Consider the following 69,833-nt stretch of genomic DNA (forward strand, 5'->3'; position numbering starts at 1 on the left):
CCCAGCAAGTAATTTCAATTATTCAAAAGTATTAATAAACTGAAATATTCTTTTTTTTTTTCCCCACCCCACTTAATTTGTCTGGGGGATTTTTTGTGTTTTAGAGCACCTGCCTCGAGTGTGGAAAAGCCAAGGGAATTCTCTTCATGATCTTCCAGTGCCAAGGGAATTCTCCCCACAGTCTCCAAGTTCCAAGGAGTGCTTCCCATGATCTCTAAATTCCAGGGACCTCCTCCCACAATCTCCCAGTGCCAGGGATTTCTCCCCACAATCTCCCAGTTTCAGGGACTTCTCCCCAAAATTTCCCAATTCCAGGGACTTCTCCCCAAAATCTCCCAATTCCAGGGACTTCTCCCCACAATCTCCCAGTGCCAGGGATTTCTCCCCACAATCTCCCAGTGCCCGGGATTTCTCCCCAAAATCTCCCAGTTTCAGGGACTTCTCCCCAAAATCTCCCAATTCCAGGGATTTCTCCCCAAAATCTCCCAATTCCAGGGACTTCTCCCCACAATCTCCCAATGCCAGGGACTTCTCCCCACAATCTCCCAGTGCCCGGGATTTCTCCCCAGAATCTCCCAATTCCAGGGACTTCTCCCCACAATCTCCCAGTGCCAGGGATTTCTCCCTCCCCACTCTCCCCAGGGCAGTGGCACTGGGGCACTCCCAGTCACACCAGTTGCTCCCCATGGAGACTGGAACTCCTACTGGAGCCCAGTAAATCCAGCCCTGACCACCAAGGCTGGGCTGGGGTTGCTCCCAGTTCCCACCTGTGCCTTGTGCAGGCGGTCAGAGCATCCTCACCAGTTGAGGACTGGGCCATGCTGGTGCCTTTCCCCCCTTATTAGCATTTCCTAAATACAAAAGAACTCCCCAGCGTTGCTGTTGAAGATCCAGTCGTGCTGCCTCCCCCTGGAAAATGGGAATGACCAGTTCTGGGCACTGGGATGCTCTGGAGCATCTTCCCCAGCTCTCCTCCTCCGCAGCAACAAAAATCACAGATTTTTTGGGGGGAAAAAAGGTGCTTTTCAGTAAAATGGTTCCAAAGCAATCAGTGTGGGGACTGATGGGAGGCTGGAGGGCCACAAAGCGGCTCCCAGGGAACATTTATTGGTGTCTTTGAGGTGGATAAACCACACAAGAGGTGATCAGTGACACAAAATCCCTCCCTAAAAGCAGTTCCAAAGGTGAACATCTCTAGGAATTCCAAGTGCCATGCCCCCTTTCCCACGGGGTGGTTCTTTGCAGTGATAATCCCTCATTTTCCCCGAGAAGCTGTAAATAATCTGTAAATGTGTTTCTGCCAGCGCTCCACCCTGCAGCCACCGAGGTTTAGGTGGCACAGCCAAAGCCTCGAACCACGGCACAAGGGAGGGCTCTGCTGGAAGCAAACTGGAGCTACAGCATCACACACCTCTGTCCTGCCCTAAAACAGAGCTCCTCAAGTGCGTTTTACTCCAAAGAAAGTGAGTTTTCAATCACTGTTTTGGATTTGAAGTCTTGCATCACAAACGATTTTACTACACTCCAAGCTCCTGGGAAAGCAACAATGGCAGGGTGGAGTGGTTTTTGAGATAATTTCTTAAAGGCGGGCTGGAAAAGCTGCAATCAAAGCACTCAGTCCCAGTCCAGAGCTGCTCCACCCTCTGGGAGCAGAGAAGGCAGCAAGGTAAGGTAAGGAATGACAGCAAACAGCAGGGCAGTGATTCCTCTGGTAAACGTGCAACCACAGGGAAAACATCAGAGCTGGGGTGCTTGCCCCAAAATCAGGGTTCCAGCCCCTTTATGCTCACTTTAGAAGTCTGAATGCAGCAAAAGTAAAGAAAGGCAAAGATCTCATTATCCAAAAACCCAGAGGAACTTTAAAACCACTGCAAAATCCTCATCACTGATGCTCAACACACATTTCCCTGGAACGTGGAGTTTGATCCAGACACAGCAAACACCCTGGCAGCTCCAACAGCCTTTGCAGCAGGACTACAAACCAGGAAAGAACACAAGAGAGAATGACAGGCAGAGAGAAAACAAATCCAGGAGGGAAAAGCAGCAAAAGAGAACCAAAGTGATGGTCAGAGCTCATTTCCAGCTCCTGCTCTCAAACCCAGCACCAGCTGTTTCCCAGGCGGGAGAGAGCCCAGCAAGGCTCTTGGTGCAGAAATCCCACCTGGAAAAAAACAGATTTTTCATGGACTGATTGGACAAAGGATTGGGAATCCCAGCAGGGAGGTCAGGACCTGCTCACGAGACCAGGAGCTGCCACACTTCACTTACCCCACATCAATCCCTGCTCTCAGCTGCCCCCAAATCCTCACGGAGAGAAAGGGGAGCAGGGGGAGAAGACAGAGCCCTGTTGTTTTGGGGTGGGTATTCTCCTGCAGAAAGAATAAATGGGATTATCCCAGCTCTAACCAGTTGAAAGAAATCCCAGTGTACAGAAGGTGCAGGGAGATCCCCTACAAGACAAACACATATCCAAGTAGTCAAACACTATTCTTTAATGCAGATTTGCAAAATGCAAGCCAAGTGTTGAAAATTCAGGACATTTCATGAAAGCACATTTGGTCCTCTTCCAAGTTTCCCATCCTCAGTTAAATACTTCACAGATAAATAACAATTAAGCACATGGCACTTTTATTTAGGAAAACCTGATATTGCACATGATACCAAGAAATACAAGAGTCTATTTCAGAAGTGATTCCAGCACTGTTATCAGCTCCGTTTTTATGCCATTGACTTGTACAAAAGCTCTCATTTTAGTGCATAACAGGTGCCCTGTCCTTACAGAGTAAAAACATATCCAAGCAGTTTTAGAACAAAGAGGAAGAAAAGTTGGCTCCTGAAGGAACACTGAGTGTTTTACCACCAGCCTCCATGAGGATAAAGAGCATTTCTATGGAAAGATGGCTGCCACATCACCAGGCAACAGAAATTCCAAAGCAATTCCCCAGGGAGGCTGACCATTTTTGGCTGGAAAGGGCAATTCCTGTCTGGGCTGTTCCCATTCTCAGCCACCTTTCAATATTCCTGGCAATCACAAGAAAAACACAAAAACAGTTGTGCAACTTCCTCACAGTCGTGGACTTCTCTCTGGAAAGCTCTGGAATGGATTCTGTGCACAATCCTGGGCTGGGAGCCTCCCTGGGTTCAGTTCAGAAGGCACAAACACAGAAAGAGTGGCCAGTGCCACACTCAGGGAGCTCAGCTGGGAGTCAGGGACAAACCTGGACCAGGAGAAGCCACCACTGCACTGAGGGTGTGTCTGTCCTGGTGTCCTGTCCATCCCCAAATCCTGCCCACCCTGGCACTGCCACTCCATGAGTTTGCAGAGCCAGTGTGGGATGCTGTGCTGTGCTCCCACCCCACCACTTCTCATTGCAGGGCTGGATGAGCCCAGCTAGCCCAGGAGCAGCATTTGAGAGCCCAGACCCCTCAGCTCTGGGTGGGCAGAAGTGCCCCCCATCCTCCTGGGGACACCCCTGCCTCTGTCCATCCTCCTGCCCTTCTCACCCTGTGCCTGAACCTCTCCCAGCACCTCCCTGCATCACACCTTGAACTCTCTTCTCCTTTGAAACAACTCAAGCACTCCAATAATACACCTTTGGCAAAGCCAACTCTACAGGAGCTGGAATCACCAGCTGCCTCAAACACCAAGGCAACCATTGTAATGCAGTATTTTGGGAAATTTCAACCTATCTCCCTCTCCCCACTCCAACCCTTCAAACATACATAATAATTGTAAGAAGACTTGATACGTTTTTTTTTTTGCCTGAACACAAGATTCAACTATCATGGAATAGAATATTCTACAACAAAGTCCCTGAGGTGTATCTGTACATTAAAAGATTCCAATAATAACCTCTCCAGCAGAAACTTCATATTTATTAGAAATGTTTTGAGTTGCAACACGTGGTTTATGAAAACCAATGTTTTTGTAAGATGGTGAAAATACAGCAGATCAAGTCACCCTCGTATTTATCCCTCAATTTAAAAGTCATTAACCCAAAAATAACAGTCTACTACTTCAATTGTAGTCAAAAATTAGAAGTATATAAGCAATGGGGAACCACTGGAAAAAAAATAAAAAAACAAACAAAAAAAACAACTTGCTGTATTTAAAATAGCTGTTTTGGCCTCAGTTTGTTGTCACCCCTCAAGCCCTTAACTGCTTTCTTCCTGAAAGTTCAGAGATATCCTTACAGGATCTTAAAAAATAAAAATAAAAACCCACCCAAACATCTTTTTTTAAGTGACTTTTGGTTCCACTGTATTTTGAAACCAGCTCATCAGAAATACTTTTCCATCTTCCCAAGGAAGCTCAGTTTTCCCTGGTAGTGAAGAGAAATGAAGGCACTAAGACATGAATCCTGTCAGGAATGTGAAATTTGTTCTTCATGTAAGAACCGTGGCACCAGTTCTCAGCAGCATGTCTCCTGAAAAGGCACTAAAACATGGCAAACAAGGAAACTTTGGGAACTTCTGCCTGAGTGGCTTTGCAATTCCCCCTTCCCTCCCCCCATTCCCTCCCAAAAAGGCACCTGGGTTGGTTTGATCACTGGTTTCTACAGGCTCTCACAGCCCTGCAGGTTCTATCAGCTGCGAGTGGGAGGGATGTCAGACTCCAGCAACAGCTCTCACACCACCAGGAGTTATCCCTCCAAGAGTACTTAGAGCAGTTTTGTTTCAGCAAACCCAGTGGGTTCCTACCTGAGCAGACCTTAAGGTTGTGTATTGCTAGTCAGAAAAATTCAATAATTCAACTTGGTGTAAAAAATTGCACTTCCCCACTCCTTCCCCACGCACCGAGATCACTTCAGATTAAACACCAGACCCTGCTCTAGAGGGACATTTGTAACACAGCTACAAAGAGGTAGCTAAGTGGCACAGGCCAACTTGCCTTCTTTTTCTTTTAAAATATACTCAGCCTTCATTTTCAACACATTTTTCATAGGAAGTCTTGAAACAAGAGCTGTCTGTTGAGGTGGCACAGGTAACCCCAGCTCGGAGCACTGAGCTCCATCTCCTTTGTGTCCACAGCTGACCACAGGCCCAGGGGACACCTGGGGGACTCAGCCTGTGCAGGGAGCAGCTGGAGGGGGAGGAATGTCTGCAGAGCAATCCCAAGCTCAAGTTTCCCTGCAGGGTCCCTCAGATGAGTCCCACCATTCTGTCGATCTGTCTCATGTAGTTGCTCTTCAGGGGCAGCAGGTACCTCCTCTCATCAGGGACTCTGTTACACTGTTGAGAAAATTTACATCTTTTTAAAAGCTCTGATTCAAGCCCAGGCAAGCCCATCCCCGCTGCAGTCCTTTCAGACCCTCCCAGTACAGAAAATGGTACCAAATAACACTTTTTACTCCAACCTGGCCTCGTTCTTTGCAGACTTCCAGCACAAATCCCATAAATGAGCAGCGTTTCCTCAGTGCAGGCTGCAGCTTCCAAGCACACAGCTCAGCTTGTTGTGCAACTGAGATTTCCTTCACTATGACAACTGCAAATGTTTAAAATAATGCTCTTTTTCTGGAGCTTTGAGGGGAGGAGGGAAGGAACCACACCAGAACCTACCAGCAGAGATTTAAAAAATTGTCCTTAACTACTCCAGTGGAAGGTGTCCCTGCCCATGGGGGTGGAATGAGATGCTCTTTAAAGTCCTCTCAAACCATTCTGTGATTTTGTGATTAAAACCAGATCTGTTCTGGTTGGTGATGGGCACTGGAGCCACATCTCTCAGCTGAGGCCTTGCTAAAAAAGGCCCCCTTTATATCCCTAAAACCCACACTGAGGAAGACAAAGCTTGGTTTACATGGTTTGGTTTAGATGGTTTACATGACTCTCTGCTTCTCCCTTTGCCCCTGACAGCAACACTGGAGAGTTTTAAGGGCAAAGAAGAGGGGAAGGGAAAAATAATCGGAAGTAAATTAACAAAGAACAAAAAAATCGCTGCCAAATACTTCAAAGGGGACAGGTTTCACCTTCACCAGAATCCCTCACATGATCCCATTTATGCTGCTGCTCAACGTGTTTTTCAGGGCAGCTTTCCAGGCACTTAGCATTTCTAAAGGCAACACTCCAGTTGTACCAGCTCCCAAGGGCTCTGCGTGTCCTGCCCGCCCCTTCCCCTGTCCCCCAGGCAGGAGCAGCCTGTGCTTTCCTTACGTTGGAGCTGAAGTTGGCAGCCTTGAGCTCGGTGGGTTTGGTTTTGTGGGTGCTGTCCTCCTCTCCAGGCAGGATGTCCTCCCACAGAGAGCTCCGGAAACGCTCATCCACAGACACGATGTGGCCCTCAGTAGTAAACATGAACTTATTCCCAGATTTATGCACTGGATTCTCTTCATCAAACAACTGAAGGAGACACAGGAGGGAGAGACAGTCATTGCAGGTGTGCCACATCCTTCATCTCCCAGTAACAAGGAGTTGGAAACAGGTACTCGGGCTTTGAGGGACCACACAGAAATACCTTTTAGTGCTAAATAATGCAGGAGCAAATGGCAATAAATAGTCTTAATGCAAAGGATTGATCTGAGCAGTTAGAAGAGGAGAGCAGAACATAAACTTCTCACGCAACTTAAAGTGCTCTTATTTTTCTAAGCTGCTCTGTGAGGCATTTCTAGGCTGGCATCCACTCAGCCACAGATTTATTTGGTTTTCTGCACACTAAAGGAGACTGAGAACAGGGGTTTAGGCAATGTCAGCCCAAATGCTTTCTCCTGTGAGTGCCAAAGCCCAGCAGGGAGAAAGCAGAGGCGGCTCCAGGCAGCAGGGCTGAAAGCAGCCATGAGCTCAGAGCTGAGCAGCAGCTCCCTCCAGTCCTGCCCCCTCTCCTGTCCAGCCCCTCCCCAAAGATCTGCAGCTCCCCAGGTTCAGAAACCACTCCTGGGCAGCTGCCCCACCTCAGAGACTGGGGTGAGCTCAAAGAAGAGGAGCTCAGCCTGAATCTCCTCCATGCACAAACCCCAGAGCTCAGCAGGTTGTCATTAATGATGCCCCTCCCAAACCCAGCCCAGTTTCTAATTAATAATTAATAACCTCCTGCCCCTCCTGTGCCATTTCTGGGCTCAGTGGAACACACACGTACCAGGTACAAATATTTACAGGTTTCACTGAGGAAGAAGCTCTCCATTCGATCCTCCTTGGTCTTCTCCACCACGTGGTGCAACGTGGCATAGCCACACCTGCAACATTGGACATGGGTTTGGGGTCAGTCCCAGCTGTCCTGCTCCCTAAGTGCTGCCCAGACATTCCTTCACTCGGGAGCATCCCCACTGCCAGGGGTGAAGGTCAAATGGAACAAGTGTGCTGTGCAAGCACTCACTGGTTATTGGTTCTGGGGTGCTCAGGGTCTGTGATCACCTGAACCCCACTCAGCAGCAAAGCCTGACCTGGCCAATCATTACACATTTGTCAAGAAAATAAGTCAATTAATAATAAGGAATAAAAATTCACTGTCTTCCCCCTGAGCCTTGCAAGAAGTTCAGCTACTCAGTGTTAAAGTCAGGGTTGACTGCTGCTGTCTGGAACTGGAAGCTGATATCCAACAGCACCTGGCTTAGGGGCCATCCCTCAGTGCACCTAAACACCACGAGGAGAGAAATAATCTTGCAGGATTCCTAGGAAAAATCCCAACTACTATTTTCAACAGTTTTTAGCAGTTGATCATCAACAATGCATTCTGAAAGGCAGTGATAAAATTCCAAAGCTATATAGATGCCACTGGACTATAATTTCATTTTCAGATGGGAAAGAAAGAAGTGCTCAGTAAATCAATCATCACTTGTGGCTTTCAAGGTGGGCTGGGTTTTCTGGTTTACCTACATGTGGCAGACTGGATTCTATATAATATTTGTATAATAAAATGTAGGTATATAGCACTGAGAGAAGAAAAGAACATTGAAGACTGACTTTGCTTTTGTATATTTTTCCAAACTCTGCAGAATATCCATTCCCACATGAAGGTAAAATGGGTTCTTTGTGGCCTAAATAAGGAAGACAGACAAGAGTTAGAGTCAGCAATTTTGAAATCCTGTAAAAATAACACAACAAAGGCCTATTGGTAGCAGAGTTTGTGTATCACAGCAAACTTATCTTTATAGGAGCGTGACTTGGATTAGCCAATGCAAGCATCTCACATTTGCTTTAGTGTAAATGCTAGAAAACCTGCAGTTAATCCAAACTCTCTGATCCCTTCCTTGTAGGCAGACAGATATTTTAGTTTATTGTACCTGTGCCTGGACACTACTGCAAGGAAAGCTGTTACATTTACTTTGACAATTTTGGTTGAGCAGTCACAATTCTCTGCCTTGTAAAAATCTGCCAGCAGTTTTTAGAAAAGGTTGTTTAGTGTTGTTTTTGCCTGCCTTATTAAAAAGGGTATTTTTGAAGCAAACAGCAGGTCCACAACGTTGCTCAACACTGCAGTGCCTGCCCAGAGACTCCACATGACAAGAGGCAGCTCCAGGGCTGCCAAACTTCAGCTTGGTCAGAGGTCGGGGGGGGGGAAAAAAAATGTGACTTTCTGGGGGAAAAGTGACTTTCTGAACAAAAGCATTTTGGCCAGGCTGTGATGTGCAGCTCAGAGAAGTCCAATACCTGATAAAGGAGATATGTGGACTCCACCAGCTCCGGCCTCAGTGGGTAGAAGGGAACATCTGGGGCCTGCAGCTGCCAGTTGTACCTCTCTGGGAGAGCTCCATAGCGTTTCCATATGGCATAATAGAAGGCATGGAGACAAATGGCATCTTCCACATCTCCTATCAACACCTGGGCACGAGAGCAGCCAGAGACACACACACTTAGTGCTGCAAGCCAGCAAAGATGAGAGCGTGGCATCTAATGCAACTCTTCTCCCATAAAACACACACAAAATAACCCCCAAAAGTACTCGTGTATTCATTCTCTGCAGTAGAAGCTTTAGCAGAGCCTCACAGCACAGAATACAAATGGTGAGGTTAAAAGAGGGAAGCTGCAAGTCTCTCAGATCCAGCAGAGAGCAGGCCAGGCCTCCCCACCCTGCTGTGTTAATGCAGAGCTGAACTGAACTCTTTATCAGAGCAGCCAGATGCAATCCCTCAGGGGGCAGCTCAGCTCAGAACTCCCACTCATTCCCAGCCCAGGATTAGGATGGGCCTTTCTCCTTGGCCTTTACCAGAAGGAAAGTTTACCTGCAGTCCAGGGAAAAAGGCCTGCAGAGAGTCAATCCAGGTGTTCATCAGCTGGCCCGTGTACATGTTCACATTGACGTACAGGGGAGGGTCACCCTCTCCTTCATTGCAGGCCTCCCGACTGCCAGGGAACAAGAGCAACATGGAAGTGCTCTGCTTGAGGAGAGCACAGCACACTGCCACCAGCAAAGGCGAGCAGCCACTGGTTTGCTGTGCTGGGCTCATTGTAAAGGAACCCAAACATCAGTCGTGCTCTCAGAGAAGTTAATTCATAAAGGGATGCATCCTATCTTAGAGCTCTGCCAGCAAAATCTCTACCAAAAAGTCATGCCAGGCAAGATCTGTTTTAGAAAAACAAAGCAGCCAATTTAATACATTTCTTTTGCAGTGCCAGACTTTTCTCAGCCTTAACATTTATAAATGGGACAGGAACCAGTTTGGCTTCTCTGCACCTGATCAGTTGCTGAGGAAAGAGGAGCCTGCCATGGAAATGAGATTCTGCTCTCCCAGTAAAAAATGAGAACAGATTTTCTAGAGCACGACACAAAGCACTATAAACAGATATGTTTCAGATCTTCCAGAGGATTCACTGCACAAGGAATTGATGCTGACGTGAATCACATACCCTCTCCTCAAGTGGTTCTGAATGTTCTGATAAGCAGCGTTGAACATCTCCAGGTCTTCCTTTTCTCCAAAGAGGATGTAGGACTTCAGCAGGTACTCATAGAACGAATCTGACCCTGCTCCCAGTCCACTTTGCTTTCCAACCCAGTGACCAGTCTGGATATTCACAACATTTCCTTTAAGAACAAACCAAAAGTTTAATCTGAGGTTGCAGAGTATACCAGGGAAAAACAATCCAGTCAAGACTTGGGAATATTACACATTCACAAATTCCCAAGAAGGAAGGATCAAAGATTAACATCAGATGAAGTGTTACAGTGGTAGATTCATCTGAGGAACACCCACACACATGCAGTTATTTTAAGTACTTTTAGTCATCTGCCAATCTGAATTATATTAATGGGGACACAAATCAGGGCCTTCAGTTCCATTCCCCAGTCTTGTGAAAAATTCCATTTGAAAACCTGTGCCCTAAAGGAGTCTTTCAGAGACTCCATTTTTCTTAGAAAACCCCAAAGTGCCCTTAGTTCAACACAACCCCAGGGAACAGAAGGAGAATGTGACTGAACAGCTGCAGAGGGAGCAGAAGGACAAAGGTGAGGACACCTTTGGTGGAAGAACTGGCCTGAAGGCACAGCAGCAGTCAGACATTACCCAGCAGTCCAGTGTTACTGCTCCTGAGGCTCCACAGGGCCTTCACAGCTCTCCTGGCCACCCATTCGAAGGTGGAATCACCAAGGAGCCTGCTGAGGATCCCAAACTCCACCAGCAAGGACCCAGCTCCTGCTGTGCAGGTCTCGTTGTGGCTGTCTGGAGGAACCCCCTTCTTCAGGTTCACCTGTGAACAGGGACAGGCAGGCTGCACTCAGCCAGCTGTGCTCACAGCTGCACCCTCACCTTCAGCAACAAGCCTTTTTGGTAGTTTTTGCACAATGTGGAGCATGGAATGTGCACAGAGACACAAAACCAGCAGTGCTGCTTGGAAAGCTTTCCTGTAGAATTCCTGGCATTCTGCTTCCAGCTTTGTAGCGCCATGCTTAAAGTGGGCAAGCCTCATTTTTCTCTTATGCTTGCTAACCCTTGCAAACTTCACTCCACTTTTTCATGCTTTCCACTAAACATCCAGGTTCTCCCTTCTTTGCTACCCCCCAATTTGTGCTGTTGAAACCAAGAGCTTCCTGAGTGGATGCTCCTCCCCTTCCCCATGGAAGGCAGCCTGAAGGGAAGTTACACCATCCTCAGCTGCTTTACCAGGCCCTGAACAGAAGTGAAAATTCACATTTCTACAGCCTGGCAGGTCTGGAGGAAAAGCAGTGCTGCTGTCTCTAGAAATTAAGAGCAGCCAGGCAAGTGCCAATTATAATTTTGCAGTTTAGGAGTGTTCCAGTAGTAGTGACATCCTTCTGCTTGCCAACTGCATCTGCCTAAAACAGGAGGCTGCAGCATCCAAGAATCCCAGAGTACTGAGTACCCAGTGAGCAGTCTACAGGAAAATTCTAAATTCCAAGCCCAGTATGATAAATATTTCAGAAGAGTTTTATTCTAACATAACTGTTTTAGTAGCAAGTCACCAACAGAGTCACTTTCCTCAGCTATTTGCCTTTACAGTATTCCTTGTTTATGACAATATTGTCAGCTGCTGTGTGACACAGGGAATGCTCTAGCCAAACAGCACAGACACAAATGACTCCTGACCCACAGGGAACAGTAAACACAGTGAAAAAGCAGCTCAGGGAAAACATTTACTAGACAGAAGGAGCAACGTCTATTACCCACGTCATCAAAACTTAGGGCAGTTTCCCCTGTGTCATTTTAGAATAACTTGGAGCAGGCTCAATACCCCAAGTGCACATAAAAGGGCACAAAATTTAATTTGCAGGACAGGTGAAACACTGCTTTGAGCCTGTTCCCCCCAGGGCTGCTGTGCACACTCACCCGAGGATAGGGAATTCCAGTTTTGGTGTTCTCAAAGGCTGGGAGCAGCCTCACTGCCAGGTCATGAGCCAAGTGCAGCAGCTCATTGTCATAATCCTTAATGGTCATGTCACCAAAGGGCTGCTTGGTGTCTGTAATGATGATGTGGGCAGACAGCAGGCTTCCCAAAACTCTGTGGGAAAAGGGAAATTCAGGTTTTCAGTCTGTTCTGAACTTCATTCTTCACCTAAACACCTTACTGGTGTCATGTCTGACAGAATTATTACTTTGTGCTCCTTCCAGGCACTACACAAAATGATCTGGTTTTCCCCCACCAGTAGTGAACACATGCAGAAATCATGCTGCAGTCAGCCACAGTATCCCAAAACCTGCTTCTGCAAAATTCATCTGACCCAGGAGTTCTTGTAACAGGTCTGTTTAAGAGTGAAGACCTCCTTGTTCCTGCAAATGGCAGGAAGGGTGTTACATAAACTTAGCTCTCAGAAAAAAGAAAGCCTAGCCAAGTGAAGCAGGAATAAACACTGCTTGAGACACACAGAAAATGAAACCCTTTAAAATCATTTCCAAGACAGAAGAGTCTTATTTTTATCTAAAATGAAAGTGAAAGTGAGCAGAAGTCCATGAAACAGAAACAAACCAGGGAAAAGCTGTCCCAGAGCTGTTCGCTGGGCCCAGATCTGAGTGTCTGCTGCAAGAGTGACAACAAAAAAGCAGAGTCTGCAAGCACAGAGCCAACCACTGTCTCACTGCTCCAGATCTCACGGGACTGATTAAAATTGTTTCCAGTAAGAAAGGATGGAATATTTTCATAGAACATTAAAAAACAGCTTACTTGAGGAACAAATTAGGGAATAAAGCCTGCCAAAAACCTCCTAATCAATGATTTCACTTTGAATTACACTCACCAAGTCTTTAACCTTGTTACTGCTTTAAAGACAAGAACTCAGCACCACATACCTGATTGTTGCCTCAAAAACTTGGACTGTGGAGTCTTTGTCAAATGAAACTGTGTCAATCACCAACTTCACTGCCTTCTGGAATTCTGAGGAGTTTCCCATTACCTTTTACAGAAAAACAAAGCTAGTTTGTACAATTGTTGCTTCACAAGAGGGTTGGGGAAGAGAATGGCAAGTTCACGTCTTAGGCCAGCAGTCAGATTTAGCACACTGAGTGTTCAAACTGCCTGAAGTGTCAGTTCAAGAGTTAAATTTAGCTTAAAACATAACACAACTTACAGAACAATGAAGTTTGATTTAATGTTTATTTGACCAAACACCAGTCCAACCTTTCAGGCTCCTGACCCAACACTGCACATCCAGGAGTCCTCTTAAGGGGTTAAGGCTTCCTACAGGTCTAACCTAGGAAGTGATTTCCACTGCATCCAGAGACAGATTAAATTCAGCCTGAGCTTCAGGGGAGCAGGAATGTGAAAGGAAAACACAAGTTCCTGCTTGCCTGACCTCATGAAAGGGCTGGGACATACCTAAATTTTAAACCAAAGCACCAGGTGCCAGCTGTCCCTATTGCCCAGACCCAGTGGGGAAGCATCACGTGTTTGAACTGAGCAATGAGGAGCAGAACAGGCTTCCCCCAGGCAGCAGCTTCTGAAACTCAAGAGACTTTGGCAACCAGAACCTTCACATTTGAGAAAAGTTAAGCACCGCCCTGCTGGTGAGAGGACAGGAAGGCACTGCTATCAGCCACATAGCACAGATCCCAAACTTCTCTCGCAGTAAAGCATTTCCTTTACTTCTGCTTTCAGTTCTGCTCAGAGCTGCCCTGCTTAAGCAGCTCCTCACCACTGCTGCAGTCCTAGGGTAGAATGGGAAGGGTTTTACACCCTTCCCAAAGAGCCCAAACCACCTTCTGCACCAGAGATCCACATCCTCCATGGCTCCAGCACTTCAGTGAGCCCTAACACTCCAGAGGGCACAAAACCTGCACAGATGACAATAACAAAACCTACTGGGGTCTCTGAAACTCATGACCCCATACCCTATGCTGCAGAAAACTGAGCTGCTGTTCACATTATCTTCCAGTTTTATCAGAGATGCAGGTGTGCCGCAGCTTTACAGGCTTTTCCCTCCTTCCTTTTACCACTCTTCACACAGACCTGTGTGTCAGTCAGGCCCCCTCTGGCAAGTGAAACAACCAGAGCTCTTCCAGCTATTGTGCACACAATGAACCCTCCTCCTGATGGACCTCCCAGCAACTCACAGCAGTTCCAGTTCAAATCCACCCACCCCGAGCACCAGTGATGGCATATCCCAAAGAGATCCCCTCTGAACCTTGGGGAGGAGCTCCAAAATTCCCTCTGTCTCATCTGGAAATTTCTGCTAACATCTCCAACTACTCTCATTCTGTTACTCCCACGGGACACCGCTGGTTTGTGATCCAGCTGTTAGCTCATGATCCAGCTGTTTGCAGCACCTGAGGAGCACCCCCCAGCCGGGCAGTCCCTGGGATGGCCAAGGCAGTCCCTGGGGTGGCCAGGGCAGTGTCCCCACACCAAGAACTCACCGCCAGCGTGTCCAGCGCGTCGATCAGCGTCAGGGAGTAGTTCCCCAGCACATCATTGATATTCAGGTTGGAGCTGGAAGAGCAGAATCACAGAATTGTTAAGGATGGAAGAGACCTGTGCAGATCATCCAAACCCTCAGTCCAGGCAGGGTCACCTGGAGCAGGTGACACAGGAACATGTCTGGGCAGGTTTGGAATGGCTCCAAAGGAGGAGGCTCCACGACTCCTTGGGCAGCTGTTCCACAGCTCTGCCCCACTATGGAAAGAAGTTGATTCCAGTACCTGAAGGGAGACTACAAGAAATATAGAGGGAGTGGATTGCCAGGACAAAGGGGAAATGGCTTCAAACTTAAGGGGAACAGGTTTACGTTGGATATTAACAGGGAATTCTTTCCTGGGAGGGCAGGCAGGCCCTGGCACAGGGTGTCCAGAGAAGCTGTGGCAATCGCTGGAAGTGTTCCAGGCCAGGGTGGACAGCCTGGGACAGTGGGAGGTGTCCCTGCCATGGTAGGGGTGGCGCTGGATGAACTTTAAGGTCCCTTCCCACCCAACGATTCATACAGAGGTGGAACTTGTACTGTAGCTTATGGCCTTTACCAGCTGTCCAGCGGCTGGGCCCAGCCTGACCCACACGGTGACACAAACACGGAGCGGTGCCAGCCCGGGTCCCGCAGCACCCACACATCCACCCACCCACCCACCCACCCCCGGCCGCACTCACGGGTCGCGGCGGTCGGGCCCGCGGCCCCGGCAGTGCAGCGGGTCCAGCTCGTCGCGGGGGAAGGCGTGCTCCATGTAGCTGTCGTAGCCGAACACGAACATGCCCCGGGCCGCGTCCCGCAGCCGGGCCCGCAGTTGCGGGGGGAAGGCTCCGCTGTAACGCCGCTCGTACTCATCGCCGCCCGCCGCCGCTCCCCACAGCCGGGCCCCGGGCCCCGCAGCGCCCGCGGGCGGGCCGGGCAGCGCGGGCGGCCGCGGGCCGGGGCAGGGCAGGCGCGGGTGCAGGCAGAGCCCGCGGGCCAGCGCGGGCAGCAGCACCAGCAGCGCCTGCAGCCCGAGCCGCAGCAGCAGCAGCCCCAGCACCACCGACCGCCATCGCATGGCCGCCCGCGCATAGCGCAGCGGCGCCGCCCGCGCCGCACCGCGGCCCCTTTAAGAGCAGAAGGGAAACGCGGGTCGGGTGCGGCGCAGAGCCCGCCCGCGTCGCGCTGCTATTGGTGGAGCCGGCGCGGGGGCCGGAGAGTCCGCCGGACATAGGGCGAGAGGTGTGTCACTCAATGCCAGCGCCCGGCCGCGTTAAAGGGGCGGAGCGGTGCGGGGCTGTCGTGGCACGGCTCGCGGCCGCGGCTCCGCCCGGGCAGCGGCGCGGCCTTCCCGGACAGGGCCGGGCCACGGGGCCCCGAGCCGGTACCGGGCCCTGCCCCGCCCTCACAGCCACCCCCGAGCGCTCCGGGCTGCGGAGATGGGAAAGGCTCCAGGGTGCCGCTGACAGCGGCAGGAGTGCGGCAGGAGTTTCTGCATGGAAAGGGACAGCAGCAGGGCTTTCTCCATGGAAAGGGACAGCAGCAGGGGTTTCTCCATGGAAAGGGACAGCAGCAGGGGTTTCTCCATGGAAAGGGACAGCAGCAGGGGTTTCTGCATGGAAAGGGACGGCAGCAGGGGTTTCTGCATGGAAAGGGACAGCAGCAGGGGTTTCTGCATGGAAAGGGACGGCAGCAGGGGTTTCTGCATGGAAAGGGACAGCAGCAGGGGTTTCTGCATGGAAAGGGACAGCAGCAGGGGTTTCTGCATGGAAAGGGACGGCAGCAGGGGTTTCTCCGTGGAAAGGGACGGCAGCAGGGGTTTCTGCATGGAAAGAGTGGTCAGGCTTTGGAACTGCCCTGGGAGGTTTGGAGTGCATGGCCATCCCTGGAGGTGTCCGAGGAATTCCAGGATGTGGCACTCAGTGCTCTGGGCTGGGGACGAGGTGAGGATCGGGCACAGCTGGAACTCGATGATCCTGGGGCTTTTTCCAGCCTCAGCGATGCTGGGATGCAGCCCCCTCGGGCCCTGGAGCCACAGGACACGGCAGGGAACGATCCCCAGCCAGGGCAGGAGCCGCGTTCCCTGGGAATTGCCGGAGGAGGAAGCCGGGCCACGCTCCCGGGCCAGCATGGTGGAGGAGATGGACACAGGGATTTCCACCCCACCGTGCCAGCAGTGCCTGGATAACAAGGAACAGAGCATCAGGTGTGACCTGGTGGCCCCGTGGGAGGGGCTCGGGGACAGCTGCAGAAATAGAAGAGCTGACAAATGCCAGGTGTGGGTGTGAGAGTGAACAGCCTCCAGTAGTACTGGTAAAACCAAACCTCTTGAAGGTGAGGAAAAGAACAGAAAGAAAGCACAGCTGGGGGGAGGTCAAGAGGAAAACCAGCTCCGAGCTACTCTAGCAACCTCTGAAGCATTCGAGTGTGTGGCTGTGAACAGGTCACTGGTCACTGAAGTGAGCTGCCCTTTCACCAAAGTGCCAGATCTGTTACCAGGAAATGGCACAGAATATGGAAAATGCCTGCACGGGAAAAAGAATAAAGGACTTATTATGCACGGACAACTAGACAATAATGATCTGTCTTCAGCCTGTAGTTGAGAGTGGATCAGAAGTCAGAGCTTTGTTTTCCAATTATTGTAACAGAAACAGTAGGATATTTCTAAATGAATCCAAACCAAGTATTACAGACTTCTGGATGCTGACTTTGGACAAAATCCTCTAGCCAAGACAATCTTTCAGTTCCCTTCCTCAGTCTACAGAATTCATGGATCTTTTAAATGTTATTCAAACCAAGAAGGGATTTCATTATTGATTCTAAAAAGAGGAAAATTCCTTCTTGTTGCAAAGACTGCAGTATCCACACCCCAAGTTAACACAATTGCACAAAAGCACCTTAACAGCTTACTTACTCTAGAGACTCTTGTGAGAATCAAGTTTAGCTTTAAATTTCACACACCACCACAACTTTTTCTTCCTCTATTGATATGTTTTCTCTGTTTGTTGAACAATATGGTTCAGGAACTTCAACCCAAAGGGTATTTTCAGAACGAAACACAAATGAGACCAAACAATGCTTCCAGTACCAGAACAAAAATAAATGATCAGAAATGGGAATTTCACAATCTGGCCTCTCAAAGTTGCCTGCACTGAGCACAAGGTTTACAGTCACTCTCCAGATTAAGTTACATAGTGAAAGACACCCAAATGTTTCCCATAATTCGGTAATGGGGGGGTCTTAGACATTTCTAACAATAAAAGCAGCTGTCCTACTACAGATGAATATGCAAAAAAGTGGTTTTCAACAACACTTTATTGAAGCACTTGAAAATTATCACAATGATAGATGTTGCCTTTAACAGAATAAAACCTGTCATGTCATAATTAAAAGGCACTAATCCTGGCACAAAGTCTACTTACCCACCTTCCACTGGGAGGGAAATAAAAACATCAAGTATTTCACTTCTCCTTTTAAAGAGTATGTGCAAAGCCCCTGTGAGTGCCATTCATGTTTGCCACTGGAGTGACAGGTGAGAGAAAACCCCTGTGTTTCACCAGGACACGCTGGAACACGCAGCAGCTGCAGCCCTAAAGCAGCAGAGCACTCTCTGAAGGGTCATGGTCTGGTGAGACAAGCTGTTCTGCACTCCCATTTTGGGAACTAAAGCCCTGAAGCTCAGGCACTCACACGTTACTTTAACACGATTCACCGTCCGTGTCAGCTTAGGAACACAGCTAAATATCCTGCTGCCCACCCCTTTGTGGGATGCCCACTCCTCAGGGTCAGTGCAGGAGCAAGGCAGGGGAGCAGTGCTGGCATGCTGGGGGAGCACAGTTCCTGCACAAAGCAAACCAGGACGTGCCACTGCACAGCCACGGCAACAACAAAGAAACCTCAGGCAAGTTAAAAGCTCGATAATCCTGCTAAGCCATACCTCAGGTTATTACAGATCCCTGCACAACATTCCTAGATCCAACAGAGACTGTTTTAAGGCATTGTCTTTGGCCTTTTCTTCTACCAGAAAGTGAAGATTATGCAGTTTGATATGTCAGCACCCAAAATCTTTCCAACCTGTTTCCATCACGACGCAAAGAGAAAACATAAATCACTGAGAAACTGGGTTATGGGTTCCAGGGGTCATGGAACAGCTCCCCATTTGTGCACCTTTCCTGCTGCAAAGTGGTGGGACAGAGCTGCTCTGTGCAGCTGCCCAGCCCCTCAGCTGTCCCTGGGTGATGGGAGCTCCCCTGCTCTGTAAGGAACTTTAAGGAACCACCATCCACACTGAAACTGCAAGGACGGGGACACTCCAAGGAAAACTCTCCCACAGCCAGAGCTGTGGCAGCAAGCACAACCACTCCTCATCTCAGCACTGCTGCTCCAGGACCACTGCACTGACCAGAGCCACCAAGGACTGAGAGCTGATTGCAACCCCAGGACAGCACACAATGCCCACACCCCACCAGTCACAGAGACAGGACTGCTGTCCAACCTCCAGGTATTCACCACGAGTTCTCTCTGGCTCAGTGTCTGCCTTTTCACAAGAGTTGCTTTTCTTAACACGCCAGCAGTCAAGACCTGCATCAGGAGTTTCAGGGTTATGGCTATTGATGTCAAAAGCAGTAACTTACAAAACTAAAATGCATCCCCAAAAGCGACTTTTGTGAAGAAAATGGGCAACTTAATCAGCCTCTTCTTACTGTCTGTGCTCACCACAGAGCCTGAGACAAGCAATCACGGTGAGATTCCATGTCTAGAACACAGCTACAGCAGCCAAGTTCAGCAAAGACCACTGCTAATGCCTGAACTCCACACCTTCATTAGGCCAGAAAAGATTTAACCTTGGACATAAAGTACCAGATGAGTATTGTTTCCAGTCCAAGGCTGAAAGGTGTTGAGAAGGAACACTTCCTCCAGTTCCCTTGTTTTAAAGGAAAGGTACCTGCCAAGTTACTCAAGCCCAGGAACAGCCCAAGGTCAGGCCTGTGCACTGGAATCAAACAGCCCCTCTGAGGTCTCCTTCCTGCCTCACGAGTAACCAAGGGCTGGCAGAGCAGTAGCAGAACATCTGAAACAGCATTTTGGCCAGTATTGCCAACGTACCTTTTAGAGCACACACATCATAGGGGACCCCTGTGTCTCTCCCTGCTACTTACACCAAGAAACAAAACTGGCTCTGAAACACCTCATCAAGCAAAGAGCTGTGGGCCAGCTCATCCCACAGCTGATTCAGTAAATCTACTGAATGATTATTGGTGCTGGTATCACACGAACCAGGCTGGCAAGGCTGGGTGCACAAACACTGCTTTCAGATTTGTGTCTAGACATTTCACTTTGACTATGAACTGCAGGGAGCTTGTTCTGCATGCAGGAAACTCCCAAAGAAATATGCACACGATCTTTAACAGTTCACTAGTCCTTCCCAGCTGAGTTACACATAAAGGATGCTCAATGACCTGCCCTCAGGACTAAAAACTAACCCGATACAGCTCAGCAAGTTTGAAAGCCTACATGGAGACAAGCCTGAAACAAGACATCCAATTTCTTACCGTTAATTGGAAGATGCTGATAGTCAGTCCTACAAATTAATCAGTGTCCTAAGAGAAATTAATACAACAAAAACCTTTGGGAAGAACAGCCAGTGAAACTTTGGATTAAAACGACAGCAAAGATTTTGTTCAAGACCTCAGTCAACAAAAGCCTCGCTTTTCCACTGAGATAAGAATCTTTCTCCTTTAATTGGTAGTGAATGATCAGGCACTGCAAGATCTGACACTTGTGCTAGAAAAACAAAGGTTTTTCTGTAGGCTTGACACAAGAACCAAGCTTGCAGACACATGCATTTCTCTCCTGAAAACAGAGCTCCAGAAGGCTGCCCCTACTTCAGACCCTGCAGCTGACCAGTGCTTTTCACACGCATAAAGAAGCCCTGAAATCTGCTCAGACTATCTGAGCTTGCTAAGGTAAGGTGAGCAAGCCCCAGGCCTCAAAGGTAGTTTTGTGAGCATTTCGCTGGAATAGTTGAACCACAGAATATAAATCAGCTCAGGTATTTATCAATCCTTCTTGCCCCACTGTAATCTTTGGCAGAGCAGACAGACATCCCATTGTGTTTTTCCATGAGTTCAGCCACATCAACTCAAGTCAGGCAGTTAAGTGTCAATACAACCCTCAAAACATAAGTTTATTGAGTAAAGCTGAAGAGCAGTAAACCAACATATGCATCCACCTAAATAAAAAAATTCACGTATTTACAAAGTTCAGTAATTGTTTAAGTTGTTCACATGCAGAGAGTAATGCACAGGTTAACAATTGGTAGTGTTTGGATGCCAGAAACGCTGAAAGCAGTGAAGTAGATAAACACCAAACACATCAAGTTTAGCTATAGGCCAGTTAACTAAACAGTGACCTGGTCCCCCACAAAGATTCACACATTCTAGTTTAGTTTCCTTATTATAGGCACAAGCAGATTTGCTAAATAAAAATAACTGTAGCAGTTCTGGTGAACTCAGGACTACAGTAGCAAGTTAATACACCCTCTCCTCTACAGCACCAGAGTATGGATTAATTGAAATCATGCTTCAGAGAACTGAAAGGGGACAAAAAGTTAAAATGCAACTTCAGACTGAAGGCAGGCAGCGTGCAGTGTCTGTGCAGCAGTGCCAGAGCTGGGACACCACAGTAAGGCTGTGGCAGTCTGCACGAACACTGGTTGTCACAGCTGAGGGGCACTGAACCTGCTCCCAGCCCGAGGCTCCCACGGGATGCAAACCACACGGAGGTGAGAAATCACACACAGTGTGAGGCAACACAAGCAGCTGCACCATGGACCTGCACACACCAGGAGCTACACTGACACTGCTGGATGAACAAACCAGTCTGAGCAAGGCTGTCCCTTTAAATATGCTGAAGTCACTGAGAAAGGAAAGGTACAGAAACATTACAGTCTCGGGTTTACACACACTTCCCTAAGCTGCAGGAGCTAGTCAAGAGACAGGATCAATTCATTGGCTCTCTTGTGCTTTGACACAGCAAAACATTTCATTGCATCTGACAGGCTTTGCACATGGTTACATGGAGAAAGCAGGCGGGTCTAGAGTTGTCACAATAGCCCAGGTATTCCATAGCACCAGGTGAAACTGTGCCCAGCCATTCCAGGAGTAGGAGAGACACTGACAATTACACACAGATTGTGCTAAAGGTCAACAACTGCCTCGGTACAAGAGCATCAGTAATTGGGGTGTCATGCAGCTGCTCAGAATACATGTTCTGGTTTCAGAGAGAGACCACGAGTATCTGGAGATAGAAAAATGTATTTGAACACAGCCTGATGTTCCTAGCGATTCGTTTTCATGCTGGAATACTCCGATTTTTGAAAGTTTGACAGAACAGTCCGTTCCCATCCCCCACATAAATGTTAAACGGAAGCAACAGAATGATTTTAAACAGATGACTTTCCTAATTCATCAAGAGAGTTTTCTTGTTCAAGTGACGGGATCTCAGCTGTAGATTAGTGATGCTGATCTATGCCTTGTGCTCCCCTCTGCAAACAGTTTCCATTTCTCTGCTTACATACACACATCACATGCATTTGTGAGATCAATCAGTATCCCACAACTCACGCTTAAATGTTTTCTAACTACTGTATGTGGCATCTTACAGAATCTTAATGCTGTCAAGCATCAGCATCTTCAAGCCACTAAACACTAGAAATAAAACACTTGCTGAAAATCATATAAAAACCTGGCCCTGAAAAACCAGAACAGAGTGTACCATCGTAGTTAACATGGTAGAGATATTTCTTTAAAAAGCCCCCCACACAACCCTCCCACCACAGATGGTTGTAAAATAAATATTTGTGCTGACTTTATCATGACAACTCTAGTTGTTTTGTGACAGAATAGGAATACAAGTCTTCAGCAGTGCACATGAGAGATGAACCGTGAAAAGGCAGATTCTTGATACAGGATTTTTGGGTAGTATCTCATTATGGAGGGAAGTGGACAATTGAGATTATGGCCAACTGGTACTGGAGATTCCAGGAAGACTTCAGCTTCTTCTAGATTTTGAATGCTGAATAAGCCACTGAAGCGTGATATCTACAGGGAGAGAGAAGAGAAATTCCACATTCAAGTGTCTGTATTGGTGTAAGTGGCACGGCTTTGGTATTCCAGTGTCCCAAACACAGGACAGGAATATCCAAGCCCTCCTCTAGAGGATGGCCCAGGGCAGATGAACAGAATGATTTTTTTTAGGATGCTTGCTGTCCATGCTTTGATCCTGTAACCGCCCAGCATTCTTTAGGCAACAATGACAGTGGCACTGCCCCACACATCCTGGTTCCTCAGTTGTGTCCATCTCCAGGAAAAAGATCTTCCTTTATCAGACACTTCACTATGGCTCCAATAATTCGTTTTAGATCAGCATTGCTCTATTCAGCCAGGCTGGAGCTCCTCCCCTGATGAGAACACAGCAGTTTAGCCCTGTGGTACAGGGCATCATGCTCCTCCCTGCCTGGGAGAGGCTCTCCTAAGGAAGGGAAAGGCTCTGGCTCCCCTCCAGCAGCTCCTTCCCCAGAGCCTCAGTGATGCTCAGCTGTGCTGGGAGCCTCATGTGGATCTCCACAGAAGGAGTCTGTGCTTTCATCCATCATGTCTGAACCTTTAACTGATGCTAAGGTGACAGGGGCTTCTTGGATACCACAACAGTTCCACAGACTATTCAGTTTTCCTAGAAAGAAGTTTTTTTTTTTTCCTATAAAGCCATCTTGGTATCTTTTAGAGCTTCTCCTGGGAGCATCACCCTGAAGTTTCCTCATCAGTAAACTCCTATTACCCTGGAAATGCACCAGTGTTAATGCTGTGGCAGCCATCAGGAAAAAGATGGAAAGTGTGTTAAATTCTGTTTTCACTCAGCTGAGATGACTCAGTTTACTCACAAAGCTTATGGCAAACACCAGAGATTACAGAGGACATGGTCTCTGCTTTAAACTCCACAAGTTCTGAAGCATTTGATGTCTGTGCCAGAAAAAGGCAGTTTGGCTGCAGGGAGCAGGGACTGGCAGATGCCACAACACAAACTGCTCTGATAACACAGCAAGGGAAGGTGACTACTTCAAGGGAATGACTTGAGGAAAAACTTGCTGCAAGCACTTGGCATCCTCACTAAGTGAGGCAGAGGTGAGAGCAATGAGAGCACCTGACAGAAGTATAAAATCATTTAGGCCAAGCTAATGGACTAGTCAGCTCTTTCCTGCAAACTGACTGAAGAAAGGAGCAAGATTTCACAGGGACTGACTTCTTTGGTAACTACAACCCCTAAAACTTTAACACCAGTCAGGCTTCCTGACTGCCATCAGGAGTTATGCTGAATTTAACCAGTGCACTCACACATTGGTCTTTGATTTGTTCCTGGTTTCCTGAAGACAGGAGGCTTGTGTTTAAGAAGTTACAATCACCCCAATCCACCCTCTGAATAACACTTCATAATTCTCAATGGTTTAATAGTTACCTATATTATCCTTCTCTTTGCAAGAAATTGAGTAGCAGCAGATTTCTCTGTCCTGAATAGCAGCAAGGTTCCTAGGAAAGAAAGAGCATTTCAGCACACATCTCACTAACACAAGGAACTCTTACTCAACTGCTCCTCTTCCCCTTCCCCACACAACTTGTTCTGTAGAATATTCAGTTACCTGCTGTTGCTGGATTTTCCACTCATAAATGCAAGCTTCCTGATCTAATAACAACCTTGTGTACATGAATTTGTTGAGCAAGAGAAATGTTTCTTAGCAAGGGTTAGACTTACATCTTTTCAATTAGCTGTTTCTCATCCAAAGCATTAGGAAGGTCTCTCTTATTTCCAAGTACTAGAACCTGAAATCCAGAGAAGGAAATGGTTGTGGCTTTGCTTAAAAAACCCTCAACCAAACAGACAAAAACCCCAACCAAAACCCCAACAAATTTCAAAGCAGTCTCATGAGCAGTCTGCATCTGCCTATTAAATCTAACAGAATGAGATATTCACTGTTAAGCCAGATCAAGAAAAAAGACTGACCTAGTCACAGGGAAAGAGGGGGTACAAATAAACTGTTCTGTGCAAAGAGCAAGCAAGAGAATACATCAGCTGATAAATCTGAGAACATTGCAGACACTCATCTGAGATTCCTCAAACTTACTCTGCACTTCTGTACCACACTGTGGTTAACCTGCAGTCAACAGCACAAACTCACACTGTGGAATCCTCCAAACTACTGTTTCAATTGTATTTATTATGTTTTGTGAGCACTTAATGAAAAACGACCACTGAAGGTCAAAAATTGGTTTAAGGCACTGGGGGCAGGTATTGCTCATGCTTATACTCAGCAGTAAAGTTGGGCCTTACAATTCAGAGTTCACGGCAGAGTTCAGAGCTGCTCAAGTGATGCATATTCCTCAGAGACATTGAATGGTGTTTAAGGTGATGTTACTTACAGGGATTCCTTGTAACTGGGGCTTATCTAGAAGATTGTGCAGCTCATTCCGAGAGGCTTCTATTTTGTCACGATCTGCAGCATCTACCATGTAGCTTTAAAGAGAATTTCAGGTTAGGTCAGTGACACTGAGCTCCTGCAGAAACATCGCTCTTTCCCTCACACTCCCAGCTTTGAGCACATTCAACAAGGCTTTAAACAAAGCTAGCACTTCTGAGCAAAGATTTAAGTTCTTTTAAAAAAAAATTCTCTAAGAGCAGAGTAGAAGGAAGATGCTTTGAGTTAGACAGCACTGCCACTCAGTTCAGACAGGGAGGAGTTAGTGCTCCAGATCAGACACTGACGAAATAACCCATCCTGAGCCCTGAACTTAAGGGTGAAAAAGGTCAGTGTGGGTGCAGTGCAGGTTCAGAATCACAAGGAGAACTACAGAATCAGGCATGCAGTGTTAGGAAGGCTGCCAGAGAAGAGAAGCACATGTGAAGGAAGGACACTTACACAATAGCATTAACTCCTCTGCAATATCGCTCCCACATGCTCCGGAATCGGGGCTGCCCTCCTATATCCCAAATCTTAAGGCAAGGGAAGAAAGACCATTTAGCCATGCACTGTGTTTAAACATGTCAGGCAAAGATAAGACAAGAAATCACAACAGTTTTTTCCTTTGTCCTTAAGCAGCTGCTTGACCTCTCCCAAGTTAAAACAGGAATAATCTCTTGCACAGCTGCTCAGAGCTTAGGGCCCAACAGCAGGAGATGCAAACTGGAGCACCTTGCACCAGAGGCAAGAACATCCTGGGTAGGAAGGTTACACACTGAGGTACACGAGAAAATACAATGTGTTCATTTAAAGCTTTGCTTTGGATGTAAACCTTCCCTTAAGCAAACTGATGAGCAGGAAAGCAGCATCTTTGGGCCTCAAACACTCAGATCTAAGCCAGACAGCATTTCACAACAGTGCTTCAACTAGTCCATGAACCTGGGAATCACACACAGATTCTCACTGCACAAACTCCATAAATAAACATAAATGTCTTCTTAAGCTACTCGACAGATTTAGCTGAGCCTCTTCAGTTTTCTATATTTGCCTCAAGGCTGGAAACAAAACAGAGCAAACATGTAAATTTTAAACTAGAAGCTAAAGAAAACAGTCAACAATGGCAACATACCTTTATTGTAACATTACCCTTTGTAACTTTCCTCATGTTGAAGCCCACAGTAGGAATCATATCTTCACTGAATTGACCTGACTGGAAAAAAGAAAAAAAGAACAAGTTAAATTTAGTGCTTATCTGACACAACTGGTTTACATAGTAAAATATCTCAAGCTTTTTCTAACCATTTGCCTTCAAACTGAAGGTTTTACAGCCAAGAAGTCAGGGGTGTTAAATCCATGTGTACTGGAGCTTGTGAGAAATGAGTTGTCTGACTTCACACAAGCACTGAAACAGTTTTTTAATCCTTGAGGCAGCCAGGGGAGCAAAGTCACCTGGGAAAGTGTTTTGCACAGCTTAACAGATGGACAGCCAGGGCAAGGGAAGGAAAAGAGCCATCCACTGCTTCTGCTGGAGCCAAGGTCTGCACGTCAGGATCTCCCAGTTACCTGGGAGCTAGAAATATCCAGAAGGGCTCCCTGTGACGCAAGCAGCTCTCTGGCCAGCATTTGCAGTAATAAATCACTCTTGTGCAGGAAGCTCCAACCTACAGGTATGGGGTGACTCCCTGAGGAGTGTTAAAGGCTGCAAAGTGGAAGGACCTGACGGGTCAGCTTCCTGCCAGCCACAGTGGCCAAGGCAGCTCCAGAGCGTCTGAGCCCATTTCCAGCACACACTGAGCACCACTCCCAGCTGGGACAGAACTGACAGCACTGCACTGGAGAGCTGCTCCAGTGGCAGATGTTGTACTGTCTGTAACACTTCCATCTGCAGCAGCTTGAGAGCCAAGTTCCCAACTATCTCCTGCAGCCATAACAAGAGTTCTCAACACTACTACAAATTTCTCCCTTGGTTGTTTGGCAGAAGGTGAATCAGCCACAGTGGCCATTAGGAAGCTCACTACATCCATTATGTGTAATAGAACCAGACAGTCAAGCACATTTGGAAAAATTAGGGTTGATCCCAAAGCATTCAGTTGTTTAATTAGGGTTTGGTATCACAGCAGCAAAGTCTGCATCTCTCCCCTGACACTGCCCAGAGAAGTAGCCCGGGGTTCAAAGCCTTTTGGGATTTCTGCAGCAGACACACCACCCCAGAGTTAGGGTCTGACTGCCCACAAGCTGCAAGGAGCAACCAAGCTCGACCAGGTGGCCATGAAGGACAACAGCTCCTGGCTTGTATCAGGAACAGTGTGGCCAACAGGACCAGGGCTGCACGAGGAGCTTGGGTCAGACCCTGCACCACTGCTTCGGAAACCACTCTACCCCTTCTACCATGGCAGGGTGGGTGCCCAGTGGGAATGCCAGCCCAGGAGCTGCCCACTGCAGCCAGAGTGGCCAGCACAGCTCAGAGCGGATGGTCAGCTGTGCTGCCATGGCTGGGGCAGCTCAGGTCAGCTCCTCAAACCAATCTTGCCTCTGAAGGGTCACTTGCCACGGTTTGTTCAAGCACCACAGCATTCCTGCCTCCACATTCCTGCCTCCACAGTCACACCCCACACTCACAGCTCCTATCCCAGCACTCCCAAGCACCCCCTGAGCCTCCATCTCAGCGCTGCTGAGCCTTACCCCAGATGCTGCCAACTATTCCCACTCAGATCCTTCCAGATCCTTCTCTAGAGAGCTGTTCTTATCAATAGGAACACACATTCCAGGAACCTCCCTGGACTCATCACCTCCCTGCTGGGTTTATTTCTAGCAGACATGTGGGAAGCTGAGGTCTCCTATGAAAACAAGGCCTAGCCATGGTGACACTTCTCCCAGCAGCTTAATTAGGATTTTGGTGCCTCTTCATCCTGGGCTGGGTGGTCTAGAACAGATTCCCTGCAGGATATCAGCCTTGTTGGCTTTCCCCCTGATTCTTACCCATAAACAACCTTATCATGATCCTCATCAAGCTCCAGGCTGTCCAAACACTCCCTGCCCATCCCTGTGAGGAGTTTAAAGCCCTCCCTTGCAGCACTCACTGTGCCAGTCATCCTACTAATTGCAGCCTGTTCAGCACCAATTTCACGTTCTCCCACTGCTCTTTCAGGATACAGATTCCTGCAGACTGGAGCAGCACTTCATTTGCCACATTTTTAACGTAATGTTGAAATTACTGTGACCCACCACAGGGAAACTTTTACAGGATCTTCAGGAAAGCTGCTGCATCTTATTCGTTCCCAAGTGCTCTCTACCCACGCTGCACATCCCCAAACTTGTTTTGACTTGCTTAAAACCTCAAAACCTTAAAACTGCAGTCGCTCAGTTGAGTTTCAGCTGCCTGCTCTCTGCTTTGCAGAGGGACAATCCAGAGCTGACAGACACATTTGGGTCAGCTCAGGTCTTCATCTCAAAGACCTTCCCCTGATGTGACTGTGGGTGTTCTCTGCTCACAGGCAGTGGACCCAAAGAAAGCTATTGGCAGTCACCTTCTCTTTTAAGACAGGTCAAAAATTGGTTAAAACGATTGTAAAGGATTTTAGCAGCAGACAGTGATCCCTTTTGATGGATTCTGCTACCACATTCAACTGTCTTGGCCCAGAAACTGTTCTCTAAACTCAGAATTTAGAGGGCTTTTATTTACTACCTCCTCAGAGGAAAAAAGCCAGGAATTCAGCTTCAACTTAGAGTATTCATATGCAAAAGCTACTCGAAGAGCAGAATAAAAGGAACACACTTTTACTAGCAGTCACCCCATTTGAATCAGCCTTCCCTCCCAGAGCACAGTACTCAGTGCTATCGCCCTGTGCTCACATTAAGAAGCTTTCTCTTTCTGAAACACCAGCTTTAAAACAGGTTTGATATGCACAGCAATACTTTCAATTCCCGATGGGAAAGCCTTTGGCTGTTGTCACACACAGCAGCATTGCTCAAACACTTCTCAAGGACAGCAGGAGTAGCTGCTGACAAGTCCAGCAATGCCTTGTTTTCAGCGCTGCTGCCCACCCCACCAGGCAGAGCCTGAACTCCCTGCAGGGCTCCTGGAAGGGCAGGAGCTGTCCCAGCAGGGATCCTGATGGAAGCCTCAGCCCCGAGGTCACACAGACCACACAGCACCAGCACAAGCCGAAGGTCACCGAACAAAGTTAACTCCAAGCCCTGTGGGAGATAAGGGACAAGGAGACTAAACAGAGCCAATTTCAGAGGCCTCATGCACAAAGAACCCACAGGACTAAGCCTTCAGCCTCCTGGCTTAAGAGATGCTCTCTTCAAAGCTCCTGGAGACCCCAAACATGAAATTTTAGTGCAGCTCAAACCCACTGACCCAGATGAGTACTTATGTTGGATAAGGATTATTCAGAGCAGCAAAACTGCATCCAGACCAAACTAAGGGACTTTATTCTGTGCATCAGTTTGGGTTCAGCTCACCTTGGATCAGCAGCAGCACTAAATCACAGACTGCAGCATTTCTGAACAAACCAGCTACAGGTACAGTTCATTTCCCAGAGGAAAACTTAGGACAAGTGTTTAACTTGCCACCCCCTGACATTCCAGAAGTGTACAAAGGATGCGAGTTTAGACTCTTCTATAATTTAATTAATGTTACAACAACCTTATTAAGCCTACCATTTCCATCTGTCTGGAGTCCAAAAAGCACAAACCAAACAAAACCACATTTGGGTTTCTTCATCTGCCTCTCCATAACCATAACGTACAGCCAGAAACTCAAATTCCAGGGAGTTATGGAATGGTAGAGTGGTTTCAACTGGGAGGAACCTCAAAGACCACTCAGTTCCAGTCCCTCATGGGTAGGGGCACCTTCCACTACACCAGATTACTCCAAGTCCTGTCCAGCCTGGCCTTGGACAACTCTTACCAGACTGCCAGCCCCCTAAGCAGCTTGATTTTGATTCACAGCCTGCACAAGGACATTCTTTGTACCATCAGAGAAGGTCAGGGCAGCCTTTAGTCTGCATCTCATAAAGCTGACATGATTCACTACTGTTATAGGACCAATTTCTTCATACAGACTTTGTTATTACACAGCAAAGATTGCTTTATCTTTGATCATAATACTTTTCATGCAGCTAGATGAGATCACAAACAAGCTTAACCAACTAGGAGCCAACACCAGTGGAGTATGGAATCCAGCCAGGACACTCCCAATCCACCTGAACCAGAGTATTACATTAAACCCTGCTGCTCATCCCTAAACCTTTCTTTCTGCACTAAGAAAAAATGCTGCATGTCTCCAAAATGTCTTCTCAAAAAAAAATATTTAAAAAGCAGTGCAATTTTAGCATTATATCAAGCTACCCCTACACTAAGCCTCCTCTGCAACACTCATAGCCTCAACCAAGCACTGCATCATAAATGGACAAATCAACTCTCCACAGTCCAGCTTCCTTCTTTAGCAAATACTTCAATGTTCCTTGTGATCATGATCAGAAGCCTGAACTCCAGATTAGAAGCTTCAATCCCTGAAAGGCTTCCCAACAGCACTTCCAGGAACAACTCCTGCAGAAACCAAAACAGTGGTATAATGCAAGAAAAGGCATTTTTATTTCCCCAGCCCTGACTTTAATTGAATATTTCAAAGGACATGGACTGCTTAGCAAATATCTACCATAAAGCAGGCAAATGTCTGTCTAGAAGTCAGTCATGTAAGAGCTCAGGACACTTATGATAGTCAAGAAAGTGTCTTTATCCAGATGTCATTGCTTGCTCACAAAGGGCTCTAGAGGAACCCAGGACCAAGATGGAAAAAGGAGATTCTGATTTCAGTCACCAGTTTTAGCCCACCCAGGGTACAGCAAGCAGGACCTCAAAGGAAGGGTCTGAGTCACCTCCTAGGAGCTTTATTAGCTAATGAAGTGATGCAACACATTTCAAGAGACTTCTGTCATTAAGAAACACCTCAAATTTTATCACCCTGCTCCCTTAGCCACTGTGTGTATGAAGTGACACCACATGGGATTTATGACCTACCTGGGTGGTTCAGAAGGCATTAAAACAGCAGTGGAGCTCTTCAGAGCAATATTTTCCTGCACTTTTCTGGTGTGGCTTCTTCAAGTCAAAGTTGCTTTTAACAGTCATGAGAACAGAAGGAAGTTGCAGCTCCCAGCTGGCCAAACGAATGTTTTGTTGAGAGGCACTTCAGGAATTGTCTCTCTCTAGAAACCACAGTCTCATTCCAACACTTGCCAGATATTCCACAGTTGAAAAACCGACCACACTAATTCAGGCTCTGACACAAATCCTAAAAAGGGACCTTATTTACCCTGTCACCACAAAGATGTTGAGTTTAGCTCTTGGACCTGATAACTGTGCCAGAAAAGTCCACCTTCCTCCCACTCCTCCAGATCTCTGCTCCCTGACTATCAGACTAATGAGCTGTTGCAGTGCCAAACACCTGGATCAAGGATCAACCTCGATACCAGGCATCAGGCAGAACTTCTGCAGAAAGCCCAGGACGTGCCACTCTTGCATGAAGCACGCCGTTGAGGCTGCAGGAGTGCCCCATCCTGCAGGCTCAGTTTACCTGAGTCATGTTTCAGCTGTCACCCAGCCCTAGCAGCCCCCTCGCCTCTCCTGCTCCCCACAGCAGCACAGCCACAGCTCCCTGGGCTGAGGGAAAGCCAGGAATGGCCACGAGCTGCAAACACCACAAGGTCCTGCAGAGTCTGTAAATAATGGCCCTGTCCAGGGCTTGGAGCAGGAGCCCACAGCTCCAGCTGCCATCCTGGGATGACATGCAGTTTCTCTGAATAAGAGCCACAGGCCATCCACATTAGGGAAATTAGGAGCAGGAAGAAATGATATCCTCCCTTGTGAGCAAGTTTACTCACGCACATGGAAAACTTATGCTTAATATCTAATTAGAGACAGTGACTAATGCAGAGCCTCAGAAAAGCAGAAGCTGCATTAGCTGAATCCAGCTCTAACGAGATCTCACTGCTAACGTTGTGGTCTAATCAAACTGCTCGCAGAAGGCTTTGGGTTCGAAGGGACATTCAAGACATCCAGTGCCAGCCCCTGTCGTGGGCAGGGACACCTCCCACTATCCCAGGGTGCTCCAGGTCCTGTTCAAGCTGCCCTTGGGCACTGCCAGGGATCCAGGGGCAGCCACAGCAGCTCGGGGAACCTGTGGCAGGGCCTCACCAGCCCCACAGGGAAGGATTTATCCCTAATATCAAATCTAACCTCTCCAGCTCTCAGTTCAAAGCCATTCCGTCTTGTCCTGTCTCTCCAGGCCTTTGTTTAGTCTGATTACAAATCAAGTGTTTGTTTACACTGGAGGAATAACCGTGGTGGAAGCCCCTTACCAAAGTAGAAAAGGATTATTCTAGAACTGGACCGTCTGCCTCTCGTGGCCTGTTCACTTGAGCAGCAGTCAGGCCTTGTACCAAGCTTCCTTGTGAAATTGGTTGAGTTTTCCCTCTAGTCCCATATGCCTGATCTGATGGGCAGAGATTACATTAGAGATTTATACTGGATTTAACTCACTGTTGTCAAGACTGGCAACAACCCTTTGCTAGGGAGCACACAACCTTCTAAGCCACACCAAGTTCCTGGTCTGCACTCCAGCTTTTAGAGCTATCCTACAGGACATCTTGCTGTGTCATTCCTTTCATTTCAGTTTTGAGGAATCCCAACAGCCTCATCCACCCAAACCATTAACTGGCGTGCAGAGAGCAGTTGTTCTTTTCCTGCACTCATTCCCAAATGCAGACTCTGAACTAAAGTCAGTCAAGGAAGCAAATAAGAAGTCAGTTCTGCACACCATGGACTGCACTTCTATAAAAAGTGATTTTGCACTGCTAACTGAAGCTTATGCTATTGTTTTTTTTAAACCAACACAAACCTGAGCAAACCCCCTCCCTCTGTTTTTATTTTTGTGTAAAGACTCACCAGATTTCCTAATTAAAAACTTCAGAAATGTGACCTGATGCTTCCAAACTAAACCAGCTAAGGAGGATGTGTCAGCATGCTCAAAAGCTTCCTCCTTCCCCGGGGTTTTGCAAGGCTCTTTGAATGGCACTCACTCAGATAAATGCCTGGGTGTGATCCTAACATGTGGCTGAAACCTTGCAAGGTTCAACCCCCGCAGAGGAGGCTGCAAACACACTCCAGCTTTACTCAGGGAAACTTCTCCCTGAGACAACTTAGATAGACTCGACTACAGATAATGTAGATGTAGATGTGCAGCTACTGCAGCTCTGACTGTTGCACACACCTGCAGTGAGTTTCACAGGTAACTCCCCAAACATGTGCTGCTGCTACTATACAGGAGCAAAGCATTTTTCTGTCAGGTGCCATCACCAGGAGGACTCCAGAGGATGAAAAGCCTGCAGAGAGCCCCCAGCTGCAGAAACACTCCAAGCACTATCAGCTCAGCAGCCACAGACTGAGGCTGTTCAACAATCTCAGAGCTCCATTTCTACAAATCCAAGGCCAGATGTATTAGCAGAGTGTGAAAGAAAAGGCTCCTGGCACTCCTGGGTTACTCCAGCAACTTTCAGCTAACAGCTAGTCAGAGAAAAGTTACCTTTCATGAAGTAACCCATTTTCCATGATTATCAGGAAGCCCACTGAGTGCTCACACCTGAGCTACACAGTGGCTTGGTTATGTTTTGCCAAGGTGTTTGTCAGGGTGCAAGGATGATGCATAACTGCAAGAGAATGAAAGTCCTTTTCCCAGCCAGTAACTCATTCGACCGGCACTTAAATAAATACATTCTAACTAGTATTCCTGTGTTAAGAACACAGCCTCAAAAACCAAAAGACAAGCTGAATGTGTGCTCACTCTAAAGCTGGAAACATCAGCTTTCTATTCTGGGTACACTGCACTCAGGTCACTCACGCCCCCTGAAAAACCAAGATACCCTGGCTGCCCATTTCAGGAGCTCCCAAATTGTCTCCTGGAATGTCTTCCATCACACACATCAACAGAGCAGGACACTGATGAAGCTGAACACGCCATTTAGGCAAAGCCACTCTTTATCTCGTTCAACAATGGAAAAGCTTCGTGTAGGAGTATTCCCACACCCCTCCTTTACCTGCTCCAGGCACATCACCAGATCAGCAGGCCCGAGTGCAGCAGTTTGCTGCTGATGGGCTTGTGCTTGTGAGCTGTACTTCTTAGGTAAGTTGTACCTTAAGAGAAAGGAGATTATTTGACATCCGTTTCAGCAATCGATAAGCAAATATCTGAGAGGAGAACCGTGAGTGGCTGCCGACACTTAAATGATTTAGGACTACCCGAAAACCAGTCCAAGGGAGGCGGCAGCTGAAGACACACAGCGTTATCTCCACATCTGCTCACACGAGCCCCGCCACACCGACACCGTGACGGGAAGGCGCCTTCGGAGCCCGCCGTGGGGCCGTGCCCTGCTGTGGGACCAACGTCCCCCACTAGCACACAAAGCTTTACGGCGGCACGGCAGCCCCCGGGCTCAGCCATCCCAGCGAGCGAGGCTCCATCCCCGCCGCTCCCCGCGGCCCGGCCCGGCCCGGCCCGGCTCCATCCCCGCTGCTCCCCGCGGCCCGGCCCGGCCCGGCTCCATCCCCGCTGCTCCCCGCGGCCCGGCCCGGCCCGGCTCCATCCCCGCCGCTCCCCGCGGCCCGGCCCGGCCCGGCCCGGCTCCATCCCCGCTGCTCCCCGCGGCCCGGCCCGGCCCGGCTCCATCCCCGCTGCTCCCCGCGGCCCGGCCCGGCCCGGCCCGGCTCCATGCCCGCTCCATCCCCGCGGGCCCGGGCCGGGCTCAGAGGCCGCTGCCGGCCCCGCCGCCGCCCCGCTCACCGCGATGACGTTGACGAAGGTGGTCTTGCCCGAGTACTGCAGCCCCACCAGGGTCAGCTCCATCTCCTCCTTCCAGAAGAGCGAGCGGAACCAATCGAGCAGCCGGGACAGCAGCGCCAGCATCGTGGCGGCGGGCGGGCGGGCCGGGGGCGCTGCGGGTTGGGCCGGGCGATGGCTCCGGCGGGCCGGGACGCTGCGGGCCGGGCTGTGCCGGGCTGTGCCGTGCCGAGCCGCGCTGTGCCGTCCCGTGCCGTGCCGTCCCGTCCCGTGCCGGGAGCTGCTCTCGGCCGCTCCGGGACACCCGCGCTCGTCCGGGCCCGGCTCCCCCCGCCGCCGTCACGTGACGCCGCGGTCACCCGGCCCGGCCGGCCCCGCCCCGCCCCGCAGCGCCCCCTGGCGGTGGAGGACCCGCGGCGGGAGAGGGCGGGACGGGGCGGGGCCGCCATGTTGGGTGTGGCGAGGAGGGGTGTGACACCTCGGAGCTGCCATGTTGGGTGTGGCAAGATGGGGGGTGTGACACCCCTGACCCCACCATGGGGCAGGCTGTGCCCTGCTCTCTCCATCACAGGCTCCATTGTGTTGGAGAAGACCCCCAAGGTCATCGAGTCCATCTTACGACCCAACACCACCTTGTCATCCAGACCTTGTCACCATGTCCTGTCGTTCCTCAGGCACCTCCAGGGATGGGGACTCCACCACCAGCCTGGGCAGCCCCTTCCAAAGCTTGACCACCCTTTCCCTGGAGAAATTCTTCTTGATGTCAAAGCTGACCTTCCTTCCCCTGGCACAGATTCTGTCTGTGCCCTCTCATGTTGCCCACCATGGTGGGGACGTGGTGAAGCAATTCCAGCTGTGGGGGCCCCTCAGCGCCACCCGCATTCACGGTCACCCACAAATCCAACCCCAACTTGCAGAGGAATAAGGATTTTAAAAATATCAACTCTAATATCTCCAGTTAGCCCAAGTACATTTTTAGCAAGTGGAATATAAAACCCTGCGTGTGCTCTTAGAACTTCCAAAACCAAAGGGACAGCCCTCTTCACCTCGTTATTCCCAGTTATCCTCACATAACCTGACGTTCTCCAGAAGTTCCTGCCTTTTGCATGGGCTTGGACAATGTTTCTGCTTGAGCCAAATAAACCACAAGTAGATAACAATGACCAAACTGCTCCACTAGGTGCATTTATCACAGCTCAGTTAAGGTCACGTTGGTTCCCAGCAGGAAGCACTTCCAAGTGGAGTAGAAGGAGCAGCATGCATTTTGCATGGACTTTTTGGGTGATTTATCAGGGTTCTTAGCACTGTAACTGGAGTTATTTTAATTCCCAGCCAAAGTAAGCCCAAATTCATAAATTTTGCAGCTCCAGCTCTCAGGGAGAAACACAGCAGCTTGTGCACTGTGAGGCCAGGCAGGAGCAAATGGAGAAAAAAAAAAAAAAAGGAACCTACAGGATGCCTGAGGAATATTTTCTGTTCCCCTGAAGCACAGTCTTTTTCCTCAGGATTTCTTATGATGTTGCAGCAAAACTTTCATGACTCAGAGTAAGGACTATTAATGGACGTTGAATAGGATTTTTGTTGATTGGCAATAGTTGGAAAAGAGCTGTTGTTTTGCACCTGGCTGCAGTGGCTCTCAAATTATTTTTGCATTATTATTATTACTATATTATTGTTATTATTTTAAATTATCTTTACAAATATTAAAGAGCTAAGAAAATGCACAAAGAATGGATTGGGCTGCCTGGATATGGAGCAGAGGTTACATCATGCTATGTCTGGGACTCCTGCAAAGGATTCTCCTTCTCCACTGCTGGCAGAAGGAAAAGTTCTAAACCACACAAAATTCTATTTTTTTTTTCCTAGCCAGAACAAATGAGTGTCACTACTCTTCCGAACAGTGTATAACAGGTGTAAAGAACAATTAGAATGGGATGGGTACAAAAACACTGAACTGTGCACTGGGGCACAGTGGTCTGGGGGATGTGGATCTCCATCGGGAGGGTGCACCACGCCCAGAGCAGCTCCCTGGCCTGGGGACATCTGCACTAATTGGTCTCTGCCCTCCTCAGGAGGAGTAACGAGAATAAATAAATCACATTGCCATCCCTCCTCAGGTTCACAGTGCTGGGGAAGTGCTGCCTTCAAACACTGCCACCCTGAAATTAGAAATTCCCAGCTCCCCAGCGGCAGGGAAGGCAACTGTGCATGTGCTTTTCCACCCCAAAACACAGCTTTCCTTTGTATCCAGAAAAAAGCCAACTAATATACTCCTTCCAATTAAGCTGAGATACCAACTGCACTTTGAAAGTTCTTAATCCATTCTCTGGTTCATTAACTCAGAAAATTTCATCCCCACGGTTAGCCCTATCAGAGAGGATGGAATGCCTGGCACCAATTAGTTCTAATAACGAGCTAAGTTGTGCACAGATTTCGGAGCCTGTCATTAGCATGAGAAAATAGGACAGATCCTCTCAGAATAGAATATCTTACTGGACGTTCCTTTAATTTGTCTTTGGCTAACGACTCCTCCCGCAGACAAAGGAACTAATTGATTTGATGAGTTAGAGACGCCTGCTGTGTGGCACCTCCCCTGCTGCCGAGCAAGGAGCCACAGCCAAAAAATAGTGACAATATTGCTGAGATTCTGCTCTCCTGCCTGCTCACAATCCGTGCTCGAAGGAGGCAAACACACACGGACTCTTCGTGCCCCCAGCTCGTTTGGATGCTGATTTTCTTCCAGGGATTCAGTTGGGTATTGGAAAAATGTCTTAGAGATTGTGGGTGCCTCCCAGGTCAAGATACTCCTTGGGAGAAGGGAGAAGGGAAGCTCCTGGGTCTGGGGAATCTGAGGACTGTGAGGACAAACGGGAGCCTTGCTCAGGTAGCTTTGCTCTTTCAAAGCCCACATAAAATAATATCAAAAGAAATGGAGGCAGATGATAGCAGATACAAGGTATGTGTCTTCTTATCTTAAAGATCCTTAAAGGAAAGGGTAAGATTAGTGGTCACTCTAAAGAGATGGACATTAAAGAACTGCTTCCTAAACCTGCCACAGCCTCTCACAGTCTTCCTGTCATTTTATACAGCATTTTTGGTAGTGCCAGTATAAATAGTCATTAAATAACCCGAGGAGGCAAAGGAAGGATTTCTCACTTCTTTCCTGGAAAAAAGAAATATGTCAGTTGTGCTGTTACTGCTTGAGCTAAACCAGAAATATTCCTTTGCCATGAAGAGGGAGCCACAGCACGAAAATTAAACCATAACTTATTTTCTCGGAGATGCCATAAAATCCTGCCTCTTTCTGCAGCCCAGGAAAGCACTGAGGCTTCTCTGCAGTAAGGAGAGACAGGGAAGGGGAGGGAGCTGGCAGCGAGGGCAGCACAGCCCTGCTTCCCCAGGGATGGGGCAGGCAGCAGCGTGACTCCTGCGTGAAACCTGACGTGAGCAGCAGGATCTCATTTCCCAGAGCCACGGGATCAGGGGTGACAGGATGGTTTGGGTCCAACTCAGAGGGGTGCATGCTCAGACACTGAGGTTTCTCAAAGAGGGGTGCCGGCAGGTGAGCCCAGGTGAGAATCCCAGTCTCAGGGTGACCTGGATTCGGGTTCATTCACCACTTTTCACGCCCCTCCTTCACCTTGGAGGAGTCTCCAAGGCTGGAAACGTGGCATCTTGGCAGCTGGCAAGCTGTCTGTCACTGCCAGGGAAAACATAAATGATGGCAGTAGCTTCAGCATTTTGATTTCGTAGGTGCTGGCAAACACTCCCCAGCATGAGCTGCTGCATGCAAGTGATGACCTTTAGGGATGCTGGCATCTCCCAGTGCTGAAGAAGCAGGAGCATGAATCAGCAGGGGGGGGGGGGGGGGGGAAGAGAGTTAAAAAGGAGCCTGCTGTTAGCAGTAAGTTCAGTAAAATTCTCCTGGCCCTCCAGTCAGATTTATTAGCAGTGACCTTGGCACTTGCAGAACCCCCTGCACAAAAGCCAGGCCAACGCTTGCAGATTTAGTGCACAGTCAGGGCCTTGGCGAGCCCAGTCACCGCATTTCACCCTTTCTGTAAATTAGATTTTAAATCTACAAGGGAAAACAAACCCATTCTTCCAGTGTAAGCACAAACAGCCTCCAAGTGAGGCTCTGAAAGGCAGGCACAGAGCCCCGGGCTCCAGCTCTGCACACACACCTGTGTGACCACATTCGAAGGGAGCAGCACCTCGGGAAAGCCACAGCAGGGACTCCTCGGAGGTCCTGGGTTATCCCGAGCCACGAGCTGCCCACCCAGGGACCGTGCACATGGCGCCAGGCCAGGGGAGGCATTTTCTCCAGCCTCTGCTTTGAAGTAGAGCTCCCTCCCAGCTGCCAGGCAATAACCAAACAGTGCTGCAGCCCCTTTCCCGACAGTGCCCACAGTCCAGGTTGGGTGCTGCAGTCCCACCGAGTGCTTTGCAGCACATGCCCATCAGCCACGGCTCCTGGGCACACCCTGGGCACCAGCTCTGAACCCAGCAGCACAGCCCTGAGCCCGTCCGTGCCATTCTGTTTAGTCCCATTCAGGGTTCTCCACCCCATCACCAGGACCAGTCCGAGCCACGGCACCGGGCGCTGCCCCTGCCTCATTTACCCATTCCCACACTGGCAAGTGGCATTGTGCCTGGCACCGATGTGGTGGGTCCCAATTTCTGCAGAGGGTCTGGCTGTCCCCAGCAAGAACCCTCTCATTTTGACAGGCATGGGATGAACCCCAGTAGAGCCCAGACTGGATTTTGTCCCAGCGGATTCCCGGGCCTCATTTGTGTTCTTTGCACGGTAATTTCCCATTTTCCTCTCAAGTTTTCTCCTCGGGCAGCGGCTCTGCTGCCTTTGCTTGGATTTTCCAGCAGAGGGGGATGCAGCCTCACCAAAGCCATCCTCCTTCCCAAAGCTTTCAGCTGCGTCCTCGCCTTCATCCTCATCCTCACCCTCTCATGGGCTGGCGGTGCCAGCACCCACACCCAGCCCTCCCCTGGCACATAGGCACCACAAACCTTCCTCCCTGCTTTTCCGAATAAATCCAAAGCAAGGGATGTTACCGGCAGCGAGCTGCTCACGAGAGATGGACAAGAGCAGAGCAAAGTCCATCCAGATGTGAGCCCCGGCAGGAGCATCCCTGGGGAGTTGTCCCCGGTGTTGTCAGAGCCATCACTGCCTCTCCCACCTTGTGCTGAAGGAGCATCCCACTCACTCCAGCTGTGAGGGGCAGATCGAGGTGATGCCTTTGCCTTTTGTGGGGGAAGCAGCAGCACATCTGCAGGCACAGAGAGCCTCCCAGTCAGCTGAGCTGCATGGGTTTACACCAGCCCAACACACTGCTGGATTTACACCAGCCCAACACACTGCTGGACTTACACCAGCCCAACACACTGCTGGACTTACACCAGCCCAACACACTGCTGGATTTACACCAGCCCAACACACCTGCTGCCTCAGCACCTGGTCAGAGTCTTGAACTGAGCAGGGGGACTTCATGTGTGTCAGTGCTGAAATCAGAAAAAAATCTGCCCACTCCACAGCCTCTCTTGCCTTGGATTCTGGGTGCTCTGCTTGTCTGTATTACCCTTTATCATCTCCTCTGGAAGTCATGTTCCCTGTTGGAATTTCATGGGGCAGGAACTTCTCAGGGAGCTGAGCACCTCACACCATCGTATCAGATCCGTGCTCCAAAGTTATTTTCTACCAAATGCTCTTTCTTCCAGCCATCCAGTTATCTTCTCTTTGGCTAAATCATCTGAAAATAGTCTGCAGCCATCCTAGTTCTTCCTGCTTTGTATGCATGAGCAGGAAGGGGAATTTAGGATTTTGCTGTAATGCCACACACAAAAGCCTGCTGGAGAGCATCACTTTGATTAGCTCTTATTGTACACCCAAGAAAACAGAAAAGAATAAGAATAAGGGAGAGCCCAGCATGTGGCTGCTGTGCCTTGCTGCTTCAAGGCTGCTCAGAAAATCTGCCTGGTTGCTCAGGGTCCTCATCAGGAGCATATTTGTGCACATCCCAAAAACGGCTTGGGTTTTAACCTCGTAATAATAAGGGAAAGAAGGGCAGGAGCACTGGAATTATTTGTTCCCTAGCACATCCCAAAACATGGGCTCTGGCAATAAAGCAGCCTGACCCCGAGGTCTCCCCTTCACTTGGTCACCTGCAGGCAGGTGAACCTTTCAACCCCCCACCCCACCGGGCACAGCAAAGCTTCCCAGCTGCAAACAAGGCATCCCAGCTCCTGGAAGTCTGGGATGGAAAACTTGATTTCAATCTGGGAATTAAATTAGCAAAAGGTATGAAAAGGAAGAAAAATATCTCACATCCAAGCACGCATCTTTGGCAGAATTTATGAGTGGAAAAAAGTATTGGGATGTGAATTTTGCAGACAGCTCTGATGAGTGATGGAATGGACCAAAGTCCTTGCTCCAAACTCCCTGAACTTTGAGGATTTGATGCAGATTCAGATTTTAAATTTCCATTGGGGCCTTTGTCATTAAAACCAGAAGCAGAAAGATCTCATTTGCCTACAGAGGCTGTACCAGATATTTACTTGCCTCTTCTCCCCCTGTGTCCTGGCCAGCCCCTCTTTATCCTTTCTCAGTTTCCGTGAGTCTTTGTCACAAGGCACTGACAAACCGAGCAGTCCTGGCTCTCCCAAGACATAGGGCACTGCAGTTCTGGAAAACAGAATTTAGTGCAAGTATCTGCATATGGATTTTTAAAATAAACTAATCCCAAATAAAGCTCATCTGAAGCTGTGGGCACTCAAATAATGTTTAAAAACATGAGAACACAGGAGAAACAGAATGCAATCTATGCTTCCCTGCTTCCCACCCAGCCAGGCGAGCAGCAGTCATGAGACTCACACAGCTCAAATCCCACTGTTACACTTTCCCACCAGACAAATCCTGCTTTATTAAACCCAAGTGCAAGGGAATTAGCAAAACCGCCCGTTTCCTTCACACTCTAGTATATATAAGCAACCTAATCCATACACCAAAATTCCCAGCGCTCTCAGAACCTCTCGGCTGGGAATTCCCGGCAGCAGCTCGCAGCCTCCCTCCTGTCAGCTCGGGATTACCTTTCCCTAACAGGGCACGGGAAGGAGAAAAGCACGTGGGCACCTGCCAAACTCATCCCTGCTGCTCCCCTTGCACGGTGATCCCGGCTGAAGGAGAAGCGCAGGGATGGGGATGGGCCGAGGGGCTGCGCACCGCACTAATTAGTGCTTTGCTCATTAAAGAGGCTCCTTTGGCTGACCTGACCGAATAGTTCCCGTTGTTTCCTTCGGTCCTGGGTCTGCCCAGCGGGGCGGGGAGGAGAGGGATTGATGAGCCAGGGAGGGATGCCCGTGCCCTGCCCGTCACCCCTGGCCCAAAACTGCTGAGAGAGAAAGGAGCTGCGAGTCAGCGGGGCCGGAGTTTCGTTTCCATGAGATAAGCGGCTCCTTGCAGCAGCAGAAATCGGGGCTAAGGGGCTGGGAGGACGGAGCCTTTTGTTACACAAGGTTTAATGGGCCTCTTCGGAGGGAGCAGGAACCAGCGAGCATCGCAGCCTGGAATAGCGATGTGCTACATCCCTTTTCTCAGGAAGGAAGGAAGGACACGTGAAAAGAAAATAGCAGTAAATGATCCCACTTCATAATTTTTCTTCCTGTAACCCTTCTGGCCTTACAAACAGGAACTTCGTTTTAAACTAAAAATAAAGCCTGCTGCCTGTGCCACAGTTGCAGATGGGTGTTTCCAAGTGCGCCGCTGGGGCTCAGCCCTGTTCTATAAGCAGCCTGGGCCGGGCACCTAGGAAAGTGCCTGGCTTTGCATTTGCTATATTTACATATCATCAGTTATCAGGAGAACAGGATGTCCCAGGGGATCTGAAATAGGATATCCCAGAGTGCAGCTCCTGGTCAGTTCAGCCCCGTATTGCTGATGCTGTTTGCCTGTCTGCCCGTGGCTCCGGGCACTGCCAGCCCGGCTGGCACGGGGGACAGGCTGCTCTGGCATCCCCAGCCTTCCTCCACACACGTGTGGCTGCAGCACAGAAGAGCTGAGTGGTGGAAAGCTCCTATTTCTCTTTCTGCCGCACTTTTTCATAGCGTGAAGGCAGAGGAGATCTATTCAGCCCCGAAAAACCAGGTCTGTGTTCTCCTCCACGCATTGTTTTGCACACTAAAGCCCCAGCAGCCATCGGGAGCCTTTCAGTTCAGGGTGATGGAGCACAAACAAGGCCTTTCCCAGGCAGGGCAGTGCCAGGGCAGGAGCAGAACCCCTGGCACAGCTTCCTGCAGGCCTGTGGAGGGGCTCACCGGGGTGCGAAGCACAGAGGCAGGGAGGGCAGGGGGATAGGAGGGGTGGGTACCCAGCTCCCTGGCACTGCACACCCTGCAAGGCACGGGCTGTCCCCTCGGAAGCACGAGGGGTGCCCTGCCTACCTCACCACCTAGGATTTAAATGCCTTTCTCACACGCTGGGCGTAGCTGCCAAGTATTGTGCCTTCAGTACATCACTCCACCTTGATTTCAAACCACTTCAGCTTGTGTTTGGGAGTGGTTTCCAAGCATTCAGCTCACCCATATCTTATCCACACTGGTTTCCTTTATGAGCTGCACCCACTACAGGTCCAGAGCTTTAAATGCAAACCCAAACAAATATGTGGTAGCTCTTCCCATTCCCACTGGACTGGCCTGGAGTGGGAGCAGAATGAGTCAGGAGCACCATAAAGGAAAGTGAAATAGATCCACCCTGAGCAGATGATAGGATCAGGGCAGATTAGTAGCCTTGGATCAGATTCAAGGGTCAGCATAAATCTTTAATCTCTGCAAAGTCCTCGAGCCTCCCTCCCCTCACTGTCTCACATGCACACACACCAGGCATGACTAAACAGCTCTCTGCAGGGATGGCAGACGCTTCAGAAACTCCCGGCTGGTTTTGGTTTGCAAAATACAACAATAAAGCTGCTCTCTGTTCTGTGAACGTGAGAACTTCCCTACGCAGGCACCTCACCCCTGGATGCTGTGGGATACTTCCAGGGATAGTGTCACACCACAGCCACTGCTCCCACCAGCACCGGGGGCCCTCTGGGGCCCCTCTGCTTTGCTCTGACCCCAGAGCCAGGCTGAACCAACCAAGCACCGGGTGAGAGCCAAGGACAGTCCCCACCTTGTGCCTTATTAGGTCCCGACATGGTCTGCCAGCATGTCATTACTCATTATTCCTCTATACTTGCTTCCCACTGACGCTGTGCTCAGTGCACATAATCTGGATAGTTCCCAGGTTTCACGTGGAGCTGCAAGTGCCTGGCTCAGGGGTGGTGGAAATGCCACACTGCCCTGGGAAGGGGCTATGTGGGAGCAGAGGTTTGTGCCATCTTTGCACCCAACCGATGCACTGAGGGGAAAAAAATATATATACATAGCAAAAAACCCTGGCCTAGTTTTTGCTAGTTTTTGTTTCACTGTGCTGGGCTCAGGCTCGAAGGATGTGGTTTGGTGGTCAGCACATAAGACAGCAAATGAAAAAAAAATAAAAAAAAGTCCTTTGATTAAATCCAGATCGGGTCTGTGCAAGCTTTTCCTGTGGTCATTGGGAAATCACACGAGGGAAAACCCTGCCCACGCTGCCTGTGGGATGTGACACAGCCCTGTGGTGGCCCTGTCCTGCTCACTGGGGCACTTCGTCCCATGGAGCGAGATGTCCCATCCTGGCACGCGGAGGACCCAGTCCCTGTGGGGCTCCGAGACATCCATCTCACCATGCTGAACGCTCCATCTCCAGCTTTCTGGATGGATTTATAACAATTCCAGTCACTCTCGCCACCGCTGTGCGCACAAAGGGCCAGGCAAGTTCTGTATAAGCGAATATTTATATATTCCCATAAACATTTTTAAATGGGAAATTGCCTAATATGCCTTATTAAAGGGAAAGCACGAACAGCTGGCCGAGGGCGCCTGGCGGAGCTGCTGACAGTGGCTGTGCTGTTGCTGCTGCACCTCACAGCTCAAATTGTTTCAGGAATCCTTTGACTCATCTCCCGAGCGGCTCCAGGATCTGAACAGAGATCTCGGTCCTGCCGCTCTCCTTCAAAACACCTTTGCCTCGCTGCTGGGTTCAACAGGCTCGTGCTGCAGATTCCTCCTGACCTCGAGTGCCCAGGTGCTCGCTGGAGCCCGGAAAACCCCTCTGTGGTTCCTGCCCCAGCAGCACACAGCAGCTTCTCACACGCACCTGTGGCACTGCCACCGCTGCCCCTGGGGACAAGGACCTGCCACCAGCCAGCCTTCACCCCACACCTGCCCCTTCTTCCCTCTTGGCCAACAATTCCTTGCTTTTTCCTGTGCTGCAGAGGCACAAGGAAAGCCTGGCACGCTCCGAAGTGCAGCAAAGCTGTCCCTGGAATCCTGAGCACCGCCGAGGAGTTGGGGATACGGAGCACGCAGGTCCTTGGCTTCTCCCTGGGGAGCAGGGATGTCACTGAGAGCTGCAGTGCCAGCCTGCTCCGTTACTATGGGGACAAGCACCACGGGGCTGACAGGAATAAATGGATAAAAATCCCCAGCAGCTCCGCTCCCGGGATGGCAGTGGGGTCACCAGGGTGCTCTATCCTGCTTTCCCTCCCTGCCCTTTACCTGGCTCGGCGGGCTGCCACCCCTGGCGACACCCAGCCCTTGGCTATCTTGGCCCAGTCTGCTCAGGGCTTACACAGCTGTGGTTAGTCTGGGCATTCCTGCATCCCTGGGGGTGGGGAGGGGGGAACAGCCCTCGGGGATGCTGGGGCCAGTCACGCATCACTCACTCCCTCCTTCCTTATTCACCCGGCTACCAGAGCTCCAGGCAGCGGCTGAATTCCCCGTGACTTCTGGACACTCATTCCAGCCATGGAAAGGGTGATGGGCAGCCAGAGGGAAGGGAAAACAGGCAAATGGCCCGGTGAGAGAGCAGCGGGTGCTGCCCTGGGAGCCTCCAGCCCGGGCTGGGAGGTGCCATCCATCACTCGGGACACCTGCGTACTGGTGGTCCCGTACCTGTTCCGCCCGGGGAAAGGCACTGCTGCCGTGGGGACGGGTCCGAGGAGGGATCCAGGGTGGCTGTGCTGCCCGGAGGGAGCTCCATGCACGGCAGGGTCGGTGACAGCGCTCCCGAGGGTATCGTCTTAGAAAGCGACTCTTGGGAGGCCCGGTGATTCAAGGGGAAAGCTCTGCAACACTCATTCTGGGAAGTTTCCATTTGAATTGCTGCAAAGAGCAGTTTTTCCATGATAAACAGATTGCTTCAGTTCCCCAGCAGCACTGGGGGGGTCACGGCCACCCCTTCCTTCCACAGGGCCCTGAGTCATCCTCCACCCAAGGGCTCAGCCAGGGGCCAGCGTGGCAGGGTCCTGGCAGGAAAGGTGCTCCCAGCAGCCTCCCATGCCACAGGGCAATTCAGCCCCGGAGCAACTGGCACCTCTCTTTGAGGTCAAATGTTTGTGTGAAATCAAGAACCTGAGAAAACCCCTCACCAGCCATGTCCTGACCAGCTTGCGCAGAGCCAGAGCCTCTCTGGGCTTTTCCTTGCTGAACCAGGACTCCAGCACTGGTGGGTCAAACACTTGGTACAGGCAGTGCTGACGAGAGCCCTGCCTCCTGGGCCCCCACAGCACCAGCAGTTCTGGATCACAGGGGGCTGCCCAGCCCCTCACATTTCCCTGCAGCCCCAGAGCAGCACCCCAGCCCTGGCCGACCCTCAGGAGCAAACACCACTCATCTCCTCCTTGGGCTGACCCCAAAACAGGCCGGGTGCTTCATGTCCCAGCCAGTTCCAAGGCAAACATCTAAGCAGCAGAGATCAGTGAGAGAGGAATCCCACTGCCTGTGCCTTTCTAATCCTGGGGAATAATGCATCCCATGAAGTGCAGTCTGGATCCAGTCCAGCACTCACGGAAGGCAATGACAGACCTCCCACTGATTTCAATGGGAGCAGAGCGAGCTGGGGTTTCATCAGTGTGGCACCAGCAACAATAGCTCCTCAGCCCCAGCATTTCTGAATACTTTAGAACATGTTGCCTATGCCCATAGGTCACATTTAATCTCAAATCACACCAATTTCACAACACATGCACTGAAACCACGAGACAATCATCAGTGACTGCTTCCAGTCAGGATGGAGATTTACCCCCATCAACAGCTGCAGTCAAACCCTACCAGCAGGTCCCAGGCCCTGCCACAGCAGGAGGGGGGACTGGGAAAAGCCCCCAGCATGGCCATAACCTTATTAATGATTCGGTGTCAAGAATAGAAATAAGAGTTAAATCTTCCCTAAGCTGCTCAGCTGCACACTGGTGGTGTACACATCCTCAGGCAGCAGCACAAACACGAGCTCCGTGCACACCCCGTGACACAGATAAGCAATATTTCAGCCCTAAGAGTTTGCATATTCATTAGCCCTTTCAAAGCAGAATAGATCTCAATCTTTTCTCTCACTGCCATGGCACAGAGGTGACCAGAGAGCTGTGCAGAGGAGGGAATGCTGCTGTACTTCAGCAGCACCATGGGCTGTAGGAAGGATAAAACTCTGGTGCAGAGAGAAACTAATTATTCCTCTTGGGTGACAGCTCTGGCAGCCACAGCCTGTGGCCATCGCTCCTTGAGCGGAGCTGGTGTTCAGGAAACAACAACGTGGGAGCCCATCCCGGGTGCTGGAATAAAGAGCAGAGGTCAGGGAGGAGGTAAAAGGGAGCTGTAATACCAACCCAGCCTTTTCCCATCGGCACTGCCACCCTGCAGAGGGTCGCTCATGGACACAGCTGAGGTAGGTACAAAGAGCTGGATGCCAAGAGCAGCCAGCCCAGGACAGCAATAAGCACCCGAGGAGCTGCCTTTTATTTCCAGGCATTCCTGTTTCCATCAGCTGTGTGGTATTACCCAGCCTGCTCAGTTTGCAGTTTTAACAAGGCACATGTGGTGAAAAACCCTTCCCATGCAGAGCTTTCCTGTTTGACCATTTCCAAAGGCACTGGGTGTGATGACAATAACTGCCTCCATGGGGTGACGTGCCTCGGGCAGAAACACACCTGGGACAAAGACACGTGTCTAAGAAATCAATTATTCCAAAATAGGTAGAAATATTATCCTCCATTTCTTACTCCCCAGCACGGTGGTGCCCCAGGAGCGAGGGCAGAGGCACCCATGAGCCATGCCCAGTGCTCCCAGGGCAGAGGTGCCCTGCCCAGGGCCAGTCATGGTCGCTGCAATTAGCAGCTCTCGCTGGCACCGAGAGGCATCGGGAGAGTTCTCAAGTGCCTGCAGAAGGGCAGTGGGAAAGGTCTGGAACACGAGGGAGCAGCAAGAGCCACATCTCCCGGCTCCGGCAGCGTTCCAGGGTTACAAAACACGGACAGCCCGTGTCACATAGCGAGGGTCAGTGTCACCAGCCCTGCAGGCTATGGTTACACAGGCTGAGCCCAGCAGAGTCATTCTGCCTGCAGCCCTGTGGAGATCATCTCTCCTCTGCCCCCGCTGCCCGGGCATTCCCAACCCTCTTCTTCCATCCCGAGCATCACACGAAATGTCTAAGGGGGAGAAAAAAAAAAAAAAAAAAAGAGACTTGCTCAAGACCTGCTGCTTTTTCCACGCCGAAGCAGAAACAGCAATTATCTGGTTCAGTCTGGTGCTGCTGGCCTAGAACATGCCATGACAACGTGTTTCTCGTTTCAAAGCCTCTTTTGTACTAGGACACAGTTCAAGGGATCTTGCAATGCCTGCATTTGTAAACACGCCGCACTTGCAGCTACACGCTCTGCAGATGAAAGCCAAGGCAGAGCACGAGGGCACTTCTCCCTCTCTCTTCTCCCTCTTCTCCTTCTTTTCCCTCCGTGTGTCACAGCCAGGGGATGGGGCAGCTCCCCCAGCTCAGCCTGACCTGCTGAATCAGGGCCCCGGCAGCCCTGGGGCTGGGTAACCACGCGTGGTCCTCAAAAAGTCACGGCACGTTCAGAAAAATTGAGTCCTGGAAAAGGGCGGGGAGTGGGGGGGGGGGGGGGGGGAAATCACAGCAAAAAAAAAAAAAAATGTGCGTCACTGCAGATTATTTTAGGCCCTGGTCCATGCATAATGCAAATAAGCAGCTCCCGGGGTACATGCCTGTAAAAACCATCCAGTCCCACAGTTCTCGGCTACGGGAGCTTTCCAAACAGGTGGTGAAAAGCTAAAATTATGTGTCTGTGTGTCCTCACCGGGGTTAGGAAAGGCCCTGGCTCTCAGGAAGGCTCTCCCCGTGCCTCCAGAGGGCTGGTATGAAACAGGACCGAGACATTAAAAAATTCAGGAGCATTTCTTTCCTTTTGAGGCAATCCTGCTCTCCCACTCAGCAAACCTCACTCAGCACCTCCACGGCACCCTTTGATCTGCCTGACCCCGCTGCCCCCTCGCAGCCGCTCTTCACGCACACTAACTTCATTTATTTATTTTATTTTTTTGTCTAAAATCATTGTATCCTCCTTGTCTGACTTCAAGGAGTCACTCGGGAAGCCCTATTTATGGGTTGAAATGCTGCTGAAAGAGTTATTGCCGTGTTATTCAGCTGTTGTGCCAAGCCTGCATGGGGATCGGGTTTCTGCTGAAAGGGTGCCAGGCACGTCTTTTTCCAGGAACCAGCAGCCGTATTTAGCCTCCGGCTGCACATGAAAGACTGCAGTCGGAAACGTGACATTGTGTCAACATTTGAAGCAGGTCAGAGCTGGGTGAGACCATGAAAACAAGCCCGGGAACTCAGCACGCCCTGGCGGGGCGGGCGGCACGGGCTGTCCTGGGCTGGCAGTGTGCCGGGGGTCGTCCCTCCATCCAAACATCATCCATCCATCATCCATCATCCATCCATCCATCCATCCAAACATCCATCCATCCAAACATCCATCCATCCATCCATCCATCCATCCATCCATCCATCATCCATCCATCCATCCATCATCCATCCATCCATCCATCCATCATCCATCCATCCATCAATCCATCCATCCATCCATCCATCCAAACATTATCCATCCATCCATCCCTCCATCCATCCATCCATCCATCCATCCCTCCATCCATCCATCATCCATCCATCCATCCATCCATCAACCATCCATCCATCCATCCATCCATCATCCATCCATCCATCCATCCATCATCCATCCATCCATCAATCCACCCATCCATCCAAACATTATCCATCCATCCATCCCTCCATCCATCCATCCATCCATCCATCCATCCCTCCATCCATCCATCATCCATCCATCCCTCCATCCATCATCCATCATCCATCCATTCATCCATCCATCCATCCATCCATTATCCATCCATCCATCCATCCATCCATCCATCCATCCATCAACCATCCATCCATCCATCCATCCATCCATCATCCATCCATCCATCCATCCATCCATCCATCATCCATCCATCCATCAATCCACCCATCCATCCATCCATCCATCCAAACATTATCCATCCATCCATCCCTCCATCCATCCATCCATCCATCCCTCCATCCATCCATCATCCATCCATCCCTCCATCCATCATCCATCCATCCATCCATCCATCCATCCATCCACCCATCCATTCATCCATCCATCCATCCATCCATCATCCATCCATCCATCCATCCATCCATCCATCCATCCATCCATCCATCCACCCATCCATCCCCTCCTTCTCCAGGGATGCTGCTCTGGCAGGGCTGGGAGGGTCTGCTCTGGTGCTGGGGTCCCCACAGGTGCAGCCCCTGCCCTACTCTGCCCCACAGAAGTCACCAGTCCTGCTGACACCAGGCCAGGGCAGCAGAGAAAATTCCTGGTCCATAATAATCTTTTGCTTCTGGGGTGAATGTCCTTTTACCTTTTTTAATTTTTTTTAAATTTATTTTTCAATTCCTTTTGCAATTTTTTTTCTCTGTGACTGAGGATCTGGAACCCCTGCAAGTTGTCCCACCATAGGACAAGGGGGTCAGAATATGAAGACCAAAGGGGAGTGAGAGCCATGGAAAGGAGCCAGAAATCCAGGAGTTCCCAAGGCTGAGACAACTCTGCCCTGAGCACCAAATGCTGTCCCCAAATGGGGTGACTACACAGCTTCAGTAAGACCAATATTTAGCCCTAATGAAAGGAAACATAACATGAACTCTGGGATGTGTGGAGGCCCCAAACACATTAAACCAAGCAGCATTTTTTTTTTCTAGCATTACTTCAGCTAAGGTTTCTTTAGTTCTAACCACAGTCTGACAGAAGCATTGGCCTCTTCATGTGGGGTCCTGGAGATGTTCAGCCCAGGACTGAGCAGTGCTGGCCAGTTGGACACTTGAACCACTCCCCACGCTTTGTGATCCATCTGCGCAGTGAAAATCCCAAATACCCCCTCAGAAGTGCCTGTGCCCCATCCACACACAGGCAGCACCACTGGGAAAGCGAGTCCTCCCACCCATCCCTTTGTTTGACCCCTCTTCTGCCTTTGGGGGAGGTCTGGGGTCATTGCCGTTTCACCAGAAGCCAGCATTGCTGCTGGAGAGGCTGGCAGGGAGCTGTGCTGGGACAGGACCCGACCCTCCGGCTCATTTTGCAACAGTGGCAGTAGAGGCACCAGACTGCTCCACCATCCACAGTGCCAGCTGGAATTCCCAAATCAGGGACACCTCGGACACGTGGGGGTGGCAGGGATCACTCCAGCAAAGGCAGGACCTGACCCTCGCACCCCTCAGCCTCGGTGGGCACCATCCCTGGCAGTCCTGGGGCAGCTGGGACACAGGCTGAGGGTGCTAAAGTAAAACCAGTTTGCAGCAAGTCCATTTTCCTCCGGGAACTGGGAAAAGCCTGTGGAGACACTCCGGGGTGAGGGGCTGCCTTCTCCCCACAGAGCTTGGGACCCAGGAGCCAAATGCCAGACACAGGGAGCAAGCACAACGTGACATCAGGAGAGAGCAGGAAAGCCAGCCAGGCTCTCCAGGCACCTCCCTCGAGTCTGCAAGGAAAAAAAAAAAATCCCTGAAGGTGCCAAGGGAGTTAAAATAAACAAATATCCCTGGTGACATGGGTAATGGGAGCCTGAGTTAGAGGCACTGACAGTGGAGGAGCTGTGGGGCATCAGGGCTCTGCACCCCAAAATCCTCACTCCCCCCTGCACCCCAAGATCCTTCATCCTCCCTGCCATCCCTAACCCCCCTTCCTCCCTGAGCCCAGAGATCCTGCTCCCCCCTGTATCCCAAATTCCTCCCTAATTCCTGCTCCTCCCTGTGCCATCCCCTGCTGGACCAGACCACATGGAATGACCCTGCTCAAACATTTCAAAGTACAGGAGGCAAACCCTTATCTTCCACAGGAAAAGAATTATTTTATTAAGCATTTTTAAACAGCTACTTAACATTTACTCAAGATAAAAATATGTACAATATCCCACCTTAAAGGCGGCTCCAAAATATAAACACTGTACCTCTCCCAAGAGAAAAACGGAATATTCCTCTTCAAAAAAAAAAAAACAAAAATACAACCCAGAAACAAGAATACATTCATATTTCTCACTTCTTTATGCTCAAATAGTTATACAAATAATAGACATCTGAAACGTTTTAACTTTTAATATATTTATATAATATATATATATATTTATAACAGGATTTTACAAATAAAGGCAACAACTGTATACCAAAAAAACCCAAAAAACCAACAACAAAATAAACGTTAGAACACAATCTGCAATCAAGCATAGTGCATCTCAACAGCTGGTGCAATGGGAGGGTGACATGAGGATCCAGACAGGGGTTCTGCTCACCAGTTCTCAAAACCAGTCAGAAAAAAAAAAAACACCAAAGAGCACTGCCCTTAGCAGTGAAGTTTGGGTTATTTTTTTGATTAAAAAGAAGCTAAACTGGAGATGATGTTCCTCTGTGGAGAAAGCCCCTTGCAGCTCACAAGTGTCACCACCGGGCCCCTCTCTCCTTAGCTCGGGGATGTGAGCCAGGGTGTGCCAAGGAGGAATCCAGATGCTCAAACCCTGCCGGGACCAGACTCGGGTTCGAATTTGAAAATCCCAGCTTTGTCATTTTCCAAAGGCACTGACAGGGGCACGTTCAGCAGGGATGGCACTGCCAGCTCTGGCTCAACTGCTCCCTCTGGCAAGAGGCTCCCGACCCTGGAAAACCGTGGTGGTTCCAGGGGGACCTGGTGATGCCCAGGGGGACACGGTGATGCACCCAGGGACGTGACCATGCCCAGGGGGACACGGCAGCCCGTGCAGCAGCAGCAGCAGCAGCAGCAGCAGCAGGAGAGGCTGGAGGCGATGCCACCAGCCAAGTGATCCCAGGGACATCTCCTCCGACCCGGCCCAACGTAGCAGGTCAAGTTACAGGAAGGGCACAGGTTAATTTATTTATTAGATTACGCCATGGAAAGCTCCAAGCAGCAGCTACCTTTTATTTCTTTAAAAATATCTATGTATCAGCAAAGGTGTGGAGAGAAACCCATCTTAGGTCTGCCTGACCTGTGTGTGACCAGGCAGTGACCACTGCCCTGCGTCTCCTGCACTCCTGGTGGCAATGCCACCACTGCCACCACCCCACAGTGACCACTGCTCTGCTCCTCCTGGTGACATTGCTGCCCCTGCAGTGACCACTGCCCTGCTCCCCCTGTGCTCATGGTGGCGTTGCCACCACCACCATGCCATGCTGGGGGTCACTCAGACACCAGCCCAGCTCCAAGGAGCCAGCGGGGCCACTGCCCTCAGAGCTGCTCAGGAAGTACCGTGTTTTATATTCACACATTTTATATTCACAGACCCTCGAACCAAGTCTGCCCGATGGAACATTTCTTCACAGCTTTGCAGTAGATTCACAGCTGACTGAGTCAACTGTTGCTCTGTAGATGTGGAGAGGGAGGAAGGGAAGGGGTAAAGCACAAAACCCTTCTTAAACCGTTCTTTAATCTTTTGGAAGTAGTTGTCAATTGCTAACCTGGGCGCATCCTTCATCCTTCTCCAAGCTACCTGACAAGTCAGAGAAAAGGGGATTTAGCTTCCTACGCACAGTGAACCTCGTCCCCACACCTCAGTCCAGCCAATATATAAAAGTGAAACAGCCTCTCAAACTAAAAAACAAAACAAAACAAAAAAACAACAAAAAGAAAAAAAAAAAAAAAAAAGAGAAAAACCAGTCACACCGCGCTCAGTCTTTGGTTTCCAAGTTCAAAGGAGGAATCTGCTTCAAAGCTTGAAGCAGAGCCGAGGAGTCGATGGGGGAATGGGCCGGTACAGGAGAAGGGAGTCTCTGGGGCATCAGCAGAGGAGGGGAGATTTTGTCGGGGTTCATGAAGCCCGTCAGTGCCGCGGCAGAGGCCGGCAGGCTGGGGTACAACACGGGAACCGAGGCCGGGTACCAGCACTTCTCCAGCATGGGCAGGTAGGCGGTGGCAGACGGTGGGATCAGGTAGAAAGGCAGGCACAGGGGAGGCTGGTGAGCGTGGGGGCCCAGGAAGCCGCTGGAAGAACCCATCATGTCACCGCCAAAAGGGCCCTCATCCTGCGGCGACTCCAGCCTGCTCCTTTTGGCCGGCGGGTCCTCAGTCTCCTGCTTAATAGAGCTTATTCTCTCCTGCACAGCGTACTTGAGGTCGGTATCCTTTTTGAAATAGGGCTGTTCCGATTTGGAGTCGCTTTTGTCCAGCTCTCCCCCGTACCCGCTGTCCGTGTCCGTGTCGCTGCCGCTCTGCTCCCCGCTGGAGTGAGCGAATGTCCGCTGGATCACGGGCACGCAGTTCTTCCCGTGGCCCTCGCCCAGGGCCACCGGCTTCTCCTTCAAGTCCATCATTTTGGGAGGGATGTCCCCCGCCTTGCGGGCCGCCCCGCCCTGCAGCACCTCGCTGGCCATCCGGTGCAGGTGGCTGACCAGCTGCGAGGACTTCAGCTCCTTGCCGTTCTCGTGCTTGGCCAGGTATTGCAGCATTTCCTTGGCACACATCTGGAAACCGGATCGAAACATTTCCTGGCTGGAATCAAGGTTTCTCGATGACAGGTCACCTAAGGAAACATTAACAGAAGGAAATTAAAAATTAACAACATGCTAAATAGTTCCATTTTCATCTCCGAGGCGGGCCGGAGGCGACGTTGGACTTGGGCTGCAGCACAGCCAGAGGGGAATGCAGTGTCCAAGCTGGACTCTATGAACAGAAATCCCTGGATTTCTGCAGAAATGGACAATTCCATCGGAACATTCACCTGTCCATTTTTACATAATAACTTTACGTAAAGTGCTGCCCGCTCTTTTTTGTTATTTACTGTACAATCCACCTTCAACAGGTACTGGAGTGCAGAGAGGGGAGTGAGTCAAGCTGTGGCTTCTCCAGGAAAGCCCCCGGGGAAGGGAGGGTGCACTTCGACCAGCACCTCCCGGCAGGGAGCTCCCGGCCCTGGCAGCAGCTCTGCCAGCCCCGGGGGACTCGGTTGCTCCAGCAGCTCCACTGCACTCCCTGCGGCTGCCGGGGCAGGGACGGCGCCTCCGAAAAATTCTGGTTTACTGTATCAGATTCACGTGAGTGCCACATGTGAAAACAGCAGGAGGAAGTGCATCTAAGGCTGATAAGCTGAAGCACCCGGTCTCCCCTGTGCCTGCAGAGCACAGGCCAACTCAGTTATAAAGAAACTTAAAAAGGCGTGTATAGAAAGCAGATTTACATCTATTTCCAGAGAAAAACAACCAAATAAACACGACTGTGCTATCTGAAGCTCACAAACACAAACGAGAAGAATCAAACGGCTTTGGGGAGAACCTCACAGCAAAACTGGGCTGTAACTAAAACTACTTAAAACCCAGTTTAATTTCAAACGAACTCCGGGACACTCTGCACTGACCACCTCGAGCAATTCATCTCTTTTTGTGAAAGCTCATAAGCAAAGCCTGAGAAAATGACAGCACGAAAGCCACAATTCCTGTCTCCTCCCTTCTGGGGGAACAAGGTGTCACAACCACATTTCACAGGCTCGCCAGGGAAAGTCCATCACACACACACAGGCTCTCACCCTGGTCTGAGCACTCACCCGCCTGCAAACCGCTCTGCAGAGCGATGATCTTCTGCTGCTGCTGCTCGATGAGGTTGGTGAGCGCCTTGACGTGCTTCAAGGTGAGCTCCAGAACCACAGCCTTCTCCAGGTGCCCTAGAGTCTGGGAGCACAGGGACAGGTTGGCACCCGCTGGCCATGCAGGCAGGAGCCCCATGGGGCTGCCAGCGCCTCCCCGGGAGCCGCGGGAGGCAGGACACGGTGAGACCCTGAGCAGGCAGGGCTACACCGGCAACATTCCACGGAAATCGCTCTAAAAGCAGGCTACGGAAAAGGCTCCCACGGAAACCTCTGGGTGCTTTGGGACCAGCCGCATAGCCCGGAGAGAAGCGTTTTATTTATCGGTTCTGCTGCCCCTGCTGGCACCGTGACCTGAGCCCGGGCGAGCCCGGCCGGGGACTGCTCTCGCCCGGCAAGAGTGCGGGGGGGAGCTCCCGCAGGGATCCGCAGCTCCCGGAGAACTTTGGGATGCACTTACAGGCTGCTCGGGAGTGCGGCACCACGGAGAAAAAAAAAAAAAAAAAAAAAAACTTAAAAAAAAAAAAAGCCAAAAAAGCCAACCAAACAAAAAAACCACCCGAAATCCGCGGTGAAGCGGCGGCGGGGGAGCCGCTGCCCCGTCGCTCCGCTCGCACCTACCGTCAGCTTGAGGTGCTCGGGCAGCAGGTCCTTGAGCTGCGCGATGCACTCGTTGATCCTGTCGCGCCTCTTCTTCTCGATCAGCCGGTGCGGCAGCTTGTAGGTCTCCTGCGGGACCGGGGCAGCGGGTCAGCGGGGGGACGGGACAGCCCGCACGGCCCCGCTGCTGCTGCTGCTGCTCCCCCCGTCCCGGGAGCGCACCGGCCGGTGCACCCCGGTAACCCCCAGCTTACCCCGGTAACCCGCAGCTCACCTCAGCGCCCCCCATCTCACCCCCCATTTACCTTGTTATCCTCGCTCCTCTTCAAGCCCCTCCGCGGCTTGTACACCTGGTACATGTGCGCGAAGTCCAGCCTGCGCGGGGCGAAAGGAGAGCAGCGCGTTATCCCCGGCCGGGAGCTCCGCCGGAGCCCCCCGAGCCCCCGCAGCCCCTCTTACCCCGGCAGGTCTCCGCTCTCCAGGGCGGGCAGCTTGCCCAGGCAGCCGGGCGGGGGCTGCGCGCTGGGAATGCGCTCCATGGCGGGGGGGTGGGGGGGGGGGAAGGGGCGCGGGCGGCGCGGGGCGCTCAGGGGATGCCGGTGCCGGTACCGGTGCTGATAGCGGCGCTGGTACCGGAGCCGCCGCCGCCGCTGCTCATGCCGCGCCCGCGCCGCGCGGGCTGAGGAGCGGCGGGCGGCCGCGGGCCGGGTTAAATGCGGGCGAGTGGGTGGACGGGAGCGACGTGCGGAGCCCTGTGACCGCCGGCACGTCTGGCGGCCCCGGCGCCCCCGCCCCATGAGCCGTCACATGAGCCTCACGTGGCGGCGGCGCGGGGGGAGGCGGGGCCGGGGCTCGGGGCCCCCCCGCACGTGTGTCCCGGCGCGGCGGGGCCGGAGGTGGCGGCCTGGGGCCGGGCCGGGCCGGGCCGGGCCGTGCCCGCCGCGCAGTTCCCTGCCGTGCTGTGCCGTACCGTGCCTTGCGGTGCTGTTCCGTACCCTGCCGTGCTGGGCTGTGCTGTGCTGTGCCTGCCATACAGTGCCCTGCTGTGCCGCACCGTGCCGTGCTGAGCTGTGCCATGCCGTGCTGTGTCGTACTGTGCTGTGTCATACCATGCCATGCCATGCCATGCCATGCCATGCCATGCCATGCCATGCCATGCCATGCCATACCATACCATACTGTGCCATGCTGTGCTGTGCCTGCCATACAGTGCCGTGCTGTGCCATACCATGCCATGCCGTGCCATGCCATGCCATACTGTGCCACCCCATGCCGTGTCACACAGTGCCATACCATGCTGTGTCATACTGTGCTGCGCCGTTCCGTGCCATGCTGTGGCATACAGTGCCCTACCATACCGTGTGGTCCTAGTGCTTTGTCCCAAGATCCGGGAGAAAAAATAAATCACTCCCAAAGCGACCCAGGCACAAACATGGACCCAGAGAGAGCTGCAGTTGAGAAAGTTTGGAAATGTGGGGGAAAAAAAAAAAATTAGTAAGAACCACTAAAATGTGGCTCTGGGGAAATGGTTGGGAATTTGTGTCTGGGGAAATTGGGGGGGTAGGACCCCATCCCTGGGGGTGTCCAAGACCAGGCTGGACAGGGTTTGGAGAAACTTGCTCCAGTGGAAGGTGTGTCCCTGCCCATAACAGGGGGTGGAAATAGATTGTAACTTTAGGGTCCCTTCTGACCCACACTATTCTGTGATTCTATGACCAGCAGGAAATTCTTCCCTTTGAGGGAGGGGAGGCCCTGGCACAGGTTCCCACAGAAACTGTGGCTGCCCCATTCCTGAAAGCATCGCATGGAACAACCTGGTCTAGCAGAAGGTGTCCCTGTGCATGGCAGGGGGTGGAATGATGATAACTTTAAGGTCCACTCCAACCCAGACCATTCCATGACATCCCATGTCGGTGCCAGCCCGTGGATGCCAGCAGTTGCACAATGCTGAATGATGATAATGGTTTGTGTGTACCTGCCAAGGCAGAGCTCTCCTGAAGGGCCGTGGTCACTTCCCTGCTGAGTACTGAGCAAGTAGAGGCAGGCTCAGCTGATAAAAGGTGCATTTACCAAGATAAGGGAACAGCAGAGCTCCAGCACTGAGCTGCTGCTATTGCCTGCAGAGTGAGTCCTGGCTGCTCCACCTCAGGAGGAACCCGAGGGCAGGAGGTGCTACATGAGAGCACAGAGAGCTTTTACGTGGGTGATGGAGACAGGCTGTTGAAAGCTTACCCCCATCCAAAGGTGTCTCTTGTTACCAGGAAGGATCCCAAGGGAAGTCGGAGCCTCAGAAAGATGCTAGCCATACATGTAAGGTCTATAAAACCCCAGAATCTCCTCTACAAGCTCCCAGCAGCATCTCCAGTGTGAACACCACAGCAGTGTATCAGTGACATGGGGCTCCCAAAAAACAGATGTTTGGGTTGTCCCACTCAACGTGGTCTTTGCAGTGTTTGACAGCCAAGACTGCAAGCGTGGTCATTATGGCCAAGAGCGTGGAATGCCAGAATGGTTTGGGTTGGAAGGGACCTAAAAGACATCTCAACCCAAGGCCCTGCCACGGGCAGGACCTCGAGGGTCTCTGTGGTGCCGCAGCCCCGGTGCGCTGTGGAGGAGAGGACTTGGGACTGAGCGTGGAGCTCTGAGTGCCACAGAATCCCAACTCCGAGCTGTGACCTCCAGAGCAGAGCTGCTCTTTCCTGCAAGCACTGAACAGATTCAGCAGTAACCATCAGAAGACATGGGGGTGATGCCTTTGTCCCCTGCTGCAGCTCAGGGGACCGTGACCAGCCTCAGTAACGAGCCCTGGAGCAGACGGTTCGTTCTCTCTGTGCCCCCAAGAACCAAGCTGTTATTTTCCAAACAAAGGGTGGAAAAAACACAGACAATTTTTCATCTGTCCCATCTCTGACCCTTTGTCCAAGGCAACAGAAATAATTAGAGCTTGCTGCAGCCTTTTGCTAATGAAAAATGAGGTTTGGGGCCAACCTGTTCTGCATTTGAAGTTCAGGCTCCAAGAGTACGTGGACAGCTTCATGCCCGTGGATTGTCTGACTCCTGCATGCTCCTTCAGATATTCGGTACATTCCTGCAGTGGGTGGTGAGCCACAAATCAGGGTCAGAGGTAATCCCCAATTATTTAGCCCTTTTACTGTTCTCGTGCTTGCCAAACAATTCTCCATATCAGGATTTGCTCATGACCTTAAGGGACGTTGCCAAGGATTTAGGAGTCCCCCTAAAAGGAGGATCCAAATGAAGTTATTACATTCTTGGGCATCAAGTGAGATTGCTCGAGAGTTGAGTTACATTTTCCTGGGGATCAGTTTTCATAAGCAAGGGCTGATGCAATCATCAGTTCGCCTTCTCGCTTGTGTTTGCTGAATTATTTCTACATGGAGGGCTCCTTTACACCACACGATTCAGGCAGTAACAAAATGTTTAAAAAGGCTGAATTCCCTTAAACCATCCATGGAGCAGCAGCTCTCCTGAGGACTCCTCCAGCAGGGCTGGGAGTCACCTTGTGTCCAAGGGGATTTGCAGTTGCTTACAGAGGCACGTGAAGGTGAGAGTTTGGGGGGTGGTTTTGGGGTTGGCTGGGAATCCGAGACTCAGGATCTGCTCCTTCCCGGGGACTGTCCCCTTCCGACCGCAGGGATCTGGGGGAAAACGTTCCAAAAATCCCTGGCACTGCTGCCTGATGGAAGCCTATGTGGGCAGCGCCGGGAGTTAACAGATGGGTTGTGGATTCGAGCTTACGATAAGGTTACTGAGGGTGGTTTTGTTTTAAAATGTCTCTTACTTAATATATCCATGAAGGCCAGGCATGTGCCTGTGGCCTGTAATCAAATCGCTGACTCTCCCTCTCTCCCATTTCCAGCAATCCCGGCTCGGGTTACTGGCACCGGAGGTGAGAGCCCAGCCGCGCCGGGGCTGGACGCGGGCGCGGTGCCGGGAGGGATGCGCTCAACCCTCGGCATCCTCGGCCCCGAGCCTCCGGCAGGAACACCCCGTGCTTTCCGCACCAGGAAAAGTTCCTGTAGGAGCCAGGCTGGGCAGCGGGGCTGTCTCCTGTGCTCGGCGAACGTGACTGCTCCGCTCCCGAGCCCCGCGGCTCCGCGGCTGCTGCTGCCGCCTCCGGGGCGCACGGGAGGCACGGGCTGGGCAGCGGGGGGACATCACCTCCGTCCTTCCATCCCTCCGTCCCCGTGGGGTCTGCGGAGTGTGCTCAGCGTGGGATGTGCCCAGCAGGAGCTCCCAGGAGAGCGGCACGGCTCCTTTCCCACCGCAGTGTCCGAGGAAGGCGGGGGAGAGCCCGCAGCCCTCAGCCGAGGCCGGTCCCGAGGGATGCTGCGGGATCTCACAGCGCAGGGCGCGAGGAGCAGCTTGACACCCACCAGGGCTCTGCCTCAGCCTTCTGGGAGTTGCACAAGCCCGATTTGGTGTGAAGCCGGGTGGTTTCAGCTGGGGCTGACTCTCGGTAGCGCAGCTGGCCGCGCTCGCTGCCCTGGAACCGTCAGGAACCGTCACGAGTCAGAAGTCGAGATTTAATATTGCAAATATGTGCATCCGTCGCTGCTTAATTGCACTGGTTTAGGCTGCCACGGGCTCTGCCTGGATAAAGCACTGGGAAAACACAGCAGGAGCTGTTGTCTCTGCGCCCTCCCTCCGGCACGACCCTGGAGCGCTGCCGGGCACGTGAGAGCTGCGGGAATGACGCTGGCATCGCTCAGCGAAACTCGCCCGAGGACTATTCAAACGAAAGCCATTCCCCTCTCTGAGCAGAGATGTTTGCCAGCACCCAGCAGCAGCAGTGGGAGGAACATGTAGGTGGAAACCATTTGGAAGTGGCAAAATTTGTGGACATTAATAAGAGACTTTAGCCCACTTTGATAGCGTGTTTAATAAAACACGCGGGCTTCCCGGTGACATCCTGCCCTGCCAAGCCCTGGCAGCTCACGCTGTTTAACCAGTTCCCCCCCGGCTCTTGCACCATCTCGTGAGAAAGAACCCCGGGCGTGCACACGCCCCGGGGCTGCACAGGCCTCAGCTCTGTCTGCACCGGCCTAATCACGGAATCAGGGACTCATGGAATGGGCTGGCTTGGCTTGGAAGGGACCTTAAAGTTATCCAGTTCCACCCCTGCCATGGGCACGCACACCTCCCACCAGACCTGCTCCAAGCCCTGTCCAACCTGGCCTTGGACACTTGCAGGGATGGGAGTCCCCAACCCAAGAGCCACCTCAGAGGTGACAGCCTGGCTGCTGCAGGTGGGACAGCCAGGAGACAGCGAGGGGTGACAGCAGGGTTTGGAGGGGCAGGGAGGATGAGGAATCACCTCTCCTGCCGCTGCTGGCGTATTCTGGTGCATGCTCTGCACAATGGGATCTGATCACATCCCTCCTCCTGCCTCACATCAAACAGTGAGTCAGCACTGGAGCCCCATCAGATGTCTCTGCCTCGGCTCTCATATCTGGGAAGCAGAGAGGATGGTGCTCTGTGAGTATGCAAAGCAAGGAAAGCAGGGTGCCTTCAGATCTGCCATTTGGAAAATACCACGTTATTTATTTTCCACTGGCACCCACGTACCCCGGCAGGAATCAACACCACCAAGGCTCCCAGTCTGGGGAGATGTTGTTCTTTCGGGGGATGCAGGTAACAACAGCTGCGGGGCCAAACTGCATCATGTCTGAGTCAAATATTAACATAGAGAATATTCTGAACTTGCTAACTGAGTCAAAAAAATTACACACCCACCCCTAAAAAATAATAAAATAAAGCTGCGACAGGCAGAAGAAGAGCCCAGGAGTGTGTTCCTCCTTGCAGTTCATGTCAGGACATGAGTGAGTTAAAACTTGACCTCTCAGCTCAAGGCTTTGGGACAAGGTCTGTGTGACCTCCCTGCTCGTGGGGTGTGGGGCACCCAAGGGCCGGGTCAGGGGGAGTTGGTCCAAGCTGCAAATGCCATCAGCCCTGGGGTGAGCAGGGGCTGCTCCTCAGGGCACGGGGCACAGGTGACAGTGTGGCAGGCCAGTGTGGGGAGCTGCGTGGGAGGTGGTGGAGTCACCCCCTTTGAAAGAGTTCAAGAGCTGTCTGGATGGGGGACATGGCTTAGGGGTGATGGTGGTGCTGGGGTGATGGTGGGACTGGATGATCTTGAAAATCTCTTCCAACCTTGCTGATTCTGTGATTCCATGTGATTCTGGCAAGGGGCACACTGGGAACCCAATGGATTTTTGTCAAGATGCCGCCAGCTCCCGTGGCTAGAGCCAAGGGAGAAGAAGCCCCAGTGCTGCATGTGGCCTTCCTCAGCCCCCTCTGGTCCCTGTGGGATCCTATGGGATCAGGCACCTGCTTGGAGGGCCCAGGATAACCCTGGGCTGGCTGAAAGCTGCAGTTGTTTGGATTAACTGGGGCTGCTTAAGGTGGGTGGGTGGCTGTGTTGGGAGAGGAAAAGAGATTCCTGGCACTCCAGCTCATCAGGACTTAATGAATATTTGGCCCCTTGGAGTAAATGGGATGCAAAGAAAATGAAGGCAGAAGGGGAAGTGCAGGTGCACGAGGCCAGACAAGCCACACACATGACACAGTTTCCTCATCAGGCAGACTGAAAAAACCCTTGGCCAGGAATATCATTGAGCTCTGGGGCAGTCTGGAGCAGCCGTGGGAGAATGCAACCCGTCATTTTCTAAATAAGAAGCCAAACCTCTGAATCCAGATCCACCTCCTCCCAAACTCCCGGTCTGATCCCATATGCATCACGAGCCAGATGTGGCTTGGGCATTACTCCTGCTGCAAATTCAGCTGAAATAAACACAAACAGGAATTAAATGGGATAGGAAATATTCATGGTGGACTTCTGCCTAATCAAGATTGCACACAGTTCTGCTGACTGTGTTCCTCCAGCATGCAGCAGGACCCTCCTATATCATTCCTGGACCCCTCTGTGCCACACAGAGCCCTGATTACAGCCCCCCAAAACACCACCCGGAGAGGAACGCTTAGGTTTAGGTAAGACACAGCCCACCAGGACAGAGAGAAAGGCAAAGGACACCCAAGGCATCCCTACGAGGAGTAGTATTTGACAGGAATGTCTCTCATAGTGCCCTTCCCTCTGTATCAGCAGGGATCTGGCTGAGAAGTCCTGGAGCAAACCACAACTGAGGGTGTTGCTGTCTTCCCCAAATACTTTCTCTAATGAGGTTTTTAAATAGTTTTGCCCCGCCTACACTGGCAGCCAGAGCACTTTCATCTCCAGGTGAATGGGAACCGAGGTGGGACTCAGCTGTCTGCCGGGAGGATCATTTCCATACTGCAGCGAGCAGGGGAGGCTCCGGCTCTTCTGGGAGCTGATCCCGGCGCAAATGTTCACCTGGTGCATGGGTGTTTGAGATGCAAAGAGCGCTCGGGCAGGACGGGGGGGCCTTTGGGTTCCACCTGGGCCGGTGAGAACGGCCCTGAGCCCGCAGGTACCCGCTGGAAAATGAGGTTTGTGAGCAGGACTCAATTTGTTACAACCTGCTCCGAGTAACCACACACCTCTCGTTCTTAGGTGGCAAAGATCACGTCTATCCCGGAGGCTTTTGGGTGGGTGTGGAAGTACTTTCCACAGAAACGCATCTCGCCCCCTTCTCCTCCCCTGCGCTGCTGCCGCCGGAGCGGCGCTGACGTCGCCGGGGAGGCGAGTGCTCGCCCACCCGCACCAGCCCAGGAGGAGCCCAGAATTCCAGCATCGCTGAGGCTGGAAAGACCTCCAAGATCATCGAGTCCCAGCTGTGCTCCCACCCCCACCTCGTCCCCAGCCCAGAGCTCTGAGTGTCACCTGCAACCTTTCCTTGGACACTCCAGGGATGGGCACTCCAAACCTCCCTGGGCAGTTCCAAGGTCTGACCATCCTTTCCATGGGGAAATTCCTCCTGAACTGAGGCCTCTCCTCCTGTCCCTGTTCCCTGGGAGCAGAGCCTGACCCCCCGGCTGTCCCCTCCTGTCAGGGAGTTGTGCAGAGCCTGAAGTTCCCCTTGAGCCTCCTTTTCTCCAGGCTGGTCTCATTCCTCTGCAGGAGTGTCTCCCACAGGGATCAGAGAATCATAGAATATCCCAGGCTGGAAAGGGCCACAAGGATCATGGAGTCCAGCTCCTGGCCCTGCACAGGACACCCCAACCACCACATCAGAGTGGGCACCGTGTTGGCCTCACACACGGGGCTGCAGGGCTGAGTGGGCTCTGAGAGGTCAGACAGGGCTCTGAGCTCTTCTTCTAAGGGAAAAGGAATCATTTCATCCCCAAATATTCACATGGGCTATACTGCAGCAGTCTGAGGAAATGGAAGTGGCCACACAAGCTTATTACAGCTGTCCCTTCTGATTTTATAAACTGCACGTCCCTATCGTGGAAATAAAGCCCAGCCCTGGAGAGCTGTGAACATCTGCAGCTGCTGCCCAGATGTGGTTGCCCGGAGCCTGAGCAGAGGTTTCAGGGGAAAACCCCTGTCTGCCTCGCACAAAATGCCAAAACAGAGGACAGAGGTTTCGCTTTGTAACCCTCCACCAAGGAGACATTAAGTGCCTTTGATCTCCAGATAGAAAAATGATCTTTTGATTTCAGATTATGAAAATGAGGAACCATCTGCTAAGAAACAGCTCCGGACCCACGTTTTATTGAGGCCAGATGGTGTCCAGGGTTCCTACGTATGAATTCAATTAGCTGCTTGTGTCTGCGTCAGTGAGTCTGGATCCACCCAGTCATGTTTTTGGAACAAATATTGTAATATTCCCATGGATCCTCCAGACAGTGGGAGGTGTTTCCTTCACTGTGAAGGTTTTGGGAAGTGGTGACTTTGTCTCATTTTCATAATTTTCATCCCTGCTCTGTATTTCTAGTCCCTTGGTTCTCAAGGCTCAGGGTTTTCCCTGGATCACTGAGCCAGCTGTGCTGAGTGAAGACATCCCTGATTTCAGTTTGCCCATCAGGGCTGAGGTATCAGCACCTGGGAATCTCTCCCATCCACCTCTCCTGCACTGGGACTGGGTTTCAGCATTATTTGCAATATAACCCATTTCCAACACCAGCCAGACCTGCTCCATCTCCTTTCCACGGTGCTTACCAGGGCTTTACTCAGGGTTTAGCTCTGCTGAGAGCAAGGTCCCTGTTGCCAGCACAGGGAAGGGTGGCACAACAGGAGGCCTTTCCCAGGATGCAGAATGTGGGAATGAGCAGTTCCCTGAGCATCCATCAGCCCCAGCATGGATGGATTTCCTGCCTGGACAGCCAGGCTCTGCAGATCCTAATTAGCTCCCCTCATCTTTCCAGTCTAACAATCTGGAAGTCCCTGGTTGGTTTTTCATACAGGTGTGGCACAGCGCCACACATTACCCTCAGCAATATTTGCACCAATTTCCCTCACTGAAGTGTTGGAAGGGGGAAAATCCTTCTGTGGGAGTGGGCTGAGCAGCAGCCTCAGGAGCAGCAGGTTGGGATTTGGGGCTGGAAGGGCCTCACTCCCAGCCCACACCTTCCTCTGCATGCTGGGAACTCACCTGCCTTGAAAAATTCCTGAGCAGGAAGTATCCCTGGCAAAGGGATGGCATTTGTTGTTTTCCCTTGACTTTGTTGTTTTCCCTTGACATTTTGGGGAGGGCTGGGGCTGTCAAGCTCCGTTGCTGTTTACAGGCTCTGGGCCTGGGGTCTGCCACTGCCCACGGTGACATCTCTTGTTTTAGGGTTCCTCACCCATGAGCTGTGTTTGACTCTGGTTTTCCATCACTGGCAGTGCTGGGAGGTCCATCCTCTCCCTCCCTGCCTTCTCTGCCATGGAATCACGCTCTGTCCAGGCACGCTGTGGCTGCTGTGCCTGGGAATCCCCAGGGCACCTTTCCTGGCTGGCTCTGCTCCTGCACGGCTGTGATTACAGCCCCATTACCAAATTAGAGGATTATAAGCATAATAATGCACACAGAAACTACTAATTTCCAATGATTTCTCCTTTCAAAAAGAAAATCCAAGCCCTTTAGCAGATGGGGTTTGCAAAGAGCTCTGAAGGAGCAGCCATAAGGGAAGAGCCACAGAGCAGAGGGATGGGAAAATGGAGCAGGTTCTCATTAGGGTGCAAGGTGTGTGATAATTACTTGAGGAAGCACAGGGAAGGCAGGGCTGGGTTCACCCTGGATCCCTCTGCAGGCTCCTCGTGTGCAGCTGCTGCAGGCCTGGAACATGATTTCACAGCTCTGCCCAACCCAAGCATCCCTCATTCCTTCCTCCCTTCCCAGGAATTCTCAGGAATCCATACCTGATCCCACATGCCGTTGGGGTTTTCCCTCCTGTTGGTGCTGAACTGCTCAATAGAGCTGTTACTGCTCCAAACCCAGGATTTTGGGCAGCTGGTTCCAGTTTGACACCCCTCAACACGGATTAGTCAGCTTTACACTGTACTCATCCCTCTGCTCATTCAGCCTCCATTGACAGTCTCACCCCCACCAGATGTCCTGGTTTTCCAGCCTCACAGTTTGTGTTATTCCAAGGACCCACCAGAGCTCCTTGGATCTGCTGGCAGGTCCTTTGGGATTCCCTTACAGCAGCAGACAGCAGCTTAGGGCTCCTAAACCTCGATGCAGAACCTTCCAGAAAAGCTGAATCCGCCCACCCGTCCCCATCTCCATCACACATTACCAACGTCACCCCTTGCAAACCACTTTGAGGAAGGTTAAGAGTTGGCTGCTTGAAGCCAAAGTTGTGACTAATATTTTTTGGGGAAAGTACTTGATGTCAAAACAAGTGAGAAGTGAAGCGGAGACATGTGGTACAGAGATGTGGGAAGGGATGGAGGGGCTTTTTGGTGCCAAATTTCCCTGTTCCCTGAAGGGAGAACCCAAGTTGCCTTATTTCTTAATGTAGAAAGAGACAGAGAAGGAAGACAGAGAGGGAAAACTTCCTTCTTTACTTCTTTTAGATCCTTGCATTTCTAGAAAGCTGCTGAATCACCCCCCTATGATACAGTGTCATGGAAAAGGGTCCCCTGGTCACGACAGTGGCCACAGGCCAAGCCCCAGCAGGGTTCCAGAGCTGCTGGAACCCCTCAGTGTCACCCCCAGCCCCTGCCCAGCACAGGCTGGAGCTGCCAGAGCCCCAGCAATCCCTTTTCCCTTCCTCATAGCTCTTTCCCACAGCCACATGCTGCAGCTTTCAGGCTTTCCCAAGCCTTTTTCCAGCCAGAGCAAGGTGTGCAGGCACGCAAACACCTGGAAAAACAATCAGAGGGGTCCAGCCCCAGGGACAGCCGACACAGCCGGGTTCACTCCTTTGGAGACAGCCGGAGTCAGGTGTGTTACACGGAAACGTGTGGGTTCCACCACTTTGGAAGTGAAATAGAACCAATTATTTTTAGCCATTTAGAGCAGGCAAAGGACTCAACCCTCAAAACTACTTTGCTTCCAGGAGTTATTCAAACCCTATGGAGCCACATATATTTGCTTATTAACGAAGTGCCTGTGCTGGCCGAGCCCGGTGCGGTGCAGGAGGCTCAGCTGCAGAGCTCATTTCCTATTTACATCCCAAAAAGCCAGGTTTAGCAGCGGCTGCTGCCCCTGCAGCCAGCAAGGTGTGCTGTGCAGGTGTGGGAGGGTGATTCACTGGCAGCACCCACAGGTTATCTGCGTCCTGTGGCTCCCGGTGCTTCCCCAGCACAGGCAATTCCAAGCACACCCAAATAAAGTCCCAAAGCAGCCCTGTCTGGCCTCACCCTCTTTCTCAGCAGAGGGTTTGGACAGCTTCCATGGCTCTTTTTCTCTTCCTCCCAGAGGAAGTTGGTCTCTCAAGCAACTCCCTGTGAAGGCTGAGCCAGAAGGTGGGACCTGGCCTGCTGTCCCTCTCTCCCGACCTCTCCTGATGGCAATAACAACCTCCAAGTCTCTCCTGTGCCCTAGATGGGCTTTCCTCTTCCCCACACACACAGCCCCTTCCCAGAGCAGCCCAAATCCTCTCATTAACCCTGCTCTGCTCTGGGCTGCCCAGCCTGGATAGGGCAGACCCAGGTGAGCTGAGGGGATCAGTGGGGGCTGATTCCTGACCCCACTGACAACTCGACCAGGCATGAGGAACTGCACATGGAAATGAAACATCCCACCACATTCTCCTTCCAGCTGGGCCTGTTCAAATAGCATGGGGGGGGGGGGGGGGGGAGGGGGATGGTTTTAAACTTAAAAGAAGAGAGATTCAGATTGGAGATCAGGAAGGAATTCCTCCCTGTGAGGGAGGTGAAGCCCTGGCATAGGGTGCCAAGAGAAGCTGCCCCACCCCTGGAAGTGTCCAAGGGCAGCTGGGACAGGGCTTGGAGCATCCTGGGACAGTGGAAGGTGTCCCTGCCCATGGCAGGGGGTGGAATGGGATGGTTTTTAAGGTCCCTTCCAACCCAAACCATTCCATGACTCTATAAACAGCTGGCTGGAGCCCGTCAACTTTGGCTACTCTTTACAAACTCATCGGAAATACTAAAATACCCTGATTTTGGTTTGCCATCCCTTGGGAACAGTGGTATTGTTCCCAGCCAGCAGCCAGGAGCTGTCAGGATGCCCAGACCATGACATGACTGGCTGGATGCCCCTGACAACCCCAGTTGCACTGGAAATGACGGGGCTGGGCTGGACATCCGGGTGCTGTGGCTTTGCCAGGCTCCAGCCCTCGGCGCTGAAGTGCAGCAAGAGGCACTTGCAGGGGAAAGACAGGATAAAAACTGAGTGTTATCACTGCCAGCTCACCAGGAGCAGGACTCATTGCAGATAATCTTCAGGGACAGGGACCTCAGGAACAATCCACCTGAGCAGAGGCTGCTCCATTAATCACTTTGGCTGCCCCCAAACTGAGCGAGGTTTGAGGCTCCCTCCTCCATCCGAGACGCCGTGTCACACTGTGACTGGATCCTGCGCTGAAATGCAGCTGCCGGAATTATGGAGGTGGAAGACCTTTATTTAGCCCAATCTTCCATCGTGAAACCTCCTCCAGACTTCCAGCAACCCCCTCCCAGAGCACTGAGTAACAGGACCAGTGCAGCTGCCTGCCGTGACCTCCCCCGAGCCACTGAGCCTTGTGTATTTTGGATACCAAACTATTTCCATCAGAAAGTAACTTCCTCAGAAACTTAGTGGGAGATCTTGGGGTTTATTTTTCTTATGGGATTTTGAAATACAGATAAATTCTATTTATGTTTACAAAGAAAACTCCAAAACCTCCTTTAGCCATAAAACAATTTGGGAGCCGACCTGCCCTCGGGCTGTGGCCTCTCCCCAGCCATGGCTGTCGTTTGAGGCATCCCTTAGCACCCCTTATGAGCAAGACTTCGTGCTGTGCTGGGGTCACCACACCCACCTCCACATCAAACATCCACACAGCCAACTTTCCAGAAAAACTAAATTAAAACAACAACAACAAAAATCAACTCTTTTGGCGGCTCGTTCCCACTACTCAAACATTACAGATTTGGGGTGGAAATTCCCTGGCAGGAGCTTCTGTTCCCATTCTGTGTCTTGTTGGGAAACTGGTGGGGAGGGTTT

General features: G+C 51.1%; 3 protein-coding genes across 3 annotated transcripts; all 3 read right to left on the bottom strand.

Annotated features, from left to right (window-relative positions):
- Positions 1 to 2,468: 2,468 nt before the first annotated feature.
- EDEM1 (ER degradation enhancing alpha-mannosidase like protein 1) lies at positions 2,469 to 15,332 on the bottom strand. The gene is made up of 12 exons (XM_062500748.1): positions 14,953 to 15,332; positions 14,232 to 14,304; positions 12,669 to 12,772; positions 11,712 to 11,883; positions 10,431 to 10,614; positions 9,778 to 9,952; positions 9,153 to 9,273; positions 8,581 to 8,751; positions 7,894 to 7,967; positions 7,070 to 7,166; positions 6,151 to 6,336; positions 2,469 to 5,232 (listed from the first exon to the last, which is right to left on the bottom strand). Exons 1-12 carry the CDS (start codon positions 15,330 to 15,332, stop codon positions 5,143 to 5,145), a joined length of 1,827 nt encoding a protein of 608 aa, XP_062356732.1. The 3' UTR covers positions 2,469 to 5,142.
- Positions 15,333 to 21,554: 6,222 nt separating this feature from the next.
- Positions 21,555 to 34,872, bottom strand: ARL8B (ADP ribosylation factor like GTPase 8B). The gene is made up of 7 exons (XM_062500536.1): positions 34,606 to 34,872; positions 25,894 to 25,974; positions 25,224 to 25,297; positions 24,727 to 24,820; positions 24,062 to 24,129; positions 23,768 to 23,838; positions 21,555 to 22,356 (listed from the first exon to the last, which is right to left on the bottom strand). The coding sequence occupies exons 1-7, from the start codon at positions 34,726 to 34,728 to the stop codon at positions 22,307 to 22,309; spliced, it is 561 nt and encodes a 186-aa protein (XP_062356520.1). The 5' UTR covers positions 34,729 to 34,872; the 3' UTR covers positions 21,555 to 22,306.
- Positions 34,873 to 51,318: 16,446 nt separating this feature from the next.
- Positions 51,319 to 56,834, bottom strand: BHLHE40 (basic helix-loop-helix family member e40). The gene is made up of 5 exons (XM_062500708.1): positions 56,755 to 56,834; positions 56,601 to 56,670; positions 56,317 to 56,424; positions 55,657 to 55,780; positions 51,319 to 54,639 (listed from the first exon to the last, which is right to left on the bottom strand). Exons 1-5 carry the CDS (start codon positions 56,832 to 56,834, stop codon positions 53,789 to 53,791), a joined length of 1,233 nt encoding a protein of 410 aa, XP_062356692.1. The 3' UTR covers positions 51,319 to 53,788.
- Positions 56,835 to 69,833: the final 12,999 nt, after the last annotated feature.

The sequence above is a fragment of the Cinclus cinclus genome, chromosome 12 (genome assembly GCF_963662255.1).
Source record: "Cinclus cinclus chromosome 12, bCinCin1.1, whole genome shotgun sequence".
Classification (NCBI taxonomy): Eukaryota; Metazoa; Chordata; class Aves; order Passeriformes; family Cinclidae; genus Cinclus; species Cinclus cinclus.

Bases quoted from the DNA above. Each gene is read 5' to 3' on its own strand.
- EDEM1 (XM_062500748.1), bottom strand. From the start codon at position 15,332: ATGCGATGGCGGTCGGTGGTGCTGGGGCTGCTGCTGCTGCGGCTCGGG. The intron at 9,953-10,430 runs GTAATGTCTGAC...TTGTTCTTAAAG, and splicing joins CAGTAACACTGGACTGCTGG to GAAATGTTGTGAATATCCAG. The intron at 7,968-8,580 runs GTATTGGACTTC...TTCCTTATTTAG, and splicing joins CCACATATCTCCTTTATCAG to GCCACAAAGAACCCATTTTA.
- ARL8B (XM_062500536.1), bottom strand. From the start codon at position 34,728: ATGCTGGCGCTGCTGTCCCGGCTGCTCGATTGGTTCCGCTCGCTCTTC. The intron at 24,821-25,223 runs GTAAGTGTCCTT...TTCTCTTTAAAG, and splicing joins AGAGGAGTTAATGCTATTGT to CTACATGGTAGATGCTGCAG. The intron at 22,357-23,767 runs GTAACTATTAAA...CTCTCCCTGTAG, and splicing joins CAAAGAGAAGGATAATATAG to ATATCACGCTTCAGTGGCTT.
- BHLHE40 (XM_062500708.1), bottom strand. From the start codon at position 56,834: ATGGAGCGCATTCCCAGCGCGCAGCCCCCGCCCGGCTGCCTGGGCAAG. The intron at 56,671-56,754 runs GTAAGAGGGGCT...CGCCCCGCGCAG, and splicing joins GAGAGCGGAGACCTGCCGGG to GCTGGACTTCGCGCACATGT. The intron at 55,781-56,316 runs GTAGGTGCGAGC...CTGTGCTCCCAG, and splicing joins CCGAGCACCTCAAGCTGACG to ACTCTAGGGCACCTGGAGAA.